At 41.0% G+C, this 72,089-nt stretch overlaps 2 protein-coding genes across 2 annotated transcripts; both read left to right on the top strand.

The window, feature by feature from the left end:
* Positions 1-51,479: 51,479 nt before the first annotated feature.
* On the top strand, positions 51,480-52,517 carry LOC124620294 (fibrous sheath CABYR-binding protein-like). Its single transcript, XM_047146965.1, has one exon. It carries the CDS (start codon positions 51,480-51,482, stop codon positions 52,515-52,517), a length of 1,038 nt encoding a protein of 345 aa, XP_047002921.1.
* Positions 52,518-57,026: 4,509 nt separating this feature from the next.
* LOC124620293 (craniofacial development protein 2-like) lies at positions 57,027-58,244 on the top strand. The gene has a single exon (XM_047146964.1). The coding sequence runs from the start codon at positions 57,027-57,029 to the stop codon at positions 58,242-58,244; it is 1,218 nt and encodes a 405-aa protein (XP_047002920.1).
* Positions 58,245-72,089: the final 13,845 nt, after the last annotated feature.

The following is a 72,089-nucleotide window of genomic DNA, read 5'->3' as shown; positions in this document are numbered from 1 at the left end:
TGTAAAACCACTCAATATTATTTCTGAAATTTATGAATTATTTCACCTGTCTCACCGTGCCGAACCGTAGCGGGGTGGGTGCCCCTGCGTAGTGGCCAATGGATGGGAGGTGCCTAGGCCGTGCAGGTTTACACCATGATTACAGGATTCCTTATCATTTTTATTCATTAAAAAAAAACCTTTCTTCGTACAAAATCTCAAATTAATTAACGACACTTGGCTTTTGTGCCATAGCAGGTTGAAAAATTTATCCAGCGAGTTACACTTTGTCTGCGCTGCGTAGTACTGCCTCCATGCTCAGCATCATTTTTGCTGATGCGTGATTGATCAGTGGATACTCAGTGTTGAATTAACTATTGTCTTGCCACCTTGCTACCCCATGGCTGCCAAACTGTTGGTTGCTTGCCGTGATTCTACTTCGTGGCCTTCTTCATCACTAAGCGTGACTGAACTGGTCCATCGCTGCTACTTGGCAGGTAACTATAGCTACAACATTCTACCCCGTCTGTCATCTCTGAACTACTCATCAAGTAAGCCAAGAAATTTTTACTTTTAAGGTCACTACTACTTTCTCTCGCAGTTGACCGTTATCAACATTGGAAGCTGAAAGCAACCTCCGTTCAAATGACTGTCAATTTATCATCAACAATGGGAAGCATGTTAATCTCAACTGTTGTCGTCATCGCCGTTAAGGTGCCTCCATTTCACATCTACCCTTCCACATCTGGCATGCTTTTTGGACATCATTATAATCTGGTGCATACTCCACATTATGCTATTGTGTTAGCCGATGTTAACTTAACATTATTAGAAGAAGAAGACTGTGCTTTATTTGATACAGCTCATCAATTGTCAAAATATGAAACCTTTTTTTTGATGCAGATGAAGGAACATGAGTTTCTCTGATCTTTGTGGCAAGTGACTAGAATTATTTCAACCCTATGAAGTCAATTGAACAGTATTAGGGATGCAGTACCACGGCCTCGTTTCAAATGAGCCTGGTTGCCCATTGGAGGTACATTATTAAAAACTGTCTTTGGGACTCCTGACGAAAAAGACAATGATGCTGGGATTTGGACACACAGCAACAGCTTTTGGAAAAACAAGTTAATCACCCCCCCCCCCCCCATGAACCATGGACCTTGCCGTTGGTGGGGAGGCTTTCGTGCCTCAACAATACAGCTGTTGAGAGGCCAGACAAATGTGTGGTTCCTGAAGAGGGGCAGCAGCCTTTTCAGTAGTTGCAGGGGCAACAGTCTGGATGATTGACTGATATGGCCTTGTAACATTAACCAAAACAGCCTTGCTGTCGTGGCACTGCAAACGGCTGAAAGCAAGGGGAAACTACAGCCATAATTTTTCCCGAGGGCATGCAGCTTTACTGTATGGTTAAGTGATGATGGAGTTCTCTTGGGTAAAATATTCCGTAGGTAAAATAGTCCCCCATTCAATTCTCCAGGCAGGGACTACTCAAGAGCACGTCAATATAAGGAGAAAGAAAACTGGCGTTCTACAGATCAGAGCGTGGAATGTCAGATCCCTTAATCAGGCAGGTAGGTTAGAAAATTTAAAAAGGGAAATGGATAGGTTAAAGTTAGATATAGTGGGAATTAGTGAAGTTCAATGGCAGGAGGAACAAAACTTCTAGTCAGGTGAATACAGGGTTATAAATACAAAATCAAATAGGGGTAATGCAGGAGTAGGTTTAATAATGAATAAAAAAATAGGAGTGCGGGTAAGCTACTACAAACAGCATAGTGAACATATTAATGTGGCCAATCCCATGCCTACTACAGTAGTACAAGTTTATATGCCAACTAGCTCTGCAGATGATGAAGAAATTGAAGAAATGTATGATGAGATAAAAGAAATTATTCAGGTAGTGAATGGAGATGAAAATTTAATAGTCATGGGTGACTTGAATTTGACAGTAGGAAAAAGGAGAGAAGGAAACATAGTAGGTGAATATGGATTGGGGCTAAGAAATGAAAGAGGAAGCCGTCTGGTAGAATTTTGCACAGAGCATAACTTAATCATAGCTAACACTTGGTTCAAGAATCATATAACAAGGTTGTATACATGGAAGAATCCTGGAGATACTAAAAGGTATCAGATAGATTATATAATGGTAAGACAGAGATTTAGGAACCAGATTTTAAATTATAAGACATTTCCAGGGGCAGATGTGGACTCTGACCACAATCTATTGGTTATGAACTGTAGATTAAAACTGAAGAAACTGCAAAAAGGTGGGAATTTAAGGAGATGGGACCTGGGTAAACTGACAGAACATAAGGTTGTAGAGAGTTTCAGGGAGGGCATTAGGGAACGATTGAGAGGAATGTGGGAAAGAAATACAGTAGAAGAAGAATGGGTAGCTTTGAGGGATGAAATAGTGAAGGCAGCAGAGGATCAAGTAGGTAAAAAGACGAGGGCTAGTAGAAATCGTTGGGTGACAGAAGAAATACTGAATTTAATTGATGAAAGGAGAAAATATAAAAATGCAGTAAACGAAGCAGGTAAAAAGGAATAAAAACGTCTCAAAAATGAGATTGACAGGAAGTGCAAAATGGCTAAGCAGGGATGGCTAGAGGACAAATGTAAGGATTTAGAGGTTTATCTCACTAGGGGTAAGATAGATACTGCCTACAGGAAAATTAAAGAGACCTTTGGAGAAAAGAGAGCCACTTGTATGAATATCAAGAGCTCAGATGGAAACCCAGTTCTAAGCAAAGATGGGAAAGCAGAAAGGTGGAAGGAGTATATGGAGGGTCTATACAAGGGCGATGTACTTGAGGACAATATTATGGAAATGGAAGAGGATGTAGATGAAGATGAACTGGGAGATACGATACTGCGTGAAGAGTTTGACAGAGCACTGAAAGACCTGAGTCGAAACAAGGCCCCGGGAGTAGACAACACTCCATTAGAACTACTGACGGCCTTGGGAGAGCCAGTCCTGACAAAACTCTACCATCTAGTGAGCAAGATGTACGAGACAGGCAAAATACCCTTAGACTTCAAGAAGAATATAATAATTCCAATCCCAAAGAAAGCAGGTATTGACAGATGTGAAAATTACCGAACAATCAGTTTAATAAGCCACAGCTGCAAAATACTAACACGAATTCTTTACAGGCGAATGGAAAAACTAGAAGAAGCCGACCTCGGGGAAGATCAGTTTAGATTCCATAGAAATGTTGGAATACATGAGGCAATACTGACCTTATGACTTATCTTAGAAGAAAAATTAAGGAAAGGCAAACTTACATTTCTAGCATTAGTAGACTTAGAGAAAGCTTTTGACAATGTTGACTGGAATACTCTCTTTCAAATTCTAAAGTTGGCAGGGGTAAAATACAGGGAGCGAAAGGCTATTTACAATTTGTACAGAAACCAGATGGCAGTTATAAGAGTCAAGGGGCATGAAAGGGAAGCAGTGGTTGGGAAGGGAGTGAGACAGGTTTGTAGCCTCTCCCCGATGTTATTCAATCTGTATATTGAGCAAGCAGTAAAGGAAACAAAAGAAAAATTCAGAGTAGGTATTAAAATCCAGGGAGAAGAAATAAAAACTTTGAGGTTTGCCGATGACATTGTAATTCTGTCAGAGACAGCAAAGGACTTGGAAGAGCAGTTGAACGGAAAGGACAGTGTCTTGAAAGGAGGATATAAGATGAACATCAACAAAAGCAAAACGAGGATAATGGAATGTAGTCGAATTAAGTTGGGTGATGCTGAGGGAATTAGATTAGGAAGTGAGACACTTAAAATAGTAAAGGAGTTTTGCTATTTGGGGAGCAAAATAACTGTTGAAGGTCAAAGTAGAGAGGATATAAAATGTAGACTGGCAATGGGAAGAAAACCGTTTCTGAAGAAGAGAAATTTGTTAACGTCGAGTATAGATTTAAGTGTCAGGAAGTCCCTTCTGAAAGTATTTGTATGGAGTGTAGCCATGTATGGAAGTGAAACATGGGCAATAAATAGTTTGGACAAGAAGAGAATAGAAGCTTTCAAAATGTGGTGCTACAGAAGAATGCTGAAGATTAGGTAGGTAGATCACATAACTAATGAGGAGGTATTGAATAGGACTGGGGAGAAGAGAAGTTAGTTGCACAACTTGACTAGAAGAAGGGATCGGTTGGTAGGACATGTTCTGAGGCATCAAGGGATCACAAATTTAGCATTGGAGGGCAGTGTGGAGCGTAAAAATCGTAGAGGGAGACCAAGAGATGAATACACTAAGCAGATTCAGAAGGATGTAGGTTGCAGTAGGTACTGGTAGATGAAGGAGCTTTCACAGGGTAGATTAGCATCGAGAGCTGCATCAGACCAGTCTCAGGACTGAAGACCACAAAAACAATAACAACAACAAGTTAATCACAGAGTGTTGGTACATCAACAGGTGCGCCTGACACATCTTAAGGATAACCTAGACAAATACAAGTTGTAGCCGACAGATTAACACGGCACTATGGTGCACTTGAACAATCCTTTAACCAAGAGTGGATTCATCTTTGCTCGGGATTACGTAATCTGACTATCACACTGGACATTGTGAAGACCACGCAAATTCTTTTATTTAATATACACACAGCACATTTACACGTACACATATTACACTCGGCCATTCAACTCAGACTGCAAGGAAAACTCAGTCCACACCTGTTACCCTCTGAGCCCTTCTTGCACATCCTACACAATGTGTCGTCACAAATTTTGGCCCCTAAGCAAATGCTTTGTGCCGTGCGGGATGGCAACCTCCCCTTTTACTCTGCCGTGTTGGAGGTCTGACTTACCTGTAATTTGGATGCGAATGAGGTTGCCAATCACATGCGCAAATTGCGAATATGAGTGCTATCAAATATACACTTTTCCAGTCTCTTGGGCCACCCTTCACCACCATGTTGTTTGTCAGACTCAAGAATTTTTAATAGTTAGTCGGGATCGACAAACCCATGCCACTCTCTCTCGTACTGAACTATCCAGTTGCATCCATACAACACATTACTTATGCTCCACACTAATTTTACACATCAACACTACTGAGTGCGAGATGTCACTGTTTTTAGCTGAAACTACTACACCTCCTTGTCCTCGTGTTCTAGTCTCACTTCGTCAATCAATAATTCATCCTGTTTGCAACAGTTTTCTATTCGCTGTTCCACAGAGAGACACCACCACCCTGATGTGCCACTGTTCAATGTGAGAAACTGAATTGTACCTGGTAACACTGAATAAGAGTGGCCTAGTGTATAATAGTTCAAGATGTGACATATACGCTGCTTCTAAGAGGATATCAGCTCAATTGCACTCCACCTTTCATGTCACCATTCCCACATTTACCTTATATATTCCTGAACTCTCTTTTAAACTCCAACACCATGAGAAGCTAAAGAATTTACCAAATACCAATGATTCAGACCTACTCCAATCGATCAATCATCTCCTTGCCCAGGAATATAACCAAGTTGCTCTTGACCGAATGGCGTCACATATTGCTGATTGGCACCAATCCAAGCAATTAACCACTGTTGTATTACCCGGCACTAGTTCGGTAATCATCACTGTAATGATTTTGATTATAGTATCCTGGATACTCTGTAAAAGAGGGTTTTCCAAATGTTTCACTTCCTTCCAAGAAGTAGTACCACCACCACAACCTGAAGGTAAATATCACACCTGAACCTACCTGCCAGCCTTGGTGCATGTGATCAGGCATAACCCCCGCCCTCAGAATTGAGTTCTAGTCTGGGTGTCAGGTCAATGAACTAATTTTGTAATGGATTTGTGTTTCTATGTAAAGTCTATGGAATCCCAATTTAATTGTCGACTCTTAACACTCATGTAAGTCACTTTGTTTTCTCTTTAAATTATTGTCATTTTGTAATGTTCTCATTCACCCACTTGGGTAATTACCATTGTAATCCTGGATTTAAGAACTCAAAGTAATATTACGGGGCAAAAGCCCCCTTGTGATTGTCAGGCCTGGGAGCATTCTATCACCCACACGAGGGTGGAGTGTTTCAGTGTGCTGCACTCTGGTGACCCTCATCATCGCCTGGGTACACACCACCACTGATACCGCAGACATACATGCTCACACCATGGCGCCGCCCCTACTGCTGTCGCCCCAACTTCACAAGTTTGTTATTCGAGAGCCTTCTTTCAGGCCCTTCAGGTCACTTTGTAACTTTTGCACATATTGATATCACTATGTTATGGATGTTAATTTCTGTGACCCTTCATAATAATAATATATATTTTTTTAATGAAATAATCAATTAGAATAAGCTCATTCATTTTCATCCAGAGAGCCTTCTTCGGAAGGGGAAAGGATGTGCAGGGAGGAGATCCCCCAAGAGGGATCAGTGCCGATAAAATTTTATTAAATAATTTTTCCATTCATAATGTATGGCTGTAGCTGGCTTGGGCATACTGTGGTGGAAGGTGCTGGCCGGAAGACCATGGTCAGCACATTCCTGCCACCTGTTCCTCGTCAGGGTCTAGTCCCACGGGGTTGGTTGCGCTGACGGGGATACGCTACTAGCTAGGTGCATTGGTGGAATCAATCCTCTAATCAGAGACTAATCGGCTGATCACGTGGGGATGCAGCAGGGAGTGGTGAGGGCAGCTTGGAAACAGCTCCACATTCTCTTAGCTTCAGACCTCAGCCCTGAGTAGTCGCTCCTTTAGCCTCTGCCTCTCTCCTCAAACCTCCTGATGAGCAGACGGCAACCCCTTTTGGCGCTGCTCAGCCCTACGTAGGCACCCATGTACCATCGTTACATGAATAAACGGGGTCCATTCCAACTTCATTACTTTTCGTTTTCACAACGCCCACTGCTCCTGTCCTCTATCCTGACGAACACCGAAATGAGGTGTTACAAAAGTGTTGTATTGTAATGTTAATCTCATCATAGTTTTCATATCTTGTTGGTTATTGGTGCATAGGGCTGCTCTGAATCAATGAAAGATATTTCCAGTCACATTACAAGCATACTGTTGTTGTGGTTGGGGTCTTCAGTCCTGAGACTGGTTTGATGCAGCTCTCCATGCTACTCTATCCAGCGCAAGCTTCTTCATCTCCCAGTACTTACTGCAACCTACATCATCCTGAATCTGCTTAATGTATTCATCTTTTGGTCTCCCTATACGATTTTTACCCTCCACACTGCCCTCCAATGCTAAATTTGTGATCCCTTGATGCCTCAGAACATGCTCTACCAACCGGTCCCTTCTTCTTGTCAAGTTGTGCCACAAACTCCTCTTCTCCCCTATTCTATTCAATACCTCCTCATTAGTTATGTGATCTACCCATCTAATCTTCAGCATTCTTCTGTAGCACCACATTTCGAAACCTTCTATTCTCTTCCTGTCCAAACTATTTATCATCCATGTTTCACTTCCATACATGGCTACATTCCATACAAATACTTTGAGAAACAACTTCCTCACACTTAAATCTATACTCGATGTTAACAAATTTCTCTTCTTCAGAAACACTTTCCTTGCCATTGCCAGTCTACATTTTATATCCTCTCTACTTCGACCATCATCAGTTATTTTACTCTTTTATATTTTTGTTCGGTGTACACATGAGGTGTGGATGATGGGATGGTGAACAAGTTTTCTTGTCTTATGAGGTATAGAAAGAATGACCAAGTATCAAGGAAATACAATGGACTCATATTTGAGGATGATGCACACTGGTCAGCAGTAGTTATACTGATATTAAACCCCTAAGTGGGTATGATGGATATGTCCGTCCATGCTCTGCTAATGCACAGTGGGTTCGACAGCTAGATCCATCCACTGTGTTCTGTGGCTAGTAGCTAGTGGGAATGAGGAGTTATCGGCCTGCCATTGACACTGTGGTATTAGTTGAGCTTCGTCCACTAGATGTCAGCTCTCATCAGGCAACACAGTGTGTTCTAGGGTAGTTATAACATTGTCCACTCGAGCGCGGGTTGACAGTATGCATCCAGTGAAGCAGCCGCAAAAGCGCACATTCTTCATCTGTGTTTACCGCCGCATTAGTGAGTGATCTTTTACAATGGTGAAAAGAAGTCGTTTATCAGATTTGGAGATTGGACAACTGCTTTTAGAAAGTGATGATAATTTCAGTGAGAGTTATGAAAGTTTTCAAGATACGGATGTTGAGGCTAGTGAAAGTGACTTCAATTCAGACACATATGATGACAAGACACTACTGCAGCAGATGGTACCCAGTGCATTGTGCGTGCTAGTTCAGTTTGTAATCAATATTTGTTCAGTGGTAGTAGTGGTACAGTTGTGCCTCTAAAACAATATGATGTGATGAATTGTTTTATGTGTTTTGTGGATGATGCTTTGTGCATAATAATAGCTGAACAGAAGAAATTACATGCATAACAGTTCCTAGCTTCTCATCCCAATTTAGCAGCACGCTCCAGGGTTCACAGTTGGCAGCATACTACATGTGACGAGGTAAAAACACTTACTGGAATGCTTATACTTCAAGGAAATCTTCACAAACCAGACCACAAGATGTACTTTTCAAAGAGAGAATCAGTTGACACACCTTTCTTCAGGAAACTGATGAGTGAAAAGCAGTTTCATCTTTTATTGGAATTCCTCCACTTTGATGACAATACTCACTAGGCACTATCAGCAGAAAACTATTCAAAATTCACCCCATTATGGCACATCTGCGGCATAAATTCAGATCAGTATACGTGCCAGAAAGCAACATCACTGTTGACGAATCGTTGTTGTTCTGGAAAGGATGACTCGGATGGAGATAACATATTCCATCAGAGCATAGCAGATTTGGCATCAAATTGTACAAACTCTGTGAAAGCAGCTCCAGGTATGTATGGGAATTTTTTGTTTACACTGGAAAGGACACTAATTATGGTAGCCACTACACAGACGAAAAAATAACCTCTCGAATTGTTTTGGAGCTTGTACATGATTTACTCGGCAAAAGCCACTGCGTTTATCTTGACAACTGGTACACCAGTCCAGATTTGGTGGACAAACTAATCCTCAATAACACCGACATTGTCGGCACAATGCAGCAAGACAGGAAGGGGTTCTCTGACTTTGTAAAAAGGGAAAAACTGAAGAAAGGGGAGTACACAACAGGATACGGCGGCAAGAAGATGGTAATGAAATGGAAGGACAAAAGAGAGGTTGTTATGGCCAGCATCTTCTATGATGATATATTTTTAAATATAAACTCTAAGAAGGGAATCATTCAAAAGCCACATGTTGTCGTTGACTACAACAAGAATATGGGGTGTGTAGATAGGTGCGATTTTCAGTTACAAAGCTACCAGATGGCCACGAGCAGGCTGAAAAAATATTATCAGAAGCTTTTTCACCACATGTTGGACATTGAATGCTTCAATGCATACATTCTGTACAAGAATCATGGTGGCGAACGAAGTAGAATGAGCTTCATGATTAGTCTTTGCGAACAGTTGCCCATATCTTCACCACAACAAGAGACATCAGTAGGACGCCCACCTCGAATTCTGAAAGCAACACACATTACAGATAGGTATTTTCCAGACCTTCTGCAGCCCACAACGAAGAAAGGACCAACAAGGAGGTGTGTGGTGCGCACGAGAAAAGGCCCTCGCAAAGATACTTCATACTGGTGCACAGAATGCAAAGTTTCCTTGTGTGCAGCATTTTGTTTTAAAATGTTTCACACTGAAAACGACTTGTAATATCATGAAAATACAGTTTTGAAAACTTCTGCAATATATTTTATTCGTTTCCATCCAATATCAATTTAAATTCAACAACTGAAACACGAAGTAAAACTTTTATGCGTGAGAATGGTACACAGCACCACCGCGAATGGGCGCTGACGCATATTACCCACTGCAAAAGAGCCACACATGCGCAAACTACCCACTTAACAGGTTCATGGAACATTAATTTGAATAGGAGGGCATTGATATGGTATAAGTTACTTTTGATCATTTAGAGTTTCAGTGGAAAGGAGATAAGGAAGAGGTAGAAGACAAAATAAAAACTGGATGATCATGGATGCAGAAAGCTTATGCCAAGAGTAGGACCTAAGAAACAGTTAACGTTAACAAGAGGCATTAAAAGAAAACACGTGAGAACGCTAAAGGGAAGGTAGGTAAATGCTGAATGCAAATGTGAGAATATCAAAGAAAGTAGTGGATTGTTTTTCCGAATGTCTGAAGTATGTTCATATGATGTGTTATTTTTTTGTGTTCAAGTTACTGTTCACAGAACGGGAATATGACCTGGTCAGCTGAATAGAGGGAAAAAACCAGTTATTAAATGAGGAAGCCAATAAAGAGATAGAATAGAAGATGCAAATGAAGAATGAAACAGAACAACGAAAAAGTAAAATACATGGTAGGGGAGTACACAACAGGATACAGAGGCAAGAAGATACTCAATACTGGTGACATTTTTTTTCTTTGTTAATTATTCATTATTTACTTGCATGTGTGGAAGAACAGACCTTGTTGTCAATCCACAGCTGTGTGAAATAATTCAAAGTTTATTTGCAATAGCAATTGTATTTAATACCAGCAGCATTAGGTATAAGTATACTACCTCTTAGTGACACATGAAAATTTGTGCTGGATCAGGACTGAAACCCTGATTTCCCACTTATCGCAAGCAGTTGTCTTAACCACTTTGGCTATCTGTGCACATGCCCTGAAAATCCAATGTTCAAGTCCTACCCCAGCACAAATTTTCATATGTCGCTAACTGGTAGCACATCTGTACTTAATACAGCTAATGCCAAAGCAAATTGCAGTCATTAAATAGATTTGGAATTATTTCATACAGCTGTGGCTCATTAACAAAGTCTACTTTTCAAATATGCAAATTAGCATTACAAGCCTAGACAGCCACAAGACAAAAACAACAATGTCCTCGATTCCTCATAGTCTCATTCTCTCTGGCACGAGAATTGAATTAATGATGTTTGCAAGCAGTGGTCTGTGGCATAAGGAAGTAGGCAGTGTGAGATATGGAGGTTTGGGTCACTCCAGGGAGCATGCAAATATAGTCGAGTTACCAGTAGTTAAAGTGACCACTTGTGATAAGCAGGAAATCTGGGTTCAAGTTCTAGCCCAGAAGAAATTTTTGTATGTTGCTGATGGGTACTACACCTGTACCTAATACAGCTGATATCAGTGTAAACCACAGTCACTGAATAAAATTCAAATTATTTCATACAGCTGTGGATTGCCAACAAGTTTTTTTTCCTTAAGATGTACAAGTAAGTCATAAATAATTAATGAGGGAAAAAAACCATGACCAGTATTGAGCTCAACACCCCTACCATGTGTTTTCATCTCCCTTTCCACTTTTCTTCTTACTGTTCTCCTTGTTCTATTTTCTCCTTCATTCAAATCATTTATTCTGTCTCTCTATTAGCTTTATTCTTTTATCGATTGACTTTTTCCCACTATTAAGCAAAGGAGGTCTTATTTTCCTTGTGTGAACAGTATCTCACACAAAAACAAATACATCATATGATTGTACTTCAGGGGTGTGGATCAAACAGTTCAGTACTTATTTCAATATTCTCATATGAGGATCATCCACAAGGTAAGTTCCCTTTCTATCTCTATCTGTGGCAGCACTACGATTGCTGTTCCAAGCATGTGTGGCAGTTACTCTGACTCAAGGAGAAGACGTGTACACCATTTTCAGGTCCTGCTGCTGGCATGTGCTTTGTAGTGTGCTTCTTTATAAAGTCAGCTGTAATTGAAAATGCAGCCGTGTGTGAAATCAGATCCGTGATTTGTTTTCTAAATGCAAAGAAAGTTAAACCAAAGGAAATTAATCAGCAAATTTGCAAGGTTTAGGGACAAAATGTGATGAGTGATTCAATGGTTAGAAGATGGGTCAGACTGCTCAATGAAAGACGTGTTCAAGTGCCCGATGAAGAACAAAGTGAATGCCAGACTCTGGTTACTCATGAACTGGGGCACATTTTATCATCCTCCTTACAGCATGGGCCTCACGCATAGTGACTTTCATCTCTTCTTACAACTAAAATCTGTTGTTGGTGGTCAACACTTCAACAATGATGACAAATTGAAAGGACATGTTACCACATGGTTGAATACACAGGCAGCAACCTTCTATGAAGAAGGAATATAAAAAATTTGCCACGCAATGATAAGTGCCTACAAAATTTCGGAAGCTACGTAGAAAAGTAGTTTAACAGTTGTAGATTTTTGTACAATAAATATTTTTCCTGTATCTGTACATGTTTGTTTTGTATAACCAAACGTAACTTACTTTGTGGACAACCCTCATACTTGAATTTAGATGTACCATCCTTTGCTGACAGCTGATGTCAAATGGTTCATAGACTGCAAATAAATTTTGAATAACAATTTATAGGACTAGAGGTGTTGGTACTAATGAGCACATTGCCAGCAGGATGACAATATTATATTTGTAAGCACCACTTGCTTGAAGAAAATAGTAAAACAACATGACTAACCACTAATCAGATGATAACTGTACACATATTCATGTCATAAGAAAACACTGTATACAGGATGGTCCATTGATAGTGACCGGGCCAAATATATCACAAAACAAATATCTCACTCATGAAACAAAAAAACTATAAAAAACGAAACTCCTCTAGCTTGAAGGGGGAAGCCAGATGGTGCTATGGTTGGCCTGCTAGATGGCGCTGCCATAGATCAAACGAATATCAACTGTAGTTTTTAAAATAGGAACCCCTATTTTTATTGCATATTCGTGTATTACGTAAAGAAATATGAATGTTTTAGTTGGACCACTTTTTTCACTTTGTGATAGATGGCACTGTAATAGTCACAAACATATAAGTACGTGGTATCACGTAACATTCTGTCAGTGCGGATGGTATTTGCTTCATGATACACTACCCATGTTAAAATGGACCATTTACCAATTGCAGAAAAGGTCAATATTGTGTTCATGTATGGCTATTGTGATCAAAATTCCCAACGCGCATGAGCTATGTATGCTGATCAGTATCCTGGATGACATCATTCAAGTGTCTGGACTGTTCACCGGATAGTTACATTATTTAAGGAAACAGGAAATGTTCAAACACATGTGAAATGTCAACCACAACCTGCAACAAATGAATATGCCCAAGTAGATGTTTTAGCTGCTGTCGTGGCTAATCCACACATCAGTAGCAGACAAATTGAACGAGAATCGGGAATCTCAAAAACGTCTGTGTTGAGAATGCTACATCAACATCAATTGCACCCGTACCATATTTCTATGCACCAGGAATTGCGTGGTGACAACTTTGAGCATTGTGTACAATTCTGCCACTGGGCACAAGAGAAATTATGGGACGATGATAGATTTTTTGCACGTGTTCTATTTTGCGACAAAGTGTCATTCACCAACAGTGGTAACGTAAACTGGCATAATATGCACTACTGGGCAATGCAAAATCCATGATGGCTGCGACAAGTGGAACATCAGTGACCTTGGCAGGTTAATGTATGGTGCGGCAGTATGGGAGGAAGGATAATTGGCCCCCATTTTATCAATGGCAATCTAAATGGTGCAATATGTGCTGATTTCCTATGTAATGTTCTACCGATGTTAGTACAAGATGTTTCACTGCATGACAGAATGGCGATGTACCTCCAACATGATGGATGTCTGGCACACAGCTCGTGTGTAGTTGAAGCAGTATTGAATAGCATATTTCATGACAGGTGGATTGGTCGTCGAAGTACCATACCATGGCCCACACGTACACCGGATCTGACGTCCCCGGATTTCTTTCTGTGGGGAAAGTTGAAGGATATTTGCTATCATGATCCACTGACAATGCCTGACAACATGCGTCAGCACATTGTCAATGCATGTGCGAACATTACGGAAGGCGAGCTACTAGCTGTTGTGAGGAATGTCATTACACATATTGCCAAATGCATTGAGGTTGACGGACATCATTTTGAGCGTTTATTGCATTAATGTGATGTTTACAGGTAATCATGCTGTAACAGCATGCGTTCTCAGAAATGATAAATTCACAAAGGTACATGTATCACATTGGAAAAACTGAAATAAAATGTTCAAATGTACCTACAGTCTGTATTTTAATTTAAAAAACCTACCTGTTACCAACTGTTCATCTAAAATTGTGAGCCATATGTTTGTGACTATAATAGCACCATCTATCACAAAGCGAAAAAAGTGGTCCAACTAAAACATTCATATTTCTTTATGTACTACACGAATATGTAATGAAAAATGGGGGTTCTTATTTTAAAAAAATGCAGTTTATATACATTTGACCTAAGGCAGTGCCATTTAATGGACCAACCATAGTGCCATGTGGTTTCCCCCTTCAAGCTAGACAAGCTTCGTTCTTTGTAGTTTTTTCGTTTGATGCTTATTTCGTGAGATATTTGGCCCGGTCACTATCAAAGGACCACCCTGTATATTAAAAGGAGAATAGGTGCTGGTTTTGTTAACAAGAAGAATTTAAGTAGACGTTGTCTTTCTAAATAATAATATTAATAATAATAATACATTAATTTATAGTTTATTAACAATAATTATAAAAACCCTCCTTTTCTGTCTCTAGAGCAGTTCTTAGTCATTTGCATTCTTACCAAACTGATAGTGGAATAGTTGCATATGGAGTTTGGAATGGTCCAGTACACACATACTGACATTCAATGGTTTTGTGAACTCCGCTGAAACATTAGCTATCTCCAAAGCAGCTCATCATGGATTGAACATAGTCAATCACTTTAGAGTTGGCCTGGCAGTATTATCTCTTGCTCCATAACGCTCATCCTAACAGGGAATGAAATGTGCATCATGGCATTTTTTCATATTTTCCATAGTTTCATGAATATGGAATTGTTTACAAATTTTCAGGAAATCCTTTTGGAAGTCGCACATCAGCAGAGATCTGTTTTTAGTATTGTCATCCGCATACCCTTTCAACCAACATGGTTGACAGAAGGTGATAGTGTGAGTGACTGTTGGAGGTTTCCTAGTGGATGAAGTCTGTCTTGAAAAACCTTCTTGGGTCTGTTCATTACCCCAAATTCAAAATATCAGTACCACATGTCTTAGAATTAGATGAACTATAGTACAGTAGTATAACAACCACAGCAAAAGTCTTAGCTTGGCACATGTACAAACTGGCAGCTCTTCCCTGTGACAGGTTACATCTGTGTATAAAACATCTTGCTAACCTGTTGTGTAGTATTATATTGTTTTCAATACTAACATCTTATATAGTATGATCTTGTATTCAAAGAAATGCAAATACAGTGAAAGAGATTTAACATTTCCTGATGTTATTGACTATGGCTATTAAAATACTGCACCATAAAGGAATCTCTTCTTAGGGGAATACATTAGTAAAAACTACAGCCAAGAATATGTTCAGAATTCACAAAAGTGCTTCTTCTGTTGGGTAAAAATTGTTCTGTAGTTCACTATATTAAACAAACCAGTTTTTCACATTGTACATTCAAATATATCACTGACGTAGTTATTATTTGAAGAAATAATTTCTGCCTTTACTTGTTTCATTTCTTAATTTACACTACTGTTTTAAACAGATACAATTCTGAAAATGAAACACTATGTGTACACTGAAACATTGTGCAGCAACAGTAAGATGCACTCAGTTATTTTAGTAGCCATCAACAATGCCATGTTGCCTGAAGTAATCTATGCTGTTGCCTAGGAACATTGCGAGTTCATATAGTTCTCGTGCGCTCTAATATTGTTCGAGGTGTTCTGAAAGAACTGTAACTGAATAGTTGATCTAGACAATATTGTTGTGAAAGCTTCATATTACCACCTGAAAGAAGCCTAATCATCCATTATTCCAACTAGTCACTACTTCATCAGAACAGGTATGTAATATGCAATTGTCTCTTCCCTCATTAACCATTAGACAGACACCTCCCTCACACACATAGCACACAAGAAGGGCAATTCAGCTAGAAACTCAAATAGCATAAAATTAGTAATATTTCCAACACAACGACTATTAATTTCCATTTAACAATTTACAAAATCAGCTAATCTAGGGATATATTTCTGAAGGATTAGATTCTGTCTAACTCTTGTATTGAATATACATACTGTAAATTATTTTTTGAATTATGTGCCCCAGTCTTTCATTGGGTGTTTTTCAAATGAGTATTTAATGTATAAGAGGTGCATGAGAATAGTAATTATTTTCAAACAATAATATTGTTCCCCTCAAAGTAGTTTCCTTTGGCAGCTATATGCCAGCATATCTGTTGTATCCCAATTTGGTAGCAGTTCTAAAAGACTTTGACAGATAGGGCCTATAACATGTTGGTCATATTCTTTAGAATGTTCTCCAGTTTCCCAAATTAGCCCCTTTTAAGATATTTTTCAATTTTGTGAAAAGGAAAACCTCTCAGGGACTGAGATCAGAAGAACATGGATGATTTAGTATGGCAGCAATATTTTTGAGTCAAAAATTCTTTAATGGCAGTGACCATGTGACATGGGGCACTGTCATGCTGCTGCATCCACTAGTCTGTAATGTCTAGTCTTACCCGATTCACCTTTTTCCTGCGCCTTTCTAGAACATCTCTGTAAAACACTCAATTGCCAGTTTGTCCTCAAGGAACAAATTCTTTATGCACAACACCCCTAATGTCAAAAAACAAATTAGAATTATTCTTATCTTTGATTGCTCAATCAAGCTTTTTTTGGTTGTGGAGGTGTCTCATTGTGCCTCTCCTCACTTTGCTCTTTGTCGCAGAATCATACTCAAAAATCCAGGAGTCATCACCTACGACAACATGAGTAAACCATTCATGGCCATTGTTAATCCTCTCCACAAGGTCAACACAGATGTCTGATTGTCCTGCTCAGTTATAATGTTTTTTAGCACCATTTAGGCAAAAATCTGCATGGGAAAACTTCAATCAAAATTTTTCACATAAATTGAAAGGCTTGAAGTTTAAAAGGTCTCTCATCCATTGTTATAGTTAAACTATGGTGTGATGTCACAAAAGCAGGGACATGTTCATCGTTTGTGTCAGTTTTTGAAGTTGAAGGTCTCCCTGAGTTAGGTTCATCTTCAATGTGTTCTTGGCCTTCCAAAAAGATTTGTGCCAGTTAAAGTCTGGTGTTTTTGATCATGAATGTTACCCGTAGGTCTGTTTTAACTTCTCAAAGGTCACACTTGCTGATTGTCCATGTTTATCACAAAAATCAATGGCATAACATTGCTCTGAATTCCGCTGTTCCATATTCATAATGCATAACAGAAATACAATTTCGCTGATGGTGCTCTCAAAAATCATGTGATGGCTGAATGCAGCTGAAACTTGGACTGCACCTAGAAGGGATGAATACACTGGCCTACACAAGCAGAACAGCACAGTGTTGCCAGATAGCTCACAGTGCTGTCAGTTGCATTACTTTTCTAACACACGTCATACCTATATTAGCACTAACACTAACAAAGAGATAGAGGGGCTGGCCAGTACTTACCGCAGCTCAGTACAGCCGATAGATACACAAAAAACAGAACTGAAAATTTACGTTCCTAGCTTTCGGAACAAATGTTCCTTCATCAGGGAGGAGAGAGGGGAAAGAAAGGCAAGAAGGGAAAGTAGATTCAGTTACTCACAACCCAGGTTATGAAGTAACAGGGAAAGGAAAACAGGGAGGGTAGCAAGGATGGAGGCATGGTTGTCAGAGGGAAGCCAAAGATATTCTACTGTAAATACTGTGCCAGCTTCAGACCAAAGAGGATGCATACAGAAGTAAAGAGGTATATAGTATAAAGATAAACACAACTATGTAGGATGAAAAGATGCATGAATGGCTAAAGAGGAAAGGGAAAGAAGAGAAGACTGAAGAGTAAATGGGAGTGAGGTTGTTTAACGTAGGTTCAGTCCAGGGGGATGGCGGGATGAAAGGATGTGTTGGAGTGCAAGTTCCCATCTCCGGAGTTCAGAGGGACTGGTGTTGGGTGGGAGAAGCCAAATGGCACATACAGTGTAGCAGGTTCCAAGGTCCCTAGAATTACGCTGGAGGGCATGCTCCACTACTGGGTATTGGACATCTCCTAGGCGGACAGTTCGTCTGTGTCCGTTCATGCGCTCAGCCAGTTTAGTTGTTGTCATACCAATGTAAAAGCCTGTGCAGTGCAGGCATGACAGTTGATAAATGACATGTGTAGTTTCACATGTGGCCTTGCCTTGAATTGTGTACGTTTTACCAGTAGTGGGGCTGGAGTAGGTGGTTGTGGCGGGATGCATGGGGCAGGTTTTGCAGCGGGGTTGGTTACAGGGGTAGGAACCGCTGGGTAGAGAAGGTAGTCTGGGAATATTGTAGGGCTTAACAAGGATGTTATGGAGGTTAGGGGGGCGACAAAAGGCAAATCTGTGTGGTGTGGGGAGAATTTTGTCAAGGGATGATCTCATTTCAGGGGTTGACTTGAGAAAGTCATATACCTGGCAGAGTAATTTGTTGATGTTTTCGAGGCCAGGATAATATTGGGTGACAAGCGGGATGCTTCTGTGTGGTCTGGGGATAGGAACATTGTTGTTGGACGTGGAGGAATGTATTGCTCGGGAGATCTGTTTATGGACAAGGACTGCAGGACAGTTGCGGGAGAGGAAAGCACTGGTTAGGTTATTGGTGTAATTGTTGAGAGATTCGTCACTGGAGCAGATACGTTTGCCACAAATACCTAGGCTGTAGGGAAGGGAGCATTTGATGTGGAATGGATGGCAGCTATCAAAGTGAAGGTACTGTTGTTTGTTTGTGGGTTTGATATGGACAGAGGTGTGGATGTGAGCTTCAACAAGATGAAGGTCAACATCCAGGAAGGTGGCTTGGATTTTGGAGAAGGACCAGGTGAAATTCAGATTCGAAAAGGAGTTGAGGTTATGGAGGAAATTAAGGAGTGTTTCTTCACCATGAGTCCAGACCACAAAGATGTCATCTATAAACCTATACCACGCCAGGGGAAGCAGCTGTTGGGTCTTCAGGAAAGCCTCCTCCATGCAGCCCATAAAGAGGTTGGCATAGGACGGAGCCATCCTGGTTCCCATGGCTGTTCCCCTGATTTGTTTGTAGGTCTGGCCTTCAAAAGTGAAGTAATTAGGGGTGAGGATGAAGTTGGTAAGTGTGATAAGGAACGAGGTTTTTGGAAGATCTTCAGGTGGGCGCTGGGAGAGGTAGTGCTCAAGGGCAGAGAGACCATGGGTATGTGGGATGTTAGTGTAACGGGATGTAGCATCTATGGTGACAAGAAAGGTTTCAGGTGGGAGAGGAGTGGGAATGGATTTGAGGCATTTTAGGAAGTGGTTTGTGTCTTTGATGTAGGATGGGAGTCTGCGGGTGATAGGTTGGAGGTGTTGGTCTACCAGAGCTGAGATACGTTCTGTTGGGGCTTTGAAGCCTGCCACAATGGGATGGCCAGGATGGTTCTCTTTGTGGATTTTGGGTAATAGGTAGAAGGTAGGGGTACGTGGCTCAGGTGGAGTGAGTAAGTCTATGGAAGCCATTGTGAGGCCTTGTGAGGGACCTTGGATTTTTAGGATGTTCTGCTGCTCAGTCTGGATGGAGGGAATGGGATCCTGGGTAACAGCTTTGTAGGTTGAGGTGTCAGAGAGTTGACGCAGTCCTTCTGACACATACTCCACACGGTCAAGTATGACAGTTGTGGAGCATTTATCCTCCGGGAGGATGACAATAGAGCAGTCTATTTTCAGCTCCTTAATGGCACGGGATTCAGCTGGGGTGATGTTGGGGGTTGTCGGGATGTTCTTCAAGAAGGACTGGGAGGCAACACTGGATGTAAGGAATTCGTGAATTGTCTGCAATTGATGGTTTTGGGGGAGGGGAGGAGGATCTTTTTGAGAAGGCGGTCGGAACTGTTCTAGACAGGGTTCAACACTGGGTCTAGTATTTGGGGGCTGTGTTTGGGTAGTGAAGTGATATTTCCAGTTGAGGTTGCAGGTGAATGAGAGGAGATCTTTAACCAGGGCAGTGTGGTTGAATTTAGGCGTGGGGCTAAAGGTTAAGCCTTTTGATAGAACAGATGTCTCTGGAGGAGAGAGGAATCTGGATGAGAGGTATAGAACTGAATTGGAACTGGTGATATGTGACATTTGACTGTGGCTATAGTTGAGATTTGGTCTGTGTGGGGTATGTGCTGGGGTGGGGAGATTTAGTAGGGTGGCTAGGCTAGGTTTGTTGGCTATGAGGGGGGTTTGTTGAAGGTTCTGTTGTGGTTGGTGTTTGTGAGGATAGGGAGAGGGACCCCACTTCTTAGGTGTTGCACTAGCACTGTGGATAGTTTTTTCAGGTGGTGTGTGGCATGAAGCTCAAGTTTGCAGCTCGCTTCTAGGATGATGTTCCTGAATGTGTTCTCCAAGCAAGGGTTTGAGAGGTGGAGGACTTTGAAGAGAGATAGGAGCTGTTGGGAGTGGTGGTTACATGAAGTAGTGTAGAGATTCAGGACAAGTTGGGTAAGGGCTAAGGATTGAAGGTTCTGGAAGTCCAGGAGAGCCTGGTGGAAGGAGGAATTGCACCCAGAGATGGGAACTTTTAAGGAAAGTCCTTTAGGGGTAATTCCAAAGGTTAAGAAGGACCGGAGGAAAAGTATGTGGGATTGCAGTTTGGCTATGCTGAATGCATGTTTCCGGAATGAATGTAAATAATGTGGTATAGGATTAGGGTACATAGTGGGTAACTGGTGGGTAGGGAAATAAAATAACTAAAGTAAAAATATTAATCATAAGAAGGAGTAAAACACGGAGGGAAGGACGAGAAAGAAAGAAATTGTATTGGAAATGTTCAATACCAAAGGAAGACCACTAAATAAGAAAAATACGGAAAAAGTTGACAAGACCAAGCAAGTATGTCCAGAGCAGGGGAAAAGAACACACAGAGATAGCGGTTGGGGAAAAAAGATCGCACATGCAGCAAAAGAGATCGCTCATGCAGCAAAAGAGATCGCGCGTGCTGCAAAAAAGATCACGCGTGCAGCAAAAAAGATCACGCGTGCAGCAAAAGAGATTGCGCGTGCCGCAAAGAAGCTCGTGGGTGCTGCAAAAAAGATCGCGCGTGCCGCAAAAATCCCTCAACAATTACACCAATAACCTAACCAGTGCTTTCCTCTCCCGCAACTATCCTGCTGACCTTGTCCACAAACAGACCTCCCGAGCAATACATTCCTCCACGTCCAACAACAATGTTCCTATCCCCAGACCACACAGAAGTATCCCCCTTGTCACCCAATATTATCCTGGCCTCGAAAACATCAACACATTACTCCGCCAGGGATATGACTTTCTCAAGTCAACCCCTGAAATGAGATCATCCTTTGACAAAATTCTCCCCACACCACCCAGAGTTGCCTTTCGTCGCCCCCCTAACCTCTGTAACATCCTTGTTAAACCCTACAGTATTCCCAGACTACCTTCTCTACCTAGCGGTTCCTACCCCCGTAACCGACTCCGCTGCAAAACCTGCCCCATGCATCCCACCACAACCACCTACTCCAGCCCCGCTACTGGTAAAACATACACAATTCAAGGCAGTGCCACGTGTGAAACTACACATGTCATTTATCAACTGAAATGCCTGCACTGCACAGCCTTTTACATCGGTATGACTACAACTAAACTGGCTGAGTGCATGAACGGACACAGACGAACTGTCCGCCTAGGAGATGTCCAATACCCAGTAGTGGAGCATGCCCTCCAGCATAATTCTAGGGACCTTGGAGCCTGCTACACTGTATGTGCCATTTGGCTTCTCCCACCCAACACCAGTCCCTCTGAACTGCGGAGATAGGAACTTGCACTCCAACACATTCTTTCATCCCGCCATCCCCCTGGACTGAACCTACATTAAACAACCTCACTCCCATTTACTCTTCAGTCTTCTCTTCTTTCCCTTTCCTCTTTCACCATTCACGCATCTTTTCATCCTACATAGTTGTGTTTATCTTTATACTATATACCTCTTTACTTCTGTATGCATCCTCTTTGGTCTGAAACTGGCACAGTACTTACAGTAGAATATCTTTGGTTTCCCTCTGACAACCATGCCTCCATCCTTGCTACCCTCCCTGTTTTCCTTTCCCTGTTGCTTCATAACCTGGGTTGTGAGTAATTGAATCTACTTTCCCTTCTTCCCTTTCTTTCCCCTCTCTCCTCCCAGATGAAGGAACATTTGTTCTGAAAGCTAGGAACGTAAATTTTCGGTTCTGTTTTTTGTGTATCTATCGGCTGTACTGAGCTAAGTACTGGTCAGCCCCTCTATCTCTCTGTTAGTATTTGTTTCACATCTATATATGAGATTTTCCATTGATCATTTAGATCACCTATATGGTCCACATCCTTCATTGTTTAGTCCCTTTTGTTAGCTATCACTTACATCTGTCATCTTAACACATTCTCTTCTTCAGTGTTTTATATATACATAAATAAATATTTTCGTCACCAACTGCGCTAGTTCCATCTTCCTCCTATTATCTTGTTCCGTTCATAGTCCACTTCTCTTTTTTTGTTTATTGATTTATTTATTTATCATTCCATAGTTTTAACGTTCGTTATTCGCTGTTTTCCAGCCAACATTCACTGCCAAAATCTCTTCCACACTTTCCAGTATCATCCATTTCCGTCGATTTCGTGTTTCTGGCGATACTTTTGTGCCAATGGCTGTCTTTCTCTGCCACAGGAAAATTTTTTGGGACATTTCTGCGACATCCGCGATCTTTTTTGCGGCACGCGCGATCTTTTTTGCAGCACGCGCGATTTTTTTTTTGCAGCACGTGCGATCTATTTTGCGGCACGCGCGATCTCTTTTGCTGCACGCGCGATCTTTTTTCCCCAACCGCTATCTCAGTTTTTGATCAACGTGTGTTCTTTTCCTCTGATCTGGACATACTTACTTGGTCTTGTCAACTTTTTCCGTATTTTTCTTATTTAGTGGTCTTCCTTTGGTATTGAACATTTCCAATACAATTTCTTTCTTTCTCGTCCTTCCCTCCGTGTTTTACTCCTTCTTATGGTCACTATTTTTACTTTAGTTATTTTATTTCCCTACCCACCAGTTACCCACTATGTACCCTAATCCTGTACCACATTATTTACATTCATTCCGGAAACATGCATTCACCATAGCCAAACTGCAATCCCACATACTTTTCCTCCAGTCCTTCTTAACCTTTGGAATTACCCCTAAAGGACTTTCCTTAAAAGTTCCCATCTCTGGGTGCAATTCCTCCTTCCACCAGGCTCTCCTGGACTTCCAGAACCTTCAATCCTTAGCCCTTACCCAACTTGTCCTGAATCTCTACACTACTTCATGTAACCACCACTCCCAACAGCTCCTATCTCTCTTCAAAGTCCTCCACCTCTCAAACCCTTGCTTGGAGAACGCATTCAGGAACATCATCCTAGAGCAAACTTGACCTTCATGCCACACACCACCTGAAAAAACTATCCACTGTGCTAGTGCAACACCTAAGAAGTGGGGTCCCTCTCCCTATCCCTCACAAACACCAACCACAACAGAACCTTCAACAAACCCCCCTCATAGCCAACAAACCTAGCCTAGCCACCCTACTCAATCTCCCCATCCCAGCACATACCCCACACAGACCAAATCTCAACTATAGCCACAGTCAAATGTCACATATCACCAGTTCCAATTCAGTTCTAAACCTGTCATCCAGATTCCTCTCTCCTCCAGAGACATCTGTTCTATCAAAAGGCTTAACCTTTAGCCCCACACCTAAATTCAACCACACTACCCTGGTTAAAGATCTCGTCTCATTCACCTGCAACCTCAACTGGAAATATCACTTCACTACCCAAACACAGCCCCCAAATACTAGACCCAGTGTTGAACCCTGTCTAGAACAGTTCTGACCGCCTTCTCAAAGGGATCCTCCGCCCCTCCCCCAAAACCATCAATTGCAGACATTTCAGGAATTCCTCACATCCAGTGTTGCCTCCCAGTCCTTCTTGAAGAACATCTCGACAACCCCCAACATCACCCCAGCTGAATCCCGTGCCATTAAGGAGCTGAAAATAGACTGCTCTATTGTCATCCTCCCGGTGGATAAAGGCTCCACAACTGTCATACTTGACCGTGTGGAGTATGTGTCAGAAGGACTGCGTCAACTCTCCGACACCTCAACATACAAAGCTGTTACCCAGGATCCCATTTCCTCCATCCAGACTGAGCTGCAGAAAATCCTAAAAATCCAAGGTCCCTCACAAGGCCTCACAACGCCTTCCATAGACTTACTCACTCCACCTGAGCCACGTACCCCTACCTTCTACCTATTACCCAAAATCCACAAAGAGAACCATCCTGGCCATCCCATTGTGGCAGGCTTCAAAGCCCCAACAGAACGTATCTCAGCTCTGGTAGACCAACACCTCCAACCTATCACCCGCAGACTCCCATCCTACATCAAAGACACAAACCACTTCCTAAAATGCCTCAAATCCATTCCCTCTCCTCTCCCACCTGAAACCTTTCTTGTCACCATAGATGCTACATCCCTTTACACAAACATCCCACATACCCATGGTCTCTCTGCCCTTGAGCACTACCTCTCCCAACACCCACCCGAAGATCTTACAAAAACCTCGTTCCTTATCACACTTACCAACTTCATCCTCACCCCTAATTACTTCACTTTTGAAGGCCAGACCTACAAACAAATCAGGGGAACGGCCATGGGAACCAGGATGGCTCCGTCCTATGCCAACCTCTTTATGGGCCGCATGGAGGAGGCTTTCCTGAAGACCCAACAGCTGCTTCCCCTGGCGTGGTGTAGGTTTATAGATGACATCTTTGTGGTCTGGACTCATGGTGAAGAAACACTCCTTAATTTCCTCCATAACCTCAACTCCTTTTCGAATCTGAATTTCACCTCATCCGTCTCCAAAACCCAAGCCACCTTCCTGGATGTTGACCTACATCTTGTTGAAGCTCACATCCACACCTCTGTCCATATCAAACCCACAAACAAACAACAGTACCTTCACTTTGATAGCCGCTATCCATTCCACATCAAACGCTCCCTTCCCTACAGCCTAGGTATTTGTGGCAAACGTATCTGCTCCAGTGAAGAATCCCTCAACAATTACACCAATAACCTAACCAGTGCTTTCCTCTCCCGCAACTGTCCTGCAGACCTTGTCCATAAACAGATCTCCCGAGCAATACATTCCTCCACGTCCAACAACAATGTTTCTATCCCCAGACCACACAGAAGCATCCCGCTTGTCACCCAATATTATCCTGGCCTCGAAAACATCAACAAATTACTCTGCCAGGGATATGACGTTCTCAAGTCAACCCCTGAAATGAGATCATCCCTTGACAAAATTCTCCCCACACCACACAGATTTGCCTTTCGTCGCCCCCCTAACCTCCATAACATCCTTGTTAAGCCCTACAATATTCCCAGACTACCTTCTCTACACAGCGGTTCCTACCCCTGTAACCGACACCCGCTGCAAAACCTGCCCCATGCATCCCACCACAACCACCTACTCCAGCCCCGCTACTGGTAAAACATACACAATTCAAGGCAGTGCCACGTGTGAAACTACACATGTCATTTATCAACTGAAATGCCTGCACTGCACAGCCTTTTACATCGGTATGACTACAACTAAACTGGCTGAGCGCATGAACGGACACAGACGAACTGTCCGCCTAGGAGATGTCCAATACCCAGTAGTGGAGCATGCCCTCCAGCATAATTCTAGGGACCTTGGAGCCTGCTACACTGTATGTGCCATTTGGCTTCTCCCACCCAACACCAGTCCCTCTGAACTCCGGAGATAGGAACTTGCACTCCAACACATTCTTTCATCCCGCCATCCCCCTGGACTGAACCTACATTAAACAACCTCACTCCCATTTACTCTTCAGTCTTCTCTTCTTTCCCTTTCCTCTTTCACCATTCACGCATCTTTTCATCCTACATAGTTGTGTTTATCTTTATACTATATACCTCTTTACTTCTGTATGTATCCTCTTTGGTCTGAAGCTGGCACAGTACTTACAGTAGAATATCTTTGGTTTCCCTCTGACAACCATGCCTCCATCCTTGCTACCCTCCCTGTTTTCCTTCCCTGTTGCTTCATAACCTGGGTTGTGAGTAATTGAATCTACTTTCCCTTCTTCCCTTTCTTGCCCCTCTCTCCTCCCAGATGAAGGAACATTTGTTCTGAAAGCTAGGAACGTAAATTTTCGGTTCTGTTTTTTGTGTATCTATCTGCTGTACTGAGCTGAGGTAAGTACTGGCCAACTCCCCTATCTCTTTGTTAGTATTTGTTTCACATCTTCATATGAGATTTTCCATTAATCATCTATATTAGCACTAAGTTTTTCAAGAGTATAATGTGCGTATTTTGTATTATTCCTTTAGGAACTTTGGCAAATTTATATGTAATTTTTAATGTCATCATTTTTTTGTTTGTTTTTGTGCTATGGACCACAGCTCGTGGTCTCTCAGTTGCGTTCTCGCTTCCCGAGCACAGAGCCCCGTATTCGATTCCTGGAAGGGTCAGGGATGTTCACCTGCCTCGAGATGACTGGGTGTTGTGTTGTCTTCATCATCATCACTCATCCCCAATATGGTTGGAGGAAGGCAATGGCGAACCACCTCTGCTAGGACCTTGCCTAGTATGGCGGTGCTGGTCTCCCTCATTGTCCCCTACCCTCTGGCAAGGACTATGGTCCTTCATCATCGTCATCATATGTGCTATGAATTACAGTCAGCTTTACGGAGATGATTTATTTGACAGTTATAATTGCAGTGTAGTTAGCTCACACAATATTTCAGAAATAAATATTTCTGCAATAATGGACCCCAGGTGTTTGGTCAGGATTTGAGGTCTTTCACAAGCAACTCTCTTCCTGATCCAAGTAGCAGCAATCACTTTTCACGGTCTGACACAATGCTTCCACGTGAATGCATATTTCTACTGCTTTCCACTATATTGTAGAAGACTCACTCTGAAAACTAACAGGCTGTAACCGGATGGATGACTGGGCCATTCTGTGTACAGGAAGCCCACGCATACAGACTTATATCTGCATAGCCACAGCTTCCATCATCTGTCTCAGAAAAGAGCTATGGTGAATACTTTAGTGCACATAGCCAGAACTATTTCCGACAAGGACCACCTCGATCCCAAGATTAACCATTTGATGACTGTTTTCAAGAGGAATTGTTATTCTGCCAGTGAAATTAAATCAGTTTTGTCCAAGAAAGTAAGACATGATGCTGTCCATAAACAAGAAGAGGACCAACACATAGCACAGCTTCCATCTTGCAGTGCTACAAAAAGCAAGATAGGCAGAGTCCTAAAGAGGCAAGGAATAAAACCAGTTTTCCAACCACCTAGGAAAATTAAGGAAATGTTGAGACCAGTCAAAAATAGTCTGGGCTTAAGGGTTCTGGGAATTTATACTATTCCTTGTGAATGTGGCATGAATAACGTGGCCAGTCTGTAAGAACCGTTTCCGACCATTGCATCAAGCACCAGCGCCACCTGAAATACAGGTATTTGGAAAAATCAGTGATGGCTTAGCACAGCCTGCTTAACAAGCATAAGATTTTATTTGAAGAAATGAGAATAATAGCCCACGCATCGAATTACTGGGACTCTGTGATCCAGGAAGCAGTCGAAATTAGACTTAGCGATAATAACTTTATCAGAGACAACAGCTATGCACTTAGCAACACCTGGAAGAGTGCACTGGATAAAGAAAAATTGCAGAGGAAAACTTCCCGCACTTTACCTCCTGATTCAAGGGGTGGTGCTGCAAGCAACGCAGGATATAAACTACATCTATGGATGTAGAGGGACCCCTTCACTATGCACCATATCGCTGTTGCTATGACGTATTCCAGCCAATCAGAAGCTGTCCTTTGCATATAAAAGTGAGAGCCTTGCTAGTTTACAACAGTCAGTTTTAGCCCTGATGACGACCATGGAGGTAGTGGTCAAAAGCTTTGAGTTTTTTCCTGAATTGACGTGGCATGTACAACGAGAGATTTTTATTCAAGAAATATGTTGCGAAAGACATTGTTGCCATAACAGGCTGTATTCCTTTCTTTACTATGATTACACTTCCAGGCCTACAAGGTCAGAAAGTCATGCTGGGGAGCCAAATTGGAGGTTTGGAAAACTGTGAAAAAGAGATAGATAACCATTGTTTAATATGGAACCTATGATATCATTAGAGACAGATCACATGATCAGATAGGGCAAGGATGAGGAAGGATATCAGTCAAGTTCTTTCTAAAGGAAGCATCCCATCATTTAATTTAAACGAGGTAGGGAAATGACAATAAATCTAATCAGGTTCACAAGGCAATTATTTGAGTCTTAAACCTCCAAAACGTTGTCTTGGATCCAACAAGCATGTGAGTGATGTGTGTCCATAAACTATTTTACTGCTTGAGGTAATGGCAACATCTAGCTCCCATTGAAAACAATGTAACACAGTTTAGCAAAATGACAATATGCAATTAACTGCGATTACAGAACTAGCTTGTTTGATATTTCTGATTTGCACTGACTTCACAGCCAGAAAATAAATTTCAAATTATTTCATACAGCTGTGGATCTTCAATGAGGTTGTTCATTCAGACATGCAAGTAAGTAACGAATAACTGATGAGGAAAATAACTGTGACCAGTAGTGAGCTCAATGCCCCTACCATATGTTTTCGTCTCCCTTTCCACTTTTCTTTGTACTTATCTCTGTGAACTATTTTCTTCCTCATTTAAATCATCTATTCTATCTCTTTACTAGCTTACTTTTTCAAGATTCATCTTTTCCCACTATTTAGATTATATTTCCTCCATGTGAACAGTAACTTGTACAAAAATGAAATACAACATTGTTATGCCAATTTATTTATGACCCCATGGAAGTTGATTTATAACATCCCTGGTAATAATCTGTCCTGAGAATCCCCTCACCCCTCCCCTTCCTCCTCCTCCACCCTTCTGGGAGAAGGGACACTTTTGTCACTCCTTCCCAGTTCAGTTCTGAGCATCCTTTCCACTCTCCTGGTAAATCCTCCAGTTAGTGGATTGTGGAAAACAATTTGATGCTAAATCACAGTAAGACTCAGTTTTTACAGTTTCTAACTCACAATTAAAGAAGAACCGATATTTTGGTCAGACAGAATGGGCATATTATAAGCGAGACGGAACAGTTCAAGTTCCTAGGCATTCGGATAGATAGCAAGCTGTTGTGGAAAGCCCATGTCCAGGATCTTGTTCAGAAACTAAATGCTGCTTTATTTACCATTAGAACAGTATTTGAAATAAGTGACAGTTCAACACGAAAAGTAGTCTACTTTGCATATTTTCATATGCTTATGTCGTATGGTATTATTTTTTGGGGTAATTCTTCTGATTCAAAAAGGGTATTTTTGACTCAAAAACGGGCTGTTCGAGCTATATGTGGTGTAAGTTCGAGAACCTCTTGTCGACCCCTATTCAACAGTCTGGGAATTCTGACATTGCCCTCACAGTATATATTTTCTTTAATGTCGTTTGTTGTTAGCAATATTAGCCTATTCCCAAGAGTTAGCAGCTTTCACTCAGTTAATACCAGGCAGAAATCAAATCTGTATGTGGAATGCACTTCCTTGACTCTTGTGCAGAAAGGAGTGCAGTATTCTGCTGCATCCATTTTCAATAAGCTACCACAAGAACTCAAAAATCTTGGCAGTAGCCCAAAGTCCTTTAAGTCTAAACTGAAGAGTTTCCTCATGGCTCTCTCCTTCTATTCTGTCGAGGAGCGCCTGGAAGAGCTAAAAAATTAAGCAAATTCCAGTTTTACATTGTTGATTTTCTTTATATAAACTTATGACTTGTTGCCTGAATATGTTTTTTATATTTCATTTTATCTGTTTCTACTATCGTGTTACAATTTCATGTACTGACTCGTTCCATGACCATGGAGATTTCTCCTTAATTTGGTCCCACAGAACAATAAATAAATAAAAAATAAATAAAAATCATACTGCAGATGTGTGGAAGTAACAATTCAGTACTTACTTCAATATTCTCACATTTGCATTCAGCATTTACTTACCTTGGCTCACAGCTGATGTCAAAGGATTCAAAGACTGTGAATAAATTTTTAATAATTATTTATTAGACTAGAGGTGTTGATACTAATGAGTGCACTGCTGGCATGATGATAAAACATTAATTTGTAAGGAACAAAGCAAGAAGTAAGAAAAGAAAATGGTGTAGTACAAGTCAATTAACAAAATAACCTGAGTAACCATTATTCTGATGATAATTGTATGCATATTCTTGTCATACCAAAACACTGTATACAAAAAAGGAGAATTAGAGATGTTTTTGTCATTGGGAAGAATTGAGGTAGATATACTTTTTCATAACTAATAATAATACATTAATTTTTGGTTTTGTAAAAATAATTACTGGAACCCTCCTTTTTTCTCTCTCTAGAGCAGTTCTTAGTGATTTGCATTCTGTGCACTGTATGAAAGGATGAGAGTATAGATAACATTTTTTATATAAATGATAATACAAATTAATACCTGGTTTATAATAATATTTTCAGGTCCCACCTCTCATTATTTTTCCTCTCTATCACATCTGCAGCAGTATAGTCCTTTGTGCACTGTAGTAAGAAGACCTATTTTGGATCAGGTTATAGGTATTCTTTTTTTTTTTGTAAATAACAACATGGAGATAACAAATTAATATTTGATTTATTATCAACAGTATTTCTTCAAAGGTTTTGTAGAATCTATTTGTTTCAATATTTGTCTTATTAACAATATTGTTTCAGTGCTTGTTGCAACACATTATTTTTGTACATTAATAGAATACTTAAACAGGATGTTCCTAAGACTAATATACAGATGTGTTCAATTTATTAGACTAAAGACATATTTTCCAAAACTTTACATTTATTACACATTTACATCCACATACAGATTATATTTGTACATTCAATACTTTGTATGCATGCCTTTGTTCTTAATCAACATTTTATCCTGTTTGGCATATTTTTATTATCTTTTCAGATTTCATTTTAATATCATTGTCATGGTACCAGATTTCCTCTAGTTTCTCCATGAGATCTTGTTTGGTGGTAATTGTAAATTTCCTTATCCACTGTTTCACAGTAGCCCAAAAATTTTTAACTGGGTTCATATCAAGTCTATTCCCTGGCCAGGGCAACACTTTCTATTGCTTTTCTTCCAAGTATTTGGAAACACTTTTGGCTTTGTGCCAAGGTGCCCCACCATACATAAAAATAACATCTTTATCAGGAAACCACTCGTTTATTTGGGAGAAAAATTCCTTTTCAAGGATTTCTTCATATTGTTCTTGTGTCATTGTCCCTTCAACAATGTGTAATCTGCCAGGGCCTTTCATGGACATCACACTCCAGACCATAAAGTTGGATGCTTCACACACTGCTGCACACACTCAGCTTTGAACTGTTCCCCAGGTCTTCGATGAACATACTGGCTGCTTTCTTCCATCACAGTGAATGCAGATTCATTACTGAAGCATACCTGAAGCATGTATACAATTTTGGAAGTTAGAAAAGTTGTAAGTAGTAGCATAGGAGATCTCAACAGTTCCAAAATTCAAATGTGCATTGCTTCAGTATCAATAAAACATCACAATATCAAGCCAAAACTCCTAACTTTAGAGATCAGACCCACTTAATTTACCATATAATTGCACATACCTTAGGCCAGTCCTCACTTGTCCACTCCTGAGTTTGTTTAGCCCACTGCAATCTATTTGTTTTCATGGCAGGTTTGATTTTCTGTTTTTTTTTTTTTTTTTTTTTTTTTTTTTTTTTGTTTTTTTTTTTTTTCATTCATTGACATGCCTTTAAACCATATTCAAATGGCCTCCTCCTCACTGTCACAGGTGAAACTTCAACACACAAACCTTTCAACTGATGGCTCATGTCTGTAGAAGTAAGTTTACGGTTCATTGCTGCCATGTTTGTAAGTCTTCTCATTGTTCTAGGTTTGATTTTTCTTTTACGTCCACATTTTCCTTTTCTGTTTGGTTTGTATTCACCACCTTTCTGCACTGAAAGTTTGGTTCTGCTGACAGTTTTCTGTGATATTCTCATTCTGTCAGCAATTTCTTGCAGTGTATAATGATTTTCAGCAAGAAGTTCTACCATAGCCGAAACTTTCTGAGGCAAAACATCTTTTGTCTTCCCTATAACCTCACTTTCTTTGGCAATTCCACGATTTATTCCTGTAGCTAAAAACATGCAAGTTCACAAACTATGTACTGGCTTGTTACTGTAGCAAGAAGTTGATAGAATAAATAACCAGCTGAAGTACACAACAGAAACATAAAACATTACTGTAAACACAGTTTCAAAGCATTTACAGAGACAACTAACACCAACATGATTTCGATAGAAAATGACAAATTTCACCAACTATGAAAAATTCTGTGATCTGTGAGTTGCTTGGATGGGAAATTTTGTGGCATCAATCAAATCATTTAAAACAAAGCAATTATTACACTTTTCTCTCCTATAATTGTTTAGTCTAATACTTTGAGCATGTCTGTAATACATTCTAAGAAATGAGAGGACTGGTAGAGTGGGTCATAACAAGCAACTTTAATGTCAACATCCCTAAGCATTCAATGGTAGGTATCATTTAACTGCATCAAGCCCCACTGGGAAGGTAGGCATAAAACCTACCGTGTGAGCCGACATTGTAGCTGGTCTTCAGGCCAAATGTTTTCAGTTTCTTTGTAACATAAGGGTAAATGAGAACAGGTTTTGACGTTTCATGGCATTCATTTACAAACAGTTACAAAAATTGCTGAAAATTACAGACTCCTGCTACACAGTGCAATGGCACCTGAGTGATAGTCGCATTCTTCCAGACCACACTGGCAAAGTGGGGATTGCACAGATGCTGCTATAATGTATGCTATCAGCTCTTCATGTGTCTCTATAAATGTTTTGTAAACAACATATTCTAAACAACATGTTCCATGTGCTCCAGATGAAATAGCCGAGGGGCATCAAATTGTGGAGAGGGAGGTCCAGGAAGGAGGGGAACACAGAAGCTGTGCCAACAGCCCACCGTGCCCTATCCAGTTCTAACCAAAGATCTCATCCAGTTGATTTTGCATCACATGAGTGAAGTGCACAGATTCATGACCATGCTCCTGTTGACCATGAATAAAGGCAGTGTGCTGATTTTCCTAAGGACACATGAGATGATTGTGGTTGTTGAACACACTGCCCCATCTAAATGTACATCCGTAAAAAGTACAAAGTGTGGGAATTCACATTGAACAGCAGTATTTTGGAAAAAACATGGGCAGAAGTCAATGCAATGCAGGACATTTTCTGGGTAAAGGTCTTGATTTTTCTGAAGGTTTTAAGTGTGAAAATCTTCTTTATTCTACATGCACCAGATTGTGGAATGGCTTACACCCATTTCTCAAGAAACACTCCACCAATTTGTTGAGGGTGCATTTTGCAGCAGTACTAAAGCCTCGTCATCAAACTCTGCTTTCGGCACTTTGTGGTGGCCTAATACGTGTGGCCTTCAGACTTGTATCGCAAAATTAATGCAATGCATTCCGATGTAGGCCTTCAATGCACATGTGCCCTTATAATACCTTGCTAGAGGACAACTTGCCTCAAGTGCATTTCTCTCTTAGGGACGTGTGACAATGGTGAACATGTGTAGGTCTAATACTCAAAGATTTGGAAATTGCTCCACATATAATTGTTAAGTAGTGACAGTATTTCCATCCACTGCTCCACAACCACAGCACATGTCCGAACCTTTCCTTTCAAGAGAAGTACTCCATTTCCCACCCACACCTCACAGTACAACATACACAAATCTTCCCATTTGTTGACACACCGACACAGTGTGAACCAGACGCTGCAGGGCACACATGTGCAACATCGTACCAAACAGGCATTTACACTGCCACACACAACACATTTGCATCCCAGCATATGCCAGAAGCAACTCCTTAGTATTGTCCCTGCTACCCGCTATCCATTTCAGTTTGTACATCAGGTTGCATGCATTGCTTCCAGGTGTTGCACGATGGTGTTAAAAGATGCCTAGTGCCAAACAGTAAGCGAAGCAAACATGGGTCACCATGTAAAAGTTGGTTGTTATGAGCCACTCTACCAGCACTCACAATTTTTATATTCATTTCAGACTCACCCTGGATACGTATAAGCAGGTTGACATACTAAACTACTACCAGGTATGAACACTGAACATAAACCTTGTATACATAGAGAGAGAGAGAGAGAGAGAGAGAGAGAAACTGAGAGAGGGGAGGAGGTATGGAGGGAGGGAGGGGGTAAAAGGATGGGAGGGGAGGCAGGAGGGGAAAGAGGGCAGACCGAGAAGGTGAGAGGGGGACAAGGGAGGTGTTGGCGCAAGGGGAGCATGGAAGGGGGATTGGGAGGGGGAGTCAAGAGGGTCAGGGGAAGAGGGAGGTGGAGGTGTTGGTAGAGGGGGTACGGGGAGATGAGAAGGGAAGATGGGAGGAAGAGTGAGAGGGGAGGGAGAGGGTGAGATGAGGAGGGGAGAGCAGGAGGCAGGGGCAGAGACGGAGAGGGAGAGAAACTGAAGTATATATGTAGTACACATATAGATCTGTACACACACACACACACACACACACATACACACACACAGTGACCAACCAGCCAACACAGGCATGCATACACACCTATGATCCATATTACTATTCTGCGTAGACTCATGCACACACACCTACTATTTACGGATATATATCCAACCACTCTCAAATGAATAATGTGGGTGTGTGATGGTTCTGATCCTATCTGCATAAATGATCTGTTGGTCATCATGGTGCAACATACAGGCTTTTAATTGCTATGCAGTATGCCCATCATGTCTCATGGTTGAATGATTACTTGGTACACCATATACTGGAGGATGAGATGTAGTGCTGCCATGAGCGATTACATGGCACACCATATCACCTATGATGACCTGAGTAAACTTGCTACAACAATAATTTTTTGACAGCCCAGCTGAACGATCACTGTCACTGGAATGTGGAACTGAAGAATATGGTGCAGATGTTTATGTTCCTGGGTGTGAAGTAGTTGATGCACTGAATGTTAGCATTTCCTTTATAGCCCCTAATATAACCCCCTCAAATCCCCATGCAAGATAAGGAGCACAAGGAGAAAACAGTATGTACAAAGAAAAGTGGAAGAACTTGAAACACAAGCAACATCTACAAAACTTTGCGAAACGTGTAGCATAGATGCACTTAGTGCAGAACCAGATGATGCTAATAGTGCACACGACATGATGTTTGGTTTCAAAACTTAAACACTGCTATCTCAGAAGCCACCTACACTGAGAAGGTAAATTATTGACACTTATAACAGATAGCTACTACAAGCACCAGATACAGAAATAGATACCCACATCCTCACATTATTTAATTTCGAAAGCTCATAAAATAAAGACTAAAGAATGTATGTCGGCATGCAAGGATTCCTACTGTGGGAATCCATTGCAAGATGATATGCTTAATGTTGCTTTGGAATATTACCGAAGTGATGACAGAGATTGCAGTAGGCAAAGTCCTAATCAGGCTGATTTTATCTCTGTTAGTGACAATGATGAAAAAGTTAAAAAAGGTAAAAAGATATATTGACTAGATCATTAAGAGAAGCATATTTCCTAACAAAAAAGGAGAACCCAAATTTAAAAACTGGTCTCACAAAATTATACTCCTTATGAACAAAATGGGTAAAATATCAGTCAATGAAGGAAGTATGCACATGGATTTACAGCACTAATTTGAAGCTGATTTGTTTCACTATAAGTAGTTTCACAGTGAAGAAGTATACAGAGATGGATCTAGTGCTTCTGTGTATATGTCAAGAACCATAAATAAATGTTGGTTGCAAGAGTTTGCAGTGTGTCCTGGTGCTGAAGGGAAGATCACTGAAGCATTACACTGACAACAATGTAACCTATGCATTGTGGGGGTGAGGAGAGCTGGGAACATTTGTTACTGAAACTAGGCATTGGGACATGAAAGGAGTAGCCATCTTCACATCCACAGGATTCAGAGACAGTCCATAGCAGGAGTAGAATCAGCCACACCCCAGAATACTGACACATAGTTCTTCATTTCAACCTTGCTGAGAGCTCTTCTATTACTGTGTAAAGAGAAGTTCAAAGTTATCACTGACACAATCACAGGTGTCAATATTCACATGTGTTGCTCACTTCCTTGCAACATCACACTGTTTTGCTGTCATCAGTGATGATCTAATTCATGACAGACCACATGCATGCTATGCTCTCAGCATGATATTGCGACTTATGATTGCAGCATCTCATTTTAAAAATTGTTTTCAGCTTTCTGAATTCTGAAAACACTGTACAGGAATTAAGACAAAAATTTATATTTTCAGCAACAGTTAAGGGAAAAAGTGCATGGTATGGGGTAGGAGGTTGCCATAAACATCCTGCAACAAGATTTCATGGACAGTATGAAGCTGTTGATAACTATAAGAGATGTTACTGGTTTTGTACAGATAACATCAAAATTATATCTAAAAACAAAGATGATGTGACTTACCAAACGAAAGTGCTGGCAGGTCGATAGACACACAAACAAACACACAAAATTCGAGCTTTCGCAACCTAAGCTTGCTTCATCAGGAAAGAGGGAAGGAGAGGGAAAGACGAAAGGATGTGGGTTTTAAGGGAGAGGGTAAGGAGTCATTCCAATCCCGGGAACGGAAAGACTTACCTTAGGGGGAAAAAAGGACAGGTATACACTCGCACACAAGTTATCCATCCGCACATACACAGACACAAGCAGACATTTGTAATAGTGTCTGCTTGTCTCTGTGTATGTGCCGATGGATTTGTGTGTGTGTGTGTGTGTGCGAGTGTATACCTGTCCTTTTTTCCCCCTAAGGTAAGTCTTTCCGCTCCCGGGATTGGAATGACTCCTTACCCTCTCCCTTAAAACCCACATCCTTTTGTCTTTCCCTCTCCTTCCCTCTATCCTGATGAAGCAACCTTAGGTGCGAAAGCTCGAATTTTGTGTGTATGTTTGTGTTTTTTTTGTGTGTCTATCAACCTGCCAGCACTTTCGTTCAGTAAGTCACATCATCTTTGTTTTTAGATATATTTTTCCTATGTGGAATGTTTCCCTCTATTATATTAACATCAAAATTACTATGAAACAGGAAAAAATGAAAGTACACTAGTGGAATGTCATTTAAAAATAGACAAGAGTGGTCTGCTATGAAGCCAATCAAGTCGCTGCTGCATTGCATACCATCGGCATTTACATTGCAAGAACATTTCTCTAAGAAATGCATGCTGTTACTGTGTACGAAATATACAGACAGTGAAACTTCAGAAGACATTGATGTGATCATTTCTTGTGTGTATGATAATCCATGGTGAGTGGGACAAATAATTAGTGTCTCTCATGAGATGAAATTGCTCAACTGTTTTCCATTGTATTCTGAAAGATTTACTCTGGAAACTAACAGGCTGTGTTTCTCTCTCCATTGTGATCACACTCCAGTCACACTACGCCAGAAACTCATGCTGGGGAGCCATGTTGGACATTTGGAAAACTGTAAAAAAGAAGTAGAAGATCATAATTCAATGTGCCATCTGTAGTGACTTGGCAAGACAGCCAAGCCACTCGGAGGTAGCCGAAAGGCACGCGTTTAAGCTCACGAAGACTGGCGTGAGGTCTGGAACAGGACAATGTCTTGAGAATTGCAAATAAAGTACGAATATCTTGGAATACTTAACTTTAATCCATAATTGGAGAACATCGCTCTTGTTTATACATTAATAACAATCTCAATATAAACTGGTAATGGCGCCTTGCTAGGTCGTAGCAAATGACGTAGCTGAAGGCTATGCTAACTATCGTCTCGGCAAATGAGAGCGTATTTGTCAGTGAACCTTTCCTAGCAAAGTCGGCTGTACAACTGGGGCGAGTGCTAGGAAGTCTCTCTAGACCTGCCGTGTGGTGGCGCTCGGTCTGCAATCACTGACAGTGGTGACACGCGGGTCCGACGTATACTACCGGACCGCAGCCGATTTAAAGGCTACCACCTAGCAAGTGTGGTGTCTGGCGGTGACACCACACCATCTATGATGTCATTAGAGGCAGATCACATGGTCAACTAGTGCAAGGATGAAGAATGATACCAGCCATGTCTTTTCTGGAGGGAGCATCCCAGCATTTGCTTTAAACAAGTCAGGGAAACAATGAAATATGTCTGCTTGTGTCTGTATGTGTGGATGGATATGTGCGTGTGTGCGAGTGTATACCTGTCCTTTTTTCCCCCTAAGGTAAGTCTTTCCGCTCCCGGGATTGGAATGACTCCTTACCCTCTCCTTTAAAACCCACTTCCTTTCGTCTTCCCCTCTCCTTCCCTCTTTCCTGATGAGGCAACAGTTTGTTGCGAAAGCTTGAATTTTGTGTGTATGTTTGTGTTTGTTTGTGTGTCTGTCGACCTGCCAGCACTTTCATTTGGTAAGTCACATCATCTTTGTTTAGATATATAAAACTTTAAATTCGGTTGACAAGATAAATATTTGAGTCTCAAACCTCCCAAATGTTGTCTACATTGCTACAAGCATGTGATTGAAGTGTGTGCACAAATTACTCTAACGTTCATGATAATGGCAGCACTAGATCCCCCTGAAAGCAATATCCTATTATGGTTTAGCAACATGACAATGTGCAATTAACTGTGATTACAGAACTGAACTGTTTGTCACCTCTGGCTTGGAGTTTTATAAGTGCGATGCTTTGATGTTACACATCCAGAACCTAAACATGAAGAGGAGAGACTGGGTGTGTTCAAGAGGCAACTTGGCCAACACAGCTTGTGATCTATTTGTAGCCATTTCAGCCTGGCTCTTGTCAGGATATAAGACACAAAACATTCAAATATCTACTAAATAGACTGCCTTACACTACACTTCCAGAGTACTACTGCATGGTGTGCATTCTTTACCAGATAGGATTGACAGAGGACAACGGAGAAGGTCAAAAAATGGCAGAACATTTTGTGCTATTACAAAATAGGGGTGAGTGTGTCACAGATATGATATGCAAGTTGGGGTGACAATCATTAAAGCAAAGATGGTTCTCAAGGCAGTGAGATCCTTTCATAAAATTTCAATCACCAACTTTCATCTCCAAATGTGAAATTATTTTGTTGATACCCACCTACATTGGAGGAAATGGTAATCATAAAAAAAGGAGAAATCAGAACTTTCACATATAGATTTAAGTGTTCCTTTTGCTTTGTGCCATTCAACAATGGAACCAATAGAGAAATCATATGAGGACTCAGTGTGTAAAGGAAGATGAAATTCTAATAATTGCGAGGGGATGCAACACTGCATTGGATGAAGGAAGAGAAGACAATGTTACAGAATAACACAGGTTCAGTAGTAGGAATGAGGGAGGGGAAAAATTTCTACAATTCTGAAACAAATTTCAGCTGGTACTAGCATAAACATTGTTCAAGAGTCACAGAAGGAGAATGTATATTTGGATAAGACAGAGAGATACTGGAAGATAATAACTGGATTACATCATTGTGGGACAGAGTTTTCAAAATCAGATATTAGATAGTAAGGCACACATTGAAGCAGATATGATGTTATACCACAGCACAGTAATGATGAAGCATAGGATGAAGTGTAAGAGAATCTTCACCAAAAATCAGTGTGTAAGAAAGTGGGGTGCTGATGTACTGAGAAATGATGGGCATTTGAAGTTCTCTAAGGCTTCACATGCTATGATAATGTGTGCCGCAATAGCCCGTTCAATTGTAGATGAGTGAACACTTCTTAAAACATCAATAGATGAAACTGGACAGAACAAATACTGGTACATCAAGGATAACTGCAAGAAAACTTAGGGTAACAGAGAAGATAATTCAATAGAATTACAAAAAAAAGTAGTACAAACATGTTGGAGACATGGACAAAGGAATATAAATCACTCAGAAAAAAATATCACCAGGAAGTTTGGGGAATCTAAGGTGAAAAGGCTGCAGAAAAGATGCAAAGGAAGTGAAAAAGAGATGGTCATTGGAAGGACTAATGCATCATTTAGAACAGTCTGGACTAAGCTAATTAGAGGCAAATTCATGATCATTAAGAGTGTACAACAAGATAATTCCACTGTTAAATCCAGCAGAGATGGTATGTAGGTGGAAAGTGTATTGAAGGCTTCCACAAAAAGCAGGAGGTGTCTGATGCCGTGATAGAAGAAGCAGTGAGAGTACGTTTTGAAGGCATAGAAGATCTTGCATTAGTGCCACTGCTTAAAGCACTTTGAGAGGCATGTGGTCACATAAGGCAGAAGGAATGGACTACATTCCTTTGGAATTTCTAAAACGAATCAGGAAGTTGGTTTGTAGAATGTCTGAGACCTGACATACATCATCAGAGGTTTGGAAAAACATCATCCTCACAATCCTGGAGATAGTAAGGGCACACAATCAGCTTAACAGCTCATGCCTCCAGGCTGCTGACATGAGGAATGTAGAGAATAAAGGAGCAGAAGATTACAGATCTGTTAGGTTATGATCAGTTGCACTTCAGGGAAGGTAACTGTTCCTGATATGCAGTTCTGACTTTGGGCTTGATAAAGTAGCAAGAAGAATTAAAATATTTTCACAGTATTTGTTGATGTATAAACAGTGTCTGACAGCATCAAACAGTGTAGGATGATTGAAATCCTGAGAAAAATAGGTACAAGTTGTACAGAGAGACAGATATGAGTATGCAAGAAACAAGAGGCAACAATAAGAAGGAAAACTGAGGGAGAAGAACATAGGGTGTAGAGAAAAGGTCCAGTCTCTCACCCTTACTATTCAAGCTGTATGTTGATGAAGCAATGACAAATATTAAAGATTAGTTCACAATTGGCACTAAAACAAAGGGGAACAGGATTTAAATAAAAAGATTCATTGAGGTCACTGCTATTCTAAGTGAAACTGTAAAGGAATTCAGGACCTGTCAAATGGAATAAATGGTGAGCTCAATGGTGTGTGTGCCTAGGAAACTGTGAAGGTGTTTGGTGGGAATGTCATATTGGTGAGGAGCATTTACAGTTGCTAATGCTGCTTGTGCTTTTGACTTTCAAATGATTGTTTTATTGAGCTAAAAACTCAACATTAACAGCATCAAGTAGTATCAGTAAACAGCAGTACCATTTTTCCTGTTTAGTAGACCAATTTGATAGTTTGCTCTGATTTATCATGGCTGCTGTAATGTAATGCATCATAATTGGGCTTTGTGGAGTGGTCTCTCCAGTTTGGTATTGAGCTCCTTGGGAATAAACAGTATCGTGATCACAAAAGGTGGATTAAGAGTAAACAAATGAAAGATGAAAATAGTGAGGAGTAGCAGAAATGAGATTAGAAATAAACTCAACATTAATATAGGAGCCATGAAGTAGACAAAGTGAATGGACTGAGCTACTTTGAAAGCAAAATCACACATGATGGACAAAGCAAGGAGGAGATGAGAAGCAAACCAGCACAGGTAAAGAGGGCTTTCCTCGCTAAAGAGTCTATTAGAACAAAACACCAGCTTTGAGAGGAAGAAATTTGTGAGTATGTATGTCTGGAGCACAACATTGTATGGAAGTGAATTATTGTCTGTGGGAAAACCAGAAAAAAGAATCAGAATATTGAAGAGCTGGTGTTGTAAAGGAGATCCCTGAAGAATCAGTGAGGGATACAATATGAGGAAAAAACTGGCAAGGTTGGGAAACAGGATGATAAGACAGTTGTTAAGACATGAGGGAATAGCTTCCAAGGTACTTGAGGTAGCTCAAGAGGGTAAAAAAGTGTGAGAAAGACAGGTATTGGTACATATTCAGGAAATAATTGAGGATATTTGATATAAATATGATTCTGAGATGAAGAGGTTGGCACAGGAGATGATTCATAGCAAGCTCTATGAAACCACACACAAGACTGATGAACTACGACACCCCCCCCCCCCCCCCCCCTTCTCTGTTGCTACCCAACACAAAAAATGTTAGTGGATTGCTTCCAGTCTTTAGGCCAAGCTCTGATCATATAACTCCATTATGTACACAACTGCAACATCTAAGAATAGCCTCAACCACCAAACAATTTGTAAGTTGGACCATTCATGAATGATGTTGTGAAGAGTTATCTAACACTCTTTTAATGAACACTGACACTACTTCCACTTCTGATGATGCTTTCTATTCAGTAACAACTTTTTTAAGATTTTTAATTATTAATGCTGCAAGCCTTGCAGACTAGTTCCAAAATCCCAATGACCCATACATACGAGTAGTTTACACCAGTTTGGATCTGCATAGAATGTTTCCAGAAGCAGAGAAATAGTACATCAGTATGTCTGACATCTTTAGTCTTGGGGATTATGTGAATGAAGAAAGGTAGCTGTGATGTCCTGTCCTTCAGTACAGCAAATAAGTATGATATTATTCAGCACTTGAGTTTTCACTTCATTATTTTCAGGTAAATGTCATCCCCATTGAATGCAAGCATCTGTGCTTGCAGATAAGACAGAAGCACAGCCTCTAAGATGCCCTAGTGCTCATATATTGTGATTTTGTGATGGTGCAGAAGGGTAAATGTATCAATTTGAGATGAGAGATTCTTGTCACAAAAAAAAAAAAAAAAAAAAAAAAAAAAAAAAAGAGGTGAAAGTTATAAGCAAAATCTTTCTGATATCTCTGACAGTACAGTACATTTACTGGTACCATTGTTGAGAAGAATGTAGGCAGGCAGCTTTCAAAAATGGTGGACTAATACAAGAAAAAAAAGTCTGGCAAACATGGGGTCAAAAACACATACCTTAAAAGCTGTGAGCACTTGTTCACGTTCACTACACTGAAACACATCTCTTCTACTGGACAAACGTCCATAACTATCAATGTACACATTTTAGAGCTCATGTTTACTAGACATTTTTATCTTGTTTTGATCCATTCTACCTCTTCTGAAAGTGGCCCGCTCTAAAATCTTATCAAATCAGTACCAGTACATGTCAGCCACAACCAGAGGTACCAGGATGAATTCACTTATAATGTTTGACTTGGTCATTTCTAGACCAGGGTCCCTTACCTCAAGCTGATACATTTACCCTTCCCCATCATTTCCAATCATCTGTAACATCACCACGGAATAACCCTGCATATGCCGTCAACAATCCACAGGCCACAGTTAACAAGCCGATTCGTGGTCTCGAAATGTAGGCCAATAGATCTCTCCTGACATTCATCCATTAAGGCACAGTAAGTGTGCCACACTCCTTGTAATGAATATGTGGCTCCAAAACCAGTACATTGTCATTTTGGACTCTTCATGTGATGTGCTCATCACAAATTCATACATAATTGGCTGGTATCACCTACCACTCGCATGATAACTGAAAACGTTTTTACCTGTCAAGCAAATTCTATACTTGCATGATGCGGCATCTTATCTGAGTGTGTGGAGGCCATAGGTTGGTGCTGTTGCACAACTTTTGAATGAGAAAGCTGTGGACAGCATGTCAGACAGGTCTCATTTGCTGCAGATGTTTCGTCTCTGCTGTCCCTGTTTCTGCGGATGGCGCAGACGCCGGGTGCAGCTGGTGTTCAAGGAGGAGCCTGTGAAGCGAAGCGGAAGCTGCCCCTGGTGAGTACCACTACCTGACATAATAGTGACACCACTGTAGACATGCACCGTGTCAGACTTAGCACAGCAGCACAATGCACAACCTTCTCTCCAAAATATATACAGGAGTTGGACAAAAACATGGTAACACTGCAATAAATGCATGCTCAAACATAAATGTAGATGCTAGACATGACTGTGGGTTGTGCTGGTATATTTGACTACGAATGGCACCTGTCCAATGTCCTGCAAGTGTCAGTAGTGGTCAGCACAGTGTTCTGTGCAGTTATGACTGCGTTACGTCAGAGCTGACTGACTTTGAATGTGGGCAAATCATATATGCTCGTACGATGACTGCCTCTGTACCTGAGGTAGCCGAAGCATTCGGTGTGCGAAGAGGCACCATATTGAAGATGTGGATGACAACTGAAAAGACACAGTTGAATTGAAAGTCACATTCACGAACTCTACAGCACTAAAACAAAATGAAGGCAGCTCCAAAGCACGGAACTGGAGAGCAAGATGGAATTCCAGAACCACTCATCAGTGATGCAGACAACCGTAACAGGGAACCATAATGTCAAAGCAATAAAACCTGGACTTGTAGCAATGGAAGAAAGCCATTTGCATGGATTAATCTTATTGCACATTGTTTCCAGCTTCTGGCCAAGTTTACATGTCATGGTTCAGTGATGATCTGGGCAGCCATATCACAATATTCAATGGGACCCACAGTTACTCTGCACATTTGCATTACTAGGGTTTGTTTGACCATTTGGCTGATCAGGACCATCCCATGATACAACATTTTCCTCAATACCAGTGCTGTTCTCCAAGATGACATGGCCCATGTTCATACTGTTGTGTCATCCACAACTGGTTTTCTGAGCTTGAGGATGAGTTGTTGCATCTCCTTTGGCCACTACAGTCACCAGATCTCAATATTACTGATCCTTTGTGGTCTTCTTTAGAGAGAAGGCTGCACGGTTGCTATCCACCTCAACAATCATTACCTGAATGTTTTGGAGGAAGAATGGTTTAAGTTTACCTTGGAAACCATATTGAGCTTGAATTTATCCACTCTGAGATGGCTGGAAACTGTTTTGAATGCGAGCTGTTTTCCACCCTTTGTATTAGGTATGATAATGTGTTTATTTTTGGTGTTTCCATATCTTTTTCCACCCTCTGCATTTATAAGCTAGGAACCATACATATGCAGCAGTGTGGTTGCTGCTAACAGCAACCCTTGTTTAACAGTTTCAGACAGTGAATATATCAATTACATCTCCACAGACAACTACTCATATGCACGGGTGTATTGGGTATTTTAAGTGAATGCAGGAGTGCTGTAGTTGTTCAAACAAATTTTTGTCTGGCAGCTAGTTGTCAAATTCATTGCACGATATTTCGACTGGTCATCTGCCAGTGATTTTCCAGTGCACTATCGAAGACTGATGAAGACTGGCCTCATTCTGCCCCATACAGCATGGCGCAAGTGTTCTGTGCGTACGACGAGATTAATGTTGTCAAACAGACCACACTTCCCAGCAGCAGCGTACTCTCTGGTAGAACTGCAGAACTCAGCTGTCCTCTGTGTTACTGCTCACTGCAGCCTTTGGCACATTCTGTCATCTTTGAGTAGGACAAATCTTGGAGACGATGGTGATCCAAACTCTGTCCAACTGGTAGCTGCTATCACAGTTCATCACATTCGCCACCAGGTGTATTTCCATGGACTCTTAATAATGGAGTCCCAAAAAGATGCAGCTGCAGTCAGGATCACAGTTCTGCCAAGCGCCATTGTATGTCCAGTGGAAATACAGTGTTTGGCAATAGCGGACTTGCTTGCTTGCAAAAGGTGAGTGCAACATTTAAGCTCATTGCAGCATTTCTTCACAGTGTGCGTGGGCTTTCATGTGCAATACATACCACACTGACAAGGTATTTTGTAAATTCCAGCCTTCTGCAATAAAAAGTTGTCATTCGCCAATTACAAAACCTCTGGAATCTTAGATGGTGGACGTAAAATCACTTTCAATTGACATATACAAAGTATTCTTACTATTATAAAAGAAATATGGCCCACTAAAGGAATAAAAGCTAAATATTTTGCTGGTGTGATCTCCTCTTTGTCCAGTTCCTGATTTCTCATTTTAACTGACAGTTCCCTGTTAGTATGCTGGGTGGAAAAATCATTTTTTCTAAACACTATCTTTCGGTGGTCTTTAGAGATACTATCTAGTTCTGAAAGAGTGTGAGCTCTGTGTATGAGTGTTTTTATCATACTCATAGTTTGCGACAAGTGATGACAACTTGATGCTTGTAAATACAAACAAGTGTCAGATGGCTCACAATAAACGTAATGCCTCAGAGAGCCATCATTCTTTTGTCTAACCAAGACATCCAAGAAACACAGAAAACCATTTTTCTCTATTTCCATGCTGAACTGAATGTTGTTATAAATGGAGTTGATGTGCTGAAGAAACTTCATCCATTGATCTTTCCCATTAGGCCACACTATGAAAGTATTGTCCACATTCTTCCAAGACACAGTTGGTTTACGGGCAGCTGATTCAAGTGCTCTCGATGTCTGACTGAAACTTTTACCAATTAGTGTCAAAGAATCTTCAGTGAAGGACAACTTGTTGTTACAGAAGGTTGGAATTCATAAAATACCTTGTAAGTATGGTATGGCTTACATTGGGTAGACCTCATGCACAGTGAAAGAATCCTGCACTGAGGATCAGCATTAAACATGCCTTTTGCAACCAAGCACGCCTGCTGTTGTCAGACACTGTATTTCCACTGGACATTCATTGGAGTAGGATAGAACTGTGATTCTGACCAAAGCAACATCCTTTTGGCACTGCATTATTAAAAAATCTGTGGAAATATGCCTGGTGGACAGTCTGATGAACCGCAATAGGAGCTATTCGTTGGACAGTGCATGGAACTCCATCATCTCTACAATTTGTTCTAATCAAAGACAACTGAGTGCACAGATAGCAGTGGCAAGTGGTAACACAGAGAACAGCTGAATTCCACAGTTCTACCAGCAAGGGCACTGTTGACAAGAACTGTGGTCCATCTGTCAACTTGAAATTCTGAAGCATGTGCAGAATTCATGCGCTGCACTATATAGGGAAGAATGGAGCACGTCTTTGTCAGTCTTCAATGGCTCATCTGAAGATTACTCATAGGTGCACAGTCAAAATATTGTGCAATTAATTCAAAAACAATCAGCTGCTAGCCCAAAATTTGTTTGAATATTCAACTCGCTGGGAAAATTTTAAAATTCATGACATGAGTGCTATAGGATGGTATGGTCTAAGCAAAAAGGTAACAAAACAAATTTTGGAATATTTCTCCTCCATAGCACTGAGTTGAGTAAGAGTTAAAGTGCAGATGTTAAAACATATTATACTCTTTTCTTTTACTGAATTATCTCTGTGTACTGAATCTAAATTAAAATTTTATTTTCTGAGAATTGCTTAGTAGGCATATAAATACTAAGCAAGCCCTAGAAGAAAAACATCAATTAGTTATTATGCTTGAGAACACTCTTAAAACACTGCAGTGTAATGACAGTTGAGTATTAATATGACCCTCAGATGTCTTTCCTAAGAGTAAATTCTTCTTCTCAATATACATAGTGACTTACACAGCTTGCTTAATTGTTCTTTCTTATGGCTGGATATTCAGATACATGGATATTTCCTTGAGACAGTTAAGCTTCTGTCTACAAATGAGCATGAATTTGTGAAGCATCACTTGTGCAAAACTCAGGTTGACCATTTATCACACAATTTCCTGTGAACTGTGAATAAGAGGCAACAACCAGGCCCCCATTCCTAAATTCCAGAAAAGCATTTGACATCATGCCCTAGTGCACACTGCTAACAAAAGCCCAAGCCTTGTGGAGAGGCTCATGTATAAGTGAGTGGCTTGAAGACCTTTCAAATAATAGAAACCTGTACATTGTCCTCAATGGCAAGCATACATCAGAGATGAGGGTATCATTAAGAATGCCGAGGTAAGTGTGATATAGCCACTCTTGTTCTCTGTGTGCTGGATGTCCCACCTAATGCTGCCAGCTCACATATTTCTGCCGGGGATGTACCTATGTCAGGCACTCACACAATGGATAGAAGTGTATAATCCATAAAGGTCAATGAATACCACTTTCAAACAAAGTACGGTATTTTTAAATGTCCCGCATATGTTTCTTCTACAGAAATGAAGACTAGAGGTACAATTAATGATGGCAAACTTGCTTTCAATGTTCTGCAGCCTGCTGAAAGTAGACCACTATCAGTACGCATGGTCCACCTACACTGTTCAGTCTGCCAGTGTTTCCTGCTCAGGTCTGCTGTACCGCAGTCAGTGTCAAATGGGAAAAAACACTGTGACACATTCCACATATATTTTGGACACGCGTTTTCCCTGCTCTAGTGCAGCTTGTGACATTTACAGTCATCTCATCGATGCGCTGGTCATCAATAATGAAGAAAAACTAGATATGATATTCATTTATGGTGAATGTCACAGAAATACAACCACAGCTTTAGCATTGAATACTGAATGTTACCCAGAATGACAGTGTCCTTTATGTCATACCATTTCCAAAATCTGCACAAGTCTCATGGAAACAGGAAGCTGGGCAGCCAGAAGGATCAACATACAAATGCAGTAACTAACAGTGACAAGAAAATTGCTGGTCTGGCTGCTGTAGTGCACTATCTTGAGGTGAGTGTACGGCATATTGCACGCAGTTCCAGAATAAGATGTAGTAGTGTGTGGAAAACTTTGTACAAGCACATATTTCATCCATATCATACCTCACTCCACCAATAACTGGATGTAAATGACTTTAAATCCTGCAATAAATTCTGTCATTTTGCATTTTGGCAGTTGCAAGGTCATCTTGACTCCCTACATGATATGTTGTTTATGGATGAAGGTTCGTTCACAACTCATGCTCATCGAAGACAGTGGGATGTTAATGTTTGATGTGAGATCATTGGTGCCTGTATTGTAGATCCCTACTTTTATAAGGGAAAACTAAATGGATGGCAATATGCACCATTTCTGCTGTACACTCTATTCTTTCTCATGGAGGACATTGGACTAGAAATGCCTCATGGTTCCAGCATGAGGAATGCCCCACACACTACACATGTGTTTCCAGGGAGGTTGTGTATGCAGTGTTTCCAAGTAGGTGGGTAGACCAGGGAGGTTCTGTTAGCTGGCCGGGCTGGTCTTCTGATATGATGCTATTAGACTTGCTTCTCTCAGGCACATTGAAAGTGTGTGGAGATATGCCTGTACTGAATGTGGAAGTTGCCAGTGTAAATACCTTCTGTACGTATGATATTGTGGAGTATACAGTACATTATCTTTGCTCAACTTATGATGTGTGTGGAGTGACTGTCCTTGTTGCTCCCAAGATTTTACATCTATTATTGGCCTAAGATTACTACCAAGACTGTAAGCTCCTATTCCGCAGTTGTGTTTGTATTTCAACTCCTATATCAGCTCCTCCAATTTGTGCATAACATTTTGAATCATCTTGAATGTGAGTAACCAACCCGTCCAGTCCTTTGAGGTACCATTGTTCCCTACTCCATATCTTTACTGAATTGGGAGTTTTGCTTGTGGTAGTTACAAATTCATCCATGATTTTTGAAATTTCTCATGGTTTCCTGAGTTCACCATTACATGTTTACACAATCATCTGAGAAACCCATGTTTCCGTAGCTATTTTTGCTACCCTTTTTATATTCACTACATTCCAGTGCTGCCTTGCTGCATGATGAATGCTCCTGTCTGTCCACCAATGGACCACCACTCAATAAGCACCTCGGCAAGGACAGAAACATCTGTAACAATAAATTGAACAGGCATTCCTTGGTATGAATGACAAGTGATTCTGCTGCTCATCTGATATTATAAAACATACATTGCACAAGTTATGCAGCCGTATTGTTGACAATATGCATTTCTGACACTGGCCCAACTTTGAACCTATGTCACGTCATTACCCGTTGCCGCCAGATGGTAAGAGGCCCAACTGTAACTCAGAGCCAAGTCAGATATATAGTTCTGTAGGGCTCTGTGGCCAAACTCGTAACCTTATGATACATTTCCTCCAAAATATACATACACTATGCAGTCGTATTCAACTTGTGCACAAAGGTTTCGTAACACCTCAGCAGAGTGGTAGGATCTTCACCCCAGTTCTAGACTTTGAGGTACTTTAAGAAATTTAGTACCATCACACATAAACCTTAAGAATCACATGAGGTGTGGCATGATGACAACTTGAAAATAAAAGATGACTCAGGATTGTGACTGACGTTTCCATGTTGAGCATGGTGTCCATCATGCAAAGTTTTGGTACAATTATTGCCCAACGTGAATGATTAACAATATCAACAATTTTTGCTATAGAGAATTTAAATACAGTGGCATCAGCCCAGTTGTCCTGTCAACTGTACCTAATAAGAAGTGCTTATGAATCTGTAGGAAGAACAGAATGTAGTAAAGTCATTCACAGAAAATGACTATTGTGCTGGACTTCTTAATGTCGAACATGTACTGTTTAGATCTGTAGCAAAAAGGGTTAAACTCCCAACACTATCCTGTGCAACAGCTTTGTCAATTCTCCCTTACACAACTTGGGCATCTATAAAATAAGCTGTGACACATGTCCAGCCTATCATATAGGCAAACATGACGAGAAATTGCTGCTAAATATAAGAAATCTCTTAGGAAGAAAAGCTACAAATATATATATTACTTGTCCTTTGCTGATCATTTATCAATTACAGGCTCTAAGCCTGAAGGGAGTTTATGAAGTAAGTATCCTGCACACAGATAAGAAAGGCTTCAGACTTGATATACATGAAGAATTAGAAATTTTCAACCACCTTTCTCTAAAATATCATCTTCCTCTCTCTCCTTTTTTTAATTACATTATAATCATTTCGTACAAAATGTATGAAATAATTACTATTGCAGTGGCCTGTATAAACTTCAGTTGGCATAATACTAAGTGTTGACTTGTGAAATGTGCACTTATATGATATTTAAAATTTTTTTGTAATGTTAATAGCTGATTTCTTTAATTTTTAATTGATGGCATAAATTGTTTCGTATCCACGTTGTGGCAGCTTTGGCCTGTGAGCCTCTTAGTCTGATGCTATCTCCAGTGCATTTCCTCTTACAGCCCAAAGTGGCATACAGTGTGCTGCACCATGTAGTGATAATTTTACTGAGTATTTCCAATTATAAGTCAGTTCCAAAGTCTATAATTTTTATATGGTTTAAATATTATTTTCTTAAGAAGTAGTTTATATGATGAGAGCATTTTGCTTATAAATCTCCTCATTAAGCTGTTCAGTACAGTAACCATCTACTCTCGGTTTCTCTGTATGTTAATGGTTGTGTAACCTTTTTAGGTAATTATCTGGATTTTTGGATGAAGACAACCTTAGTTGGTGTCAAAAACAAGTTAATGTAAAGTCTTGTTGCAACTGGTTTGCTGTATTGTATAAATAATATTCCTGTACAATTGCTCTCACAGCCATGTTTAAAATTCTAACATTCCAACAAATTAAACTGGCAAAATAAAATACATGTGCAAATAATGAAAGTGACAGACACTACTATGAACCCCATATGGACGTGTCCAAACAGGTTGCAGCCCGTGCAATGCCACCCTGCACAGAGACGGCACCATCCGTTGTTCTGGCTGCCCGCACACTGCCACCAAGTACGGAGATGGCCCCGACTGTCATTCTGGCTGCCTGTGCTCTACCTACAGGCCGAGAGGTGGTCCCCAGCACCACCTCGGCTACCTGCACGTTGCCACCCTGCGCAGAGACAGCCACACTTGTAGATCTGGCCACCCGCACTCTGCCACCGTGTGTGGAGATGGCCCCGATCGTGGCTACAGCTGCCCGTGCTCTGCCACCGAGCACAGAGGTGGCTCTGAACATTGTTTTGGCTGTCTGCACTCTACAAACCTCTGCAGAAGTGGCCCCACCAATAGTTTTGACCACCCGCACTCTGCCACCAAGTGTGGAAGTGGCCCTGACCATCATTCTGGGTGCCCGTGCTCTACTTATAAGCACAGAGGTACTCCCTAACAATGCTGTCATTAACCGTGCAATGCCACCCTGCACGGAGGTAGCCCCACTCGTATGTCCGGGCACCCACACTCTGCCACCACGTGGGGTGGTGACCTCGACTGTCAGTTTGGCTGTCTGTGTGATGCCACCCTGTGTGGAGGTGGCCCTGCCTGCACATTCAACATCACTCTGCATGTTGAAGATTCTGAGCAATTCTCCACAATCCCATGCAAAACAAGCTACCTCAGGAAGCACAGACACTGCTCCATCCCAGCCTGTGCCTACATCGTCTGCAGACACCACATGTACCTTTCTCAACTTTCATGTGCATTCATCATTGCCACTGCAGGGCACTTGGCCTCCACTGTTTGGAGGTTTCCAAATCACCGCTCCAGTGGACCTTGTAATTCCACCTGCCACGTGTGGAGTCGTCGTTGCTGAAAACACGAGTGTGCTTCACTCTGGTGGTGATGTAAGGCCCCCTTTACAAGCCTTTATGAATTATTGTGATATTCCAACAACTTTTCAGGGAATAGCAATCACAGGGCCTCCACCATTCCCAGGATTTCTGTCCACTGCTCCATGAGCAACTGATACACCACAAGCCGGACACGCTTTGCGTGTCTTTTCCAGTTTTTCAGCAGATACCCCTTCACCTCTGCAGGGGATGCGAATCACAGGGCCTCCTCCATTTCCAGGATTCTTGTCTGCTGCTCAACAAGCATGTGCAATGTCTCATGCTAGGCCTACTTTGCATGTCTTTTCCAACTGCCCTGACACACCATCACCTCTTCAGGGAACCATAATCACTGGGCCACCACCATTTGAGCCTTTTCCAAAATGTCTGTAATCCTGTATTTACTTTTTGATTACAAATAAATTCAAGTATTTATATCACATTGGTTGCATTATTAATTTTGTAATATTGTTGGTGTCAAAATGTTAATCACTAATTGCTGTCAGATGATAAGAGGTGACCAGCTACAGCACAGAGCTAACTCAGGAAAGTGGTTCAGTAGGTCTCTGTGACCATTTCCATATGCTCATGATAGGTTTTATCTAAGATAAACATTTACTATGCAAGCATACTCAACTTGTGTACAAACATTTCATAAAAGCTTAGCAGAGTGGTAGAAACTTCACGCCAGTTCTAGACAATGAGACAGTTTGGTTCTGTCATACATCTACCATTCACAACACAAGTTGTGGCACTGATAAAACTAGAATCAAAACTGTAGTCCAGGGACGTGACTGAGATTTTCATATTCAGGATAGTGGTCATCATATAAGGTTCTGATAAAATTATGGCACACAATGAATCGTTAACAGTATCAGCAGTTTTTTTATTCTATAGAAAATTTGAAACCAGTGGTATGAAACTTCTTATCCTGTCAACTGTACCTGATGAGAAGTGGCTGTGATAACAGCTGTGATAACAGAACTCAGAAAAGATGCCCACAAACAAAAGTGTGTTGAGCTTGTCTTATTAACGTACAAGAAGTATTGTTTACAGCTGTACTAAAAAGAGTTAAACTCATAACACTATCCTTCAGAAATAACATTCTTTAGGAATAGTTGATCAGTGTGTGCAACACCAACCCAAAATCAGGTAAAAACAGAATTATAATGTCTTAAACAATGTTGGAAACATTTCAGCTGAACAGCTTAATTGAACAACTGTTTATAGTAATGGACCACCAACATTTATGTATCTACAAAAAACTTAGTGCATTTATTGAAGTAAGTACACTGTGTGTTCATTGTATTCATTCACATTCCAGTAAAGACAGGGTGAGTAGATAACTGTTACAGGCATTACAGAGAATTTAATTAAGGAAAATCTTTGCAACTTCAGAAATACATTGAAGGGAAAAACAGGAGGGTAAAGAAAATTATGAAAGATTCACAAATATTTTTAAAAATCATTAACACCAGAAAGACAATTATGCCAAGTATATATCTAATATATTATCAAATTTTTAAGAGCAGAGAAGCATGGTTTACAATATCCTATAAAATTTAAGAAGACCAAGTCAGTATAAAATTTGCTTCCTGTATTCAGTTGCTAGAGCTCTTCAAATAAGCTATGGTCTTTAGAATATGAAGGGTTTACAGACATGAACCATGAAGCAACAGTGTACAAAATTGAAATTTAAGAAGTAATGAACAGTCTGAATGAACAGAAAAAGTACAGGTAGTGGCAACATAAATGGAGGACTGTTGAAAGATATACCACTCTCAATGGCACAGAGAGCCTGCAGATTCCCATATGCATGCCAGAGAAGAAAATATATTCCATCACCATGGGACCATAGTATCAAAAATCCAATATTTAAAAAATGAAACCAATCTGTCTGTGACAACATCAGAGGGATTAGTCTGATAAATACTGACTTATAAGTTGAGACTGGAAGGCCCAGTGTATAAGTGGAGGCAATGGAAAGAGAGGTGTTATTTTTCAAAAAAAGGAAGGATTTAATTAAGTAATATAACAGCAGAATGTGAATTATCATGAACTAGCACATTACATTATCTTTGGTATTTCTGGAAAGGCTCAAATAGGAAGTAAAATTAAATCACACTAATGTCCTATACAATGTGAATACATCAATTATGACAAGTCCACAAATAACATGCAAGAGGTGCAAGACCAGCCCCAGTTAATGTTGCCAACATTTCTTAATTCCAGTTTGATACTATTATTTATCCAGGTAGATGAGATAAGAAAATATGAAGAAGCCACAGAGATGTGTATGAGTACCAAAATGCATAGTAAAGTCTAGAGCATGCTTTTGTCCAATGGAGTACATAAAAAATCTAATATTGGTGTTGAGTGATGATTCAGTACAATTGATTGTTCAGTATTTCATTACGGATTTCAGTGACATGTAGCATCTGTCTTAATGAACATGAAAAAATTGTACACTGTGCAGTCCAGTACAATAATAATGTTACATTATGTAAATGATAAGTGTCTTGCAAAGAGTGAATAATTAAGATGATTTAAATCCCATGGCATGAACTAACTATGCCGAATATTGCTTACTAGGCTCTATTGAAATGTAATAATAAAATATGACTTGGTGGAAATGTGTGCATTTGCCACTGTACCTTTCTAGACACTGGCATTTCACTTTTGTTGTTAGACAGAGACAGCCAAACCATATCCATAGCCAGGAGCCTTAAACATTTAGTCACAAACAAAATGGTGAGAGAATGCAGGTGCTAAGTATGTAAAAATCAATTACACAAAGATATTTTTGTTTACCCTATTTTTTAATCTTGCTTCTCAGAATGCAGTTTGCTAAACAATAGATTCTTTTACATTATTGCCTGTGTCCCAGGCCTATCCAAAATGTTCAGACATGTAAAACTGTACACTTCAGAAAACAACCAAAAAATGTAGTATCCTATGACTAAAATATCAGTGAATCACACTCGGAAGAGGTCAGCTCATACAAATACAAGAGTGTAAAACTTTGTAGTGTTATGAAGTGGAATGATCATATACACTCAGTTGTGGGTAAACCAGGTGGTAGACTGTGGTTCATTGGTAGAATACACAGGAAGTACAATCAGTCTAGAAAGGAGATTATTTACAAAATACTGAATGTATACAGTGAAGAGTGGCACAAAAGGCTACGCATTGCTCCCATGAAGATTGTGAGGACAAGATTAGCTTAATTATGGTGTGCACAGAGGCAATTGACCGGTCATACTTCCACTCTCCGTATGTGAATGGAACAGGATAAACCAAAATAATTGGTTCAATGGGATGTATACTGTACCATGCAGTCACAGTGGCTTACAGGGTATAGGTGCCAATCTGAAACACACTTTGAAACAGCTCAAACAAAATGGTTGGTGTGATTATTAGAAAATTAATTAAGATATCCCTTTGTTTAGTTGATGTTGAAGAGCTTGAAAATGGAACCAGAAAGGCATGATTCTGTAAGTTGTCAGACCGAGGCTACTGCAGATGGACCTGGGATTCCTTTAGACCCCTTATAATCGTATCATTTAAGTGACCCTCAGGCTAATCCCAGGTCTTGCCAAAAACCTTTAGACAGACTCTCAACTCTCAAATATGTATGATCCCCATCATATTAACATTATCAGAGGAGACTTTAAATTGTCCAGTACTCAGCTGGGATAGTTACAGTTTTTTAAGAGGTGTTTATGAGAAGATATTCTATGAAATGATACTAAATGCTCTCTCTGATAACTGCAAGGAACAAATAGTTCAGAAGGCCAATCATGATAGATATATACGAGCTGTAATGGCAAGAATTATATCTGAACTATTTGAGGATGTCTGTGTTGAAACTGATATCAACTATGAGGCAGTTGTAGCAACAATGATTACTAAAAGTAAGGGGACTTTATCTAGAAGTTCGCGGGTGGCACCCGTGGAGCCCCGAGCTGAGTCTGACATTGCTTCCACTTACTTGTGTCAGATCCCTCCTGTTTTCTGTCCTGTTGGCCTCCCTTGGCCAACTCTCGTTTTTCAACCCCAATGGTATTAGGTTTCGAGGCCTGAGGGTGTCTTTCAGTTTCCTATCTCTCTCACTCCAGTGCTGCGGGGTTTGATGCAGGACCATAGCCCAAGGTTGTGGGTGAAGTCCCCAATGGCAGCTGTGGCAGAGGAGATCTCTGGTACAGTGCATTTGCTTGGCGGATGGGGCAACGGATCTGGAGTACAGTAGGCTATAGTAGGATTCAACCAGAACAAGTCGGCAACTCCTTCAACCCACTCAACTCCACACATAGTGACCCGTCACTCCTCTGGAAACAGTTGTTTGGGTCGAGAGAAAGCTATGAACGCTGGGCAAATTTGTGGCTTTTAAATACGACCCAGGTGATGCAGTGTGTGTGGAGAGGACACTCCGCCTGCACCTGCAAAGGTGCAGATGACAACACGGGGAGTTGCAGTTACTGGTTTTAAGCCTTGTGCTGAGGGACGTGAGTGCAGGCACCAGGGGTGACTCTTGTCAGTGGGATAGCCCATTGCGCTTAACTGACTGGTTACCGCCTGCCTCAAGCTGGGCAGCCCCCAGCCAGTAAGGTACCAATCTGTCCTCCACCTCGCGCTTCTATGGGCGTATGGAGCAGCAAGCATCTTGCAGTGCTTGATACAACGTGGGTTACTGAGGCACCTGGAAAAAATAACAATAAAGTAGCTCATATGAGCAAAACCAACTATTCAATAACACGATTTGCCACCTGGAATGTCAGAACTGTGTTACCTGGATGTGACACTCCTACAGATGCTGCGCCTATAGTCAGAAAAGCAGCCACAATTGACAGAGAACTCCTGCATCTTCGCGTTGATGTGGCTGCATTACAGGAAACTCGTCTCTCTGGGGAAGGCAGCCTGCATGAAGATAATTACACCTTTTTCTGGAAAGGAAGAGAAATTGGAGAAAGATGTGAACACGGAGTTGGCTTTGCAGTGCGAAACAGTCTTCTCAGCTGCTGCAAACAACCAAAATCTATTTTTGAACGATTAACAACTTTGAGATTAAAGACAACATCAGGCCCCGTCACATTAATCTCTGCATATGCTCCCACTATGAAAGCGCCACCTGAAGTCAAAGACATGTTCTGTGAAGACCTGCGGAAATGCCTTGAGAATGTTCGTGGATCAGATAAACTCATGTTACTGGGAGACTTTAATGCCAGGGTTGGGAATAAATGGAACAACTGGACCGACTGCATTGGCCCATACAGCATTGGAAATATGAATGAGAATGGTCAGCGACTGCTGGAACTTTGCACCTCTCTTTCTCTCTGTATCACTAACACTTACTCCCAGAGCAGAGATGTGCACAAAGTAACATGGAAACACCCACGTTCAGGCCATTGGCATCAGCTTGACTTCATCATAACCAGAAGAAGCAACCTACGTCATGTCCTTAATCCCCGCATATATCACAGTACTGACTGTGATACTGATCACTCTTTAGTTGTGACAAAATCACAGTTCACACCAAAGAAGATTCACTCAGCCAAGAGTGTTTGTCGAAGAGTGAAGATCAACACCAAAGCCATTCAAGATGACGCGCTGTACAAAAAGTTCAGTGAAGAAACTGAGATGAAACTGAATCCTGAGCAATTTATAACTGCACATAGTGCCAAAAATATGTGGCATCTAGGTAAAGAAAATATTATGCTGACAGCTATTGGAACATTTGGGAAGCAGGGTAGGACTCAAAGTGCCTCCTTTACTGACTGTGAAAGTGAGTTGCATACATATATAGACAAGAAACGTAATGCTCATATACAGGTTATGAATAATCCTACAGACCACTGAGCAAGAGCTGAATACAAGGCATGCAAAGCAGATCTGCAATGAGTTCCTCACCACTGCGCAAATAGATATTGGACCAACCTTTGTGAAACTATTCAGATCTGCCGGGACAAAGGAGATTATAGTGGCATGTATCAAGGCATCAATAAAGCCATTGGACCAACAAGCAGGAAGTTCACTGCAATAAAAGATCTAAATGGAGACCCAATCAACAATAAAAACCAGCAGCTAGATAGATGGATGCAGCACTATGCTAAACTATACTCAGAAGAGGTCAACATTTCTTCAGAAACTTTGGGTACTTTACCAACTTACCCAGTTATGTCTGGGCTTGATGATCCTCCCACGTTGACGAATTAAAACTCACACCTAAAAGTCTAAAGTTAGGCAAGAGTACAGGCCATGATAACTTACCAACAGAAATCATCAAACTGACTGCATTTTGCTGATATTGTATCAAATCCTACTGCAGTGCTGGGAAGAAGACACAGTACCTCAAGACATGCAAGATGCAAATATAGTAACAATCTATAAGGGAAAAGATGACAGAGGTAATTGTAACAACTATAGAGGAATATCTCTCTTGAGCACTTCTGGAAAAGTGTATGCAAGGATAATCCTGAAGAGACTGGAAACCTTGACTGCTTGGATCTACCTTGAGTCACAGTGTAGATTTCGAACTGGCAGATCCACAAGTGACATGATATTCACTTTGTGGCAACTACATGAGAAGTGCCACAAACACAGAGTGCTTTTGTTGACCTCAACAAAGCCTTTGACACCGTCAGTAGGGAGGGACTCTACAGCATATTGGAAAAAATTGGATGTCCCCAAACTTTGCTGTCTTTAATAAGATCTTTTCATGACAACATGTGTGGCTCTGTAATCTTTGATGGCAGTACATCTAAACCATTCAGTATGAACTGTGGCATAAGACAAGGCTGTGTGTTGGCACCTACACTTTTTGGAATTATCCTCTCGGGTCTGCTCCAAGTGGCTTTCGAGAATTGCAATGTTGGAGTACATCTGCATACTAGGAAAGATGGAAGGCTTTTCAATGTCAGTCTTCTGAAGAGTAAGACAAAACACTACGAGATAGTTGCTCATGAACTCCTGTATGCTGATGATGCTGCAATTGTTGCGAACTCTGCAGAAGAGCTGCAAGAGCTAGTATCAATATTTTAGTCACACATGCCACCTATTCTCGATGAGTGTAAACAGCAGTAAGACCATAATTATGACTTCAGGGTGCTAACACAAAGCCGAATATCACACTAGATGGCACTACTCCGCAAGTCATGGATAACTTCTGCTATCTTGGATCTACTACAGAATCAAACATGTCTGTTGACAAGGAAATTGATGCTTGCATTGGAAGAGCTGCGACAACTTTTGGCAAAATCTCTACACGTGTTTGGAAAAACAACAAACTCTCTTTGACCACCAGAATTCTTGTATATCAAACTTGCATCCTCAGCATCCTTTTGTATGCATCAGAAACATGGACTACCTATGCCAAACAAGATTGTCGCCTTAATGCTTTCCACATGCGGTGCCTGAGATCCATCCTCGGAGTAACATGGAAGGACCGAGTGACCAATGAAGCAGTGCTATCTAAAACTAACTGCAACAGTATTTCAGCTACATATGAACTTACATATGACTCAAATCAGCACAGCACTGTGCCAAAAAGGTACTTTTCACATGGGAATTAAGCTTTATAACAAACTTCCTGAAAACATAAAAGCTATCACTGAGGTCAATACATTTGGAAAATCTCTAAAGTCATATTTACAGCATCACTGCTTTTATTCCATTGAAGAATATTTAAATTTATGAAATGTGCTTTATAAATACTTGTGTGTAAAGTGTATTATTGTAAGCTTAAATACACTCCTGGAAATGGAAAAAAGAACACATTGACACCGGTGTGTCAGACCCACCATACTTGCTCCGGACACTGTGAGAGGGCTGTACAAGCAATGATCACACGCACGGCACAGCGGACAGACCAGGAACCGCGGTGTTGGCCGTCGAATGGCGCTAGCTGTGCAGCATTTGTGCACCACCGCCGTCAGTGTCAGCCAGTTTGCCGTGGCATACGGAGCTCCATCACAGTCTTTAACACTGGTAGCATGCCGCGACAGCGTGGACGTGAACCGTATGTGCAGTTGACGGACTTTGAGCGAGGGCGTATAGTGGGCATGCGGGAGGCCGGGTGGACGTACCGCCAAATTGCTCAACACGTTGGGCGTGAGGTCTCCACAGTACATCGATGTTGTCGCCAGTGGTCGGCGGAAGGTGCACGTGCCCGTCGACCAGGGACCGGACCGCAGCGATGCACGGATGCACGCCAAGACCGTAGGATCCTACGCAGTGCCGTAGGGGACCACACCGCCACTTCCCAGCAAATTAGGGACACTGTTGCTCCTGGGGTATCGGCGAGGACCATTCACAACCGTCTCCATGAAGCTGGGCTACGGTCCCGCACACCGTTAGGCCGTCTTCCGCTCACGCCCCAACATCATGCAGCCCGCCTCCAGTGGTGTCGCGACAGGCGTGAATGGAGGGACGAATGGAGACGTGTCGTCTTCAGCGATGAGAGTCGCTTCTACCTTGGTGCCAATGATGGTCGTATGCGTGTTTGGCGCCGTGCAGGTGAGCGCCACAATCAGGACTGCATACGACCGAGGCACACAGGGCCAACACTCGGCATCATGGTGTGGGGAGCGATCTCCTACACTGGCCGTACACCACTGGTGATCGTCGAGGGGACGCTGAATAGTGCACGGTACATCCAAACCGTCATCGAACCCATCGTTCTACCATTCCTAGACCGGCAAGGGAACTTGCTGTTCCAACAGGACAATGCACGTCCGCATGTATCCCGTGCCACCCAACGTGCTCTAGAAGGTGTAAGTCAACTACCCTGGCCAGCAAGATCTCCGGATCTGCCCCCGATTGAGCATGTTTGGGACTGGATGAAGCGTCGTCTCACGCGGTCTGCACGTCCAGCGCGAACGCTGGTCCAACTGAGGCGCCAGGTGGAAATGGCATGGCAAGCCGTTCCACAGGACTACATCCAGCATCTCTACGATCGTCTCCATGGGAGAATAGCAGCCTGCATTGCTGCGAAAGGTGGATATACACTGTACTAGTGCCGACATTGTGCATGCTCTGTTGCCTGTGTCTATGTGTCTGTGGTTCTGTCAGTGTGATCATGTGATGTATCTGACCCCAGGAATGTGTCAATAAAGTTTCCCCTTCCTGGGACAATGAATTCACGGTGTTCTTATTTCAATTTCCAGGAGTGTATGTATGCCTTGAAATTACTTTCAGCCTGTATATTTATAACTTGACTTGTCCAATGTCTTATGCATAAGCTGCTATGTAGACAACAGGACCAATAAAATACAATCTACAATCTACAATGTTGAAGCAGAGATGACTCCACTGGCTGGGACACGTCCACCATATGAATCCTGACAGATTACCATGTGAGGTGATGCTTGGAGAGATCTCTATAGCCAAAAGACCTGTAGGATGTCCTGTATTGAGGTTCAAGGACTCCTGTAAACGAGATATGGAGAGCTTTGGAATTGTCACGAACAGATGGGAGGCAGGGGCTAGCATGAGACCAGAGTGGCGTGATGATATATCATCTGGAATGTCGAAGCATGATGAAGGCTTGTTAGACAGATTAAGGCAGAAAAAGCTTCGCAGTGCTACCACTGCTCCTGCCTCAGCAGCGAGATACACTTGTGACAATTGCAGCAAGAGATGCCGTGCTGCCATTGGCTTGACAAGTCATATGAAAAAATGCAACCCATAAACACACAGACACTGCAACAATCATCTACCAAGATATCATGGCCAATATATACAATATAAAATAAAAATTAGAAGAGGTATTTACATTTTCAAGCCGGCCGGGGTGGCCAAGCGGTTAAAGGCGCTACAGTCTGGAACCACGCGACCGCTACGGTCGCAGGTTCGAATCCTGCCTCGGGCATGGATGTGTGTGATGTCCTTAGGATAGTTAGGTTTAAGTAGTTCTAAGTTCTAGGGGACTGATGACCTTATAAGTTTAGTCCCATAGTGCTCAGAGCCATTTGAACCATTTGAACCATACATTTTCAAAGAGGGTGGAGTGTCATGTATCTAAATGCAATGCTAAACATTCCGCTATGGACAGGAGCACGTTGAGCAATTGTGGCTTCACATGATGGAAAGGTATATAACTGACACAACAGTTTATGATAGGGAGGATCTTCCAAGGTCTACAGTCACTACAAAGAAATAAAAAAGGTCACATGGTAGTTAACTACACAAGTGGTAGAACAGTTAATGGTAGGAGGACCCTCCATGGTCTACAGTCATTGTTAAGAAACTTCTAAAAAACTAGCTACTACTGCATAATAGCTCTAAAACAAACCAGAGGACAAGACAGACAAAGATATTTTAACATGGATTAAAAACAGTCTTGGCCACAATAAAATGTTTATTGGTAATGGTAACCAGTTACGGTAACAATGTGATCATCTTTAGAACATGTATACAGCAACGGTGGACAGTGGTAGGGAACAGAACAGGTGCTATATCTCCACAAACATCTCAAGCACTTGACATCCACAGAGCTACAACACCTGCTCTGTTCACTGCCACTGCCTTCCATCACAGTATGAATCTTTTTGACCAAAACTGGTTACCATTACAAATAAATATTTTATTGTGTTCAAGTTGGTACTCGCCATATAGCAGGGATGCTGAGTTGCAGAGAGGGACAACAAAAAGACTTTTAATCAAAGCTTCCAGCCAAACAGTCCTTCATCAGATTAGACAACACACACATACACAAACACCTTCACACAAACACATCTGACCCACATGTGCCTACAGTCTCTGGCTGCAACGACCAGACTGCCAGTAGCAGCGCATGGTGGGAGAAGCAAACTGAGTGGTCGGGGTGAGGAGGAGGCTGGCATGGGGAGGTGGAGAGATAGCATGGCATGGGTGGAGGGTGATAAAGTCCTGCTTGTGGGAGCATACAGGGATGAGGTGAGGAGGGGGAGCTGGCTGCAATAGGGGAAGTTAGACAGAGGCCGGAGAAGAGAGGAGGTAGCAGAAAAGCAGAGAAGTAAAGACACTGTGGGTGTGTTGGTGGAGTACAGGGCTATGTAGTGCTGGAATGGGAACAGGGAAGGGGCTACACAGGTAAGGACAATGTCTAACAAAGGTTAAGGCCAGGAGGGTTACGGGAATGTAGCATATATTTCTGGCATCCGCCTTCATTAGTCATTGCCCCTTACCCACCTATCCCCTTCTTGTTCCCATAGTAGGACTACACGACACCCTATTCCACTAACATACCCACCGTCCTCCTACTTCTCTCCTTTTCTTCTGTTGCCCCCCCCCCCAAATCAGCCGACTTCCCTCTAACCTCCCGACTGCTCCCAGCTGGCCTACCCTCTCCCTACCTTGTCCCTGTATGCTTCCACAAGCAGTAATTTACAGGCCCCCATCTCTATGCTACTATTCCTCCCCTTCCCCAATCCAGCCTCCTCCATACCTCCATCACCAAATTTGTTTCTCCCACCATGGGTTGCTACTCACAGTCGGGCCTCGGCAGTCATAGATTGTGGTCATGTGTATGTGAGTTGCACTTGCATGGATATGTGTGTGTGTTCTTTGCTTAACAGTCTTTTTGTTGTGCCTATCTGTGACTCAGAAGCTGCACAATATGGTTAGTAGCAACTGTAGTTTTCATAAAATTGTCATTACACCATCCTGCATTTTACATTGTTTTTAATTCATTTTAAAGTATTCTAGCTAGATAACCAAGTTTCTCAAGATAAATATTCTGAAAAATTACAAGCATTTAGGTGCTGAATGAAACACTTTCAGATATCAACATGGCATTGAGCTAACCCTTCAATGACTACCATAGCAGAATCTTATCTAAAAACAACTTACTTCTGTACAGGAGTTTTACAGCAGTTTAATTTTTACATCTCTACAAATATGAGTGAGTGATTTTGAGAAATGGGTGAAATTGCTGAAGTTAATCAAAGCTCCAGGGCTCAGTGGAATCTGTTAGATTCTATACAGATTTTAAAGTTGAGCTAACTTCCATTTTAGCCATAATATGCCATAGATATATTGTAAAAAACCTGTGGCCACTGATTGGAAGAAAGCATAGGTCATACCCATCTACAAGAAGGGTAGCAGAAGTGTCCACATGACTACTGTCCAGTCTCATTGGCATCAAACTGTTGCAGAATCCTAGAACATATTCTGGGCTCAAACGTAAAGAGGTATCTCAAACAGAATTATCTTGTCTGTGCTGTCCAGCAGTGATTTCAGAAACCTCAGCCATGAAAAACTCAATTTTTGCTCTCATCACTTGATGTTCAGTAAATCAAGGATCAAAATGATCAGATGGATTCAATATTTCTTGACTTCTGAAAATCATATGCCTCTCTTCATGCCATCACTTATTAACACAAGTACAATGACTTGGAGCACTAAATGAAACTTCTAAGTAGGTTGAGAATTTCTTGGTGTCGAGGATGCAGCCATGGTCATTTGCAGAAATTTCTCCAAGAGAAGGCAAGATTCATAACTTCTCAGTTTGGATGCTGATTCAGTGATATGAAAAAAAGTACACATGACTCATTGTAACTCAAAATATTGATAGTTATCTTAGCATTTTTAAGATAGATAACTTTGGCACATAGGCATTAACCATATTTCAATAGCACATGCAAAGTATGTATTTGTGTGTTATTAATATGAGTATGGGTGCCATCTTTTGCATTGAGCAATCTGAAATTATATTTTCTTATGACTAAAACCAGGTCAGCCAGTGAGTTACAAAATATAGTCATAAAATATTAACAAAAGTAATTTATTCATACATACATAAGGTTAGCTTGAACTGAAAATTAAAATACCTGAAATAGGAAAAAAGATAAGAATGGTTGAGAAAATACTGCTGGATCTCAACAAAAATAGCACGTTAATACCCTTAAAAGTGGAGAAGCAGGGAACAAACTTTTAAAAAGTGTTGTTCAACTTTGAAGCCATGTCTAACACTGCTTCCAAAACTTCACATCTATGCACCTTAATCAACTTACAGCATTACTTTCATGATGTCTACTATTTACTGATGCCTGATGAGCTGAATTTGAAGAAAATGTGTTTTGAAAACTACTTTTTTTTGTTTGCATTGTACAACTAGATGAATGTGGGAAACCTCCCAAAACCATCCTCATATCAGCCGCTAGAATCAACAGCCTAGGACTGTGCCAACTTATTCCTCATTTCTCTAGTTTGTCACATTGTTATGCATTATGCTGACCGGAATGTAGAATTCCTAGCTGTGTGACAGCATTTGATGGTGTGTTGCAACATTAGACTCTGAGAAGGTTGCAATACTGGAGAGCACATTTTTTCCATCTTGGAAATTCACACTTCTGCCTCTTCCCTTCCTCTTGTGCGGAATATGGTATTTTCTTTCTTCTGTGATTGATTCATTTGAGACTAAGTATAGTCATGTGCACATACAATGTAGCACAGCTGTGTTCTTCTGAGTGTACTGTATGTAAAACTGTATTCAGAAGCAGCAAGCGATCACAGGTTTTCTTTTTCGAGAGGCAAATGATAAACTACTGCCATAATTCTAGTGTGCATTATGGGGAAGAGCATCCTTATAGACACTAGGTTCAAGTTCTGTTGTGGTTGCCAGTTGAAATGTGCCTTCCTGTTAAAGAAAATTACACAAAGCAGGAAACCTCCAGTTAAGCATCATGCAAAGATGAAAATAATTCAAAGGATTTGTGTGTGCGTTTTGTCACATCAAAAGAGCACAATCCATCAGCAGTGAGAAAATTTGTCTTTCATACATCTATTAGTAATAGCTCCTGTAAGAAACTCTGATAATTCAATGATAAAATCTGATTTGTATTTTTCAACTCATTGCATCTGTTCAATAGCTGGTGGATGATCAGCCCAATGTGCTGTGTTGGCTGTTGTCATTGTTCAGTGAATTTTTACTGTGGAACAAACATTAAATTTTTAGTCAGTAAAAATGTAAAAATTGATATCATTGGACTTCATTTCTGATGAGGAATAGTTCAGTCTCTAATGTGGGAATACTTACAGAAAGAGCCAATGTGAAACTCAGATCATTTGGTCATTGAACAATGCAGTAACCATACGATTGATGTCGGCCTCTTGTGAAAATACCAATTTATATTTCTGATTGCTTAATAATGTGGAAATACAATACTTCCAAATATTTCTACTAATTAGAACACTGTTACATACATTACATCAGACCTTATTCAGTAAGCAATGTTTAGATAACAACTTATATCTTGCTTCCACCTACTGGACAGGAAAGTGTCAGAAAGCTTTGATGAAACAAGAGAACTATAATAGCATTTTCTCATTGCAAAATAAATGAAAAATTGTATAAGTAACTTCTTAGTATGGAAAAGAAATTTTTGGCTCATGAATAATTTCTATAAACCTTGGGTATGAAATTTGAAACACTGTTTCTCAAATTGAAAGTAGTATGTGTACAGTGCTGTCATGCTTATGTATTGGGATTCAGTGACAGAACCCATGCACAAGGGTTCCTACAGCTCAGAAAAGTTGAACAAGGAAGTGACAGAAAAGATTGAAGACACTACTTCCACAGCATTCTGTATAGGTTTGTATCCATCTTGACTGCAGGTCAGCAACAGAACCACAGTCACACCGAGCCATCTGTATAATTTCCTGTCACTAGAATGAAAGCTAAGAAAGCTGAATATATATAATTACTGCTAATCTGCAATATTTCTCATAATGCTTGGCAATAAAATTTGCTGTTTAGTGGAGTTACAGACAATTATTGCCAGAAATTTGAGACAATTCTGGAATGAATAAAAACCTGTACACAGATTTCATAAGGGGCCAAGAGTCCCATCTGGCTCCACTCCATTCAAGAGCCCCATCTTACCTCTCCCCTCCCCACTTTCCCCTTCCCATCCCTCTTGAGGACACCTATGGATTCAGCAGGCTATATCAGATGAGAGTCATCAACAAGAGTAGAAGTAACTTCAAGAGTGACATAGGGTAGTGTGTTGGGCCACTTGTGGTTCATTTTGTATTTCAATGGCCAGCCAGACAATATTAATGGTAATAGCTCACTTTTTGAAGATGATGCACTTACGTATAGTGAAGTATTATCTGAAAAAAGCAGCACAACTACCCAGTCAGGTGTTGAAAAGAACATTATTTAAGTGTTTTGGATGCATAACAAGTCGGGCTAACATGCGATATGAGATGTATTCAAAGAAGGGCAGCAGGAATGGTCAATGATGGTTTGACTCATGGGAAAGTCTCACAGAAATGGTTAAAATCCTGAAGTGGCCAACACTTTAAGGCAGACATCAATTACCACATGAAAGTTTACTTAGGAAATTTCAAAAACATAAATGTGAAGGGCATAGAATTCAGCCCTGGATATTGGGACTGCAAATACAAGATTAGATTACATACAGTGTGCACAGAGACATTTCAGAAACTCTGTATTTGACTTTGACTGAAGGAAACCCTAAGGCTAAACATCATAAAAGGGGAAGGACCCTCCATCATGTGCTTCAGTGGTTGGAAAGTATAGCATTCCTTCCCAAGCTGATTTATAGTACTCTATGATTACTGTGTAGCCTCTTCAATGCAGAGAGACAATATAACACAGTTCCTTAATTTCATTGTTGCTTATCAGATTGCTCTGGGAACCTTAAATCCCTTTGTAGGCTGGTTTGCATAAATAATTAATGGCAGCAGAGTTTAATTTATGCTTTCCTTCATTTTTATTTGAGCATGTGAGTTAACATAGTCCTAGACATGTTCTCATGGAGTTATTCAGTTAAATATGCCTATAGTAATGATGGCAAATAGCAAAACGCCAGAGCTTTACATAAAAGTGTGTAAAACAATAACCTGATGAACAACATCTGTTCTGAAACTTCCTGGAAGATTAAAACTGTGTACCAGACTAAGACTCGAACTCAGGACCATTGCCTTTTGCGTGCAAGTGCTCTACCATCTGAGCTACCCAGGCATGACTCACGACCTGTCCTCACAGCTTAACTTCTGCCAGTACCTTGTCTCTTTCCTTCCAAACTTCACAGAAGCTCTCCTACAAAACTTGCAGAACTAGCACTCCTGGAAGAAAGTGTATTGTGGAGGCTTGGCTTTGCCAAAGTTTGGGGGATGTTTCCAGAATGAAATTTCCACTCTGCAGTGGAGTGTGCACCGATATGAAACTTCTTGGCAGATTAAAACTGTGTGCTGGATCGAGACTTGAACTCGGGACCTTTGTGTTTCACAGGCGAGTGCTCTACCATCTGAGCTACCCAAGCACGTCTCACGACCCGGCCAAGGTAGGAGACGAGGTACTGGCAGTAGCAAATGTGAGAGGATGGGTTGTGAGTCATGCTTGGGTAGATCATATGGTAGAGCACTTGCTTGCAAAAGGCAAAGGTCCCAAGTACGAGTCTCGGTCCGGCACACAGTTTTAATCTGCCAGTAAGTTTCATATCAGCACACACTCTGATGTAGAGTGAAAATTTCATTCTGGAAACATCTGCTCTGTCTAGTATTGTTTCTGAATCAACAAAGTTGATCTGTGAACATTTATACACACATCTACATCAATATGATTACTCTGTAATTCACAGTTAAGTGCCTAGCAGAGGATACATCAAACTACTTTCCAGCACACAGTTTTAATCTGCCAGTAAGTTTCATATCAGCACACACTCTGATGTAGAGTGAAAATTTCATTCTGGAAACATCTGCTCTGTCTAGTATTGTTGCTGAATCAACAAAGTTGATCTGTGAACATTTATACACACATCTACATCTATATGATTACTCTGTAATTCACAGTTAAGTGCCTAGCAGAGGATACATCAAACTACTTTCAAGCCATTTCTGCAAGGTTCCACTCTCGAGCAGTGCATGAGAAAAACATACCCTTAAATCTTTCCTTGTGAGCTGTCATTTGTCTTACTTCATTATGATGACCAGTCTTCTCTATGCAGGTGGGCACCAACAAAATATTTTCACATTCTGAGGTGAAGCTGGTGATTGAAATTTCATGAGAAAATCCTGCTGCAATGAAAAATGCATATATTTTAATGATTGACACCACAATTTGCATATCATATCTAAGCTGCTCTCTTTCCTGTTTCATGATAACACAAAATGAGCTGCCTTTCCATGAACCTTTTCAGTGCCCTCCATCTGTCCTATCTGATGCAGACCCCACAATGTGCAGCAGTACTCCAGAAAAGGCTGGACAAGTGTACCATAATCAGTCTCTTTGGTAGACCTGTTGCATTTTCTAATAAATATTCTGCTTATAAATCACAGCCTTTGGTTTGCCTCCCTCACAACATTATCTATGTCATTATCCAACTGAACTTATTGGTAATTGTAATCCCTAAGTATCTATCTGAATTTACAGACTTGACATGTGTGTGTTTCATCCTGTAACTGAAATTTAGCAGATTCCTTTTAGTACTCATGTGCATGACCTCACACTTTTCATTACTGGGAGTCAATTGCCACTTTTTACATCATACAGGTATCTTCTCCAAATCATTCAGCAATTGATTTTGATCATCTGTGACTTCATACAATGATTAATGACAGCTTCATCTGCAAACAACATAAGAGGGATGCTCAGATTTCTTCTAAACTTTTATGTAGATGAAGAACATCCAAGGGGAACACCCCATGAAATAACATCTGTTTCACTTGATAACTCTCTGTGAGTTACTATGAGCTGTGACCTTTCTGACAGCAAATCATGAAACCAGTCAAACAACTGAGACAATGCTGCAAAGGTATGCATCTACATCCACATCTATACTCCGCGAGCCACCTTACGGTGTGTGGCGGAGGGTACTTATTGTACCACTATCTGATCCTCCCTTCCCTGTTCCATTCACGAATTGTGCGTGGGAAGAACGACTGCTTGTAAGTCTCCGTATTTGCTCTAATTTCTCGGATCTTTTCGTTGTGATCATTACGCGAGATATATGTGGGCGGTAGTAATATGTTGCCCATCTCTTCCCGGAATGTGCTCTCTCGTAATTTCGATAATAAACCTCTCCGTATTGCGTAACGCCTTTCTTGAAGTGTCCGCCACTGGAGCTTGTTCAGCATCTCCGTAACGCTCTCGCGCTGACTAAATGTCCCCATGACGAATCGCGCTGCTTTTCGCTGGATCATGTCTATCTCTTCTATTAATCCAACCTGGTAAGGGTCCCATACTGATGAGCAATACTCAAGAATCGGACGAACAAGCGTTTTGTAAGCTACTTCTTTTGTCAATGAGTCACATTTTCTTAGAATTTTTCCTATGAATCTCAACCTGGCGCCTGCTTTTCCCACTATTTGTTTTATGTGATCATTCCACTTCAGATCGCTCCGGATAGTAACTCCTAAGTATTTTACGGTCGTTACCGCTTCCAATGATTTACCACCTATGGCATAATCGTACTGGAATGGATTTCTGCCCCTATGTATGCGCATTATATTACATTTATCTACGTTTAGGGAAAGCTGCCAGCTGTCGCACCATGCATTAATCCTCTGCAGGTCCTCCTGGAGTACGTACGAGTCTTCTGATGTTGCTACTTTCTTGTAGACAACCGTGTCATCTGCAAATAGCCTCACGGAGCTACCGATGTTGTCAACTAAGTCATTTATGTATATTGTAAACAATAAAGGTCCTATCACGCTTGCCTGCGGTACTCCCGAAATTACCTCTACATCTGCAGATTTTGAACCGTTAAGAATGACATGTTGTGTTCTTTCTTCTAGGAAATCCTGAATCCAATCACAAACCTGGTCCGATATTCCGTAAGCTCGTATTTTTTTCCCTAAACGTAAGTGCGGAACCGTATCAAATGCCTTCCTGAAGTCCAGGAATACGGCATCAATCTGCTCGCCAGTGTCTACGGCACTGTGAATTTCTTGGGCAAATAGGGCGAGCTGAGTTTCACATGATCTCTGTTTGCGGAATCCATGTTGGTTATGATGAAGGAGATTTGTATTATCTAAGAACGTCATAATACGAGAACACAAAACATGTTCCATTATTCTACAACAGATTGACGTAAGCAAAATAGGCCTATAATTATTCGCATCTGATTTATGACCCTTCTTGAAAATGGGAACGACCTGCGCTTTCTTCCAGTCGCTAGGTACTTTACGTTCTTCCAGCGATCTACGATAAATTGCTGATAGAAAGGGGGCAAGTTCTTTAGCATAATCACTGTAGAATCTTAAGGGTATCTCGTCTGGTCCGGATGCTTTTCCGCTACTAAGTGATAGCAGTTGTTTTTCAATTCCGATATCGTTTATTTCAATATTTTCCATTTTGGCGTCTGTGCGACGGCTGAAGTCAGGGACCGTGTTACGATTTTCCGCAGTGAAACAGTTTCGGAACACTGAATTCAGTATTTCTGCCTTTCTTCGGTCGTCCTCTGTTTCGGTGCCATCGTGGTCAACGAGTGACTGAATAGGGGATTTAGATCCGCTTACCGATTTTACATATGACCAAAACTTTTTAGGGTTCTTGTTTAGATTGTTTGCCAATGTTTTATGTTCGAATTCGTTGAATGCTTCTCTCATTGCTCTCTTTACGCTCTTTTTCGCTTCGTTCAGCTTTTCCTTATCAGCTATGATTCGACTACTCTTAAACCTATGATGAAGCTTTCTTTGTTTCCGTAGTACCTTTCGTACATGATTGTTATACCACGGTGGATCTTTCCCCTCGCT

Source organism: Schistocerca americana, chromosome 6 (assembly GCF_021461395.2).
Source record: "Schistocerca americana isolate TAMUIC-IGC-003095 chromosome 6, iqSchAmer2.1, whole genome shotgun sequence".
Lineage (NCBI taxonomy): Eukaryota > Metazoa > Arthropoda > Insecta > Orthoptera > Acrididae > Schistocerca > Schistocerca americana.
The sequence above is the reverse complement of the archived record's forward strand: the minus strand, read 5'-3'. Positions and strand labels throughout refer to the sequence as shown.

Bases quoted from the DNA above. Each gene is read 5' to 3' on its own strand.
- LOC124620293 (XM_047146964.1), top strand. From the start codon at position 57,027: ATGGGCGTATGGAGCAGCAAGCATCTTGCAGTGCTTGATACAACGTGG.
- LOC124620294 (XM_047146965.1), top strand. From the start codon at position 51,480: ATGGACGTGTCCAAACAGGTTGCAGCCCGTGCAATGCCACCCTGCACA.